Genomic DNA, 72,089 nt, shown 5'->3' with positions numbered 1-72,089 from the left:
AGTATCGCTCTTGTTACCCAGGCTGGAGTGCAAGGGAGTGATTTTGGCTCACCGCAACCTCTGCCTCCCAAGTTCAAGCGATTCTCCTGCCTCAGCCTCCCGAGTAGCTGGGATTACAGGCATGCGCCAACACACCCAGCTAACTTTGTATTTTTAGTAGAGACAGGGTTTCTCCATGTTGATCAGGCAGGTCTCAAACTCCCAACCTCAGGTGATCTACCCGCCTCAGCCTCCCAAAGTGCTGGGATTACAGGCATAAGCCACCGCGCTCAGTTCTAAGTGTATGGTTTTTGCAGTCAGACACCATGGGCTTAAATTCTAGCTCTGCCATATATTAAATATTAGCTCTGAAACCTTGAGAAAAATACTTACCCTCTCTGTGCCTCAGTTTTCTCATCTATTAAGATAGGAATATTAATAGTACCATCGTGTCATTTAAAATTAAATGAGTTAGTAACTGTAAACTGCATAGAACAACATATGCATTTGCTGCATGGAGACTGATGCATAATTGCATAATTAAGGTACATAAAATGTAGATTTCCAACTTTTATCAAAATACCATTTTCAGTATATAATTTACCCTTGAACTTAGGACAGAGGCACAGGATAGCTATGATAAAAACGCTCACTAGTGTAACTGATTAACTCTACTTTTATAAGCATAACAATTTTACTTGTCCTTCTATATCATCCCATTTATCTTGGGAAGATAAGTAGGAATAACAATTATAATAGCAAATACACACCATTTTTAAAGTTCCATTTTATAGTAGTTTAGATTTTTTATGGCAAACTTAGTAACAAGGCCAAAATTGAGATGTTTTTATTCTTACAAATTTCATTTTACATTGAAAAGTTGCACTGTTTTTCTTATGTTGAAGAGTTTGCTGAAAAACTTCATATCAGAGATTTATAGAGTTTTAATCTATAATAGATTGTGTATATAATAAAGGACATTTTTCCTATTGAAATTCTAAAATATATGTCAATTTATCAAACATAAATTCATAAAATAAAAATTCTGGCAGTGGTCAAACTCATTATACCACAGTGATCCTGTTTTCCTCAGCACTGGATGTAACTTTCTAACTCTGTAAATTTCACATTTAGCCAAGTTTTTAACTAAAACAAGTTAAAATAGAGCAGAAAGAACCATTTCTGCCAGTTCTATTCAGTAGCATGTTAATCAGATTGCAGTAATAAGTATGAAACAATGCATGCAATTATCAGTGGTTAATTTGAAACTACTCCATGTCAGTTTCTTTCAGAGCAATACGTTAGTAGAGTAATTATTTATTACCCTGAGGACATGATCAATGATATCCTTCCATAATAATGTCTGCAAAAAGAGTAGGCATCTTCATTTACATAAAGAAGAAGCTATAGAAACTGGGTTTTTTTTCCAGCTAAATAAAAGCAGAAAACTGTTTCTAAGCTGTTTCCAACCATTTCATTAGTAGTAATACATAAGCAAATCATTTGTTACACTTCAATATTTTTATGGTAACATAATGCTGAGGGGAAAAAAACAGAATTAATGATTTAAATCCACAAAGACTATCTTTACTGAGAAAGGGGAAAATGACCCATTTCTAAATGTCATTGTCATCATTAATGCATATGTGCTAGTCCCTTCCACATACATGATAATTCACCAGTTCCTTAGCTGGAGCTTGAGGATAGAATTGATGGCAAGCCCTGAGTGATAACAAACACATGGTCTACACAGCTGAGCCATGGTTGTGCAAAGGCAAGACAAAGATGTCAGGTTAACCAGGTGGCCACAATTAGATGGTGCAGTTAAATAATTGGGAAGTTGATATTAGAAGATACCATCTTGGCTTTCAGAGTTCACTGTATATTAGGCAAGAAATCCTGTAGGTCTTCATATCCAATTAATTCATCTTATTGTATAAAATACCCATCTTTCTGAGGAGGACAAGAAAAGAAAAATATCTCACCTCCGGAAGTAGTTAGTCTGGACAATGGAAGAGAGGAGACGGAAAAATGGAATAGGCTGGAAAGGCCTAGTGAAGCGGAAATGGTTAGAATGATGCACAAGTCTGAGAAGGATCCTCCACATTTTACAATCCCAGGAGCCTCCATTCATCTGGAGAATGGCATTCTACCCATTGGGCAGTCGACAGCCTGCACATCTACATGTGAGGGACCCAAACTGAGATGATGATTTGGGGCAGAGGTCAAGGTCAAATTTCAAAGTAGGAGGACCAAATGAAAGACACAGGCAGGTTTTGGAGTTCAAGTGAGGTAGGGGTCTACAAATGCTATTCAAGATATCCTCAGTATTTAGCCATTTGTGGAAGGATTCATAGCTCTAACAGAGTCCAAGATAAAGCTAAACTGGTGAAATTACCAGTCATATGGTACCTTACATGCAGAAAGTTAGCAGAGTATAATGTGGGAAAGAAAGAAATTTTCAAATGTATAAAATGAAAATAGCCAGGTGCTTTGTTTGGCTCACGCCTGTAATCCCAGCACTTTGGGAGGCTGAGGCAGGCGGATCACCTGAGGTTGGGAGTTCGAGACCAGCCTGACCAGCATGGCGAAATCCCGTCTCTGCTAAAAATACAAAATACATAGTGGTGCATGCCTGTAATTCCAGCTACACGGGAGGCTGAGGCGGGAGAATCGCTTGAACCCAGAAGGCAGAGGTTGTGATGAGCCGAGATCACGCCATTGCACTCCATTCTGGGCAACGAGAGTGAAACTAAGTCTCAAAAAAGAAAAAAGAAAAAATGAAAATAATAATCTTTAATAAAATACAAATATTTGCTTTTAAAGGTTTGAAAGGATTACATGAGAATTGTGTACCTGATGGACTCTATGATCCAACTGCTCAGCTCCTTTTCATTTTTCCAGGAATAGTATTCCCTTTCTATGAGAACCATCCTCCTTCCACACCATAATTTTTGCTGGGTATTGCTGTACTTGTTATTACTCAGGCAACTTGATCCTATATTATCAATGTGGGTATGGAAGCTACCTGCCCTGTTAGGCTAGTTTGAATTCTTTTTTGCAATGTTTTGCATTCAAATAGGGAAAGAAAGTAGCATCTGGTGTGATACTCATGAAATGTAAAATGAAGAGCTGTCAGCAGCGATGTTCCCTATCATATGGAGGAAGATGGTCTGCAGTAGGACAGAAGAGAGCTGGCATGGAGAGAAGGAGAAAGTCCTCATGAAATTCAGGTCCCTATCATTTTATTTTTATTCTTTTAGGGACAGGGTCTCATTCTGTCATCCAGGCTAGAGTGCGTAGCATGATTATAGCTCACTGTAACCCCGAGCTCCTGGACTCAAGCAATCCTCTCACCTCAGCTTCCTGAGTAGGTAGGACTACAGGTGCACACTACTATGCCCAGCTATTTTTTGGTTTTGTAGAGATGGGGGTCTTGCTATGTTGCCCAAGCTCTTCTAGAACTTCTGACCTCAAGCAATCCTCCCACCTTGGCCTCCCAAAATGCAAGGATTACAGACATGGCCTGTCTGCTTTACCGTCTAATTCTCGAGGTCCAGTGGAACCCTTACTCTGACTACAGTTTATTTAGTCAACTCTTCTTTCAGTATTGTTACACACGCCAGTGTCTTTTCAATGAATCACCTTCTCTGCTTAAGCTACTTTGAACCAGTTCTCTGAGTAAAGCAGAATGCAATATACTCTGCTTAGCATGAAATACATACTAGGTCTAAAGAAAAGAAAAGAAGATGAGGAAGAAAAATAGAAAAAAGAGCAATATATTGAACATAAAATCCTGTTAAGCTTATAGATAGTTCTTTGTAGATGAGTTTTTAATTGCTTTTTAATTGTTTCAGGTATATTAATCATGCTTTACTAAATAGTATTTAACTCTTTAAAATAAGATTCTATATGTTGTATATTAAGTTATCTCAAATAATATCCACTACAGTTCCAGGCTAAAAATATTTTTTAAAAAATCTAATTAATTGATCTAATAATTTGCTTTTGTCCATTCACTTTTTAACTTTTCTAAGACTCTGGGTTACTAATTGATGCACCAGAAGTAATAACTTCCTAATGGTGTACCACTGATAGACAAGATCTAAGGTATCTCTGAGGAACCATTACCACTTTTTCCATCAGATTTGGCACAATATTTGCATGATTCCATGTGTTACTAATTTGACAAGAATGGTTTGACTTCATGAAAACCTGAAGCATAAAGTAGAATTTGGGGCAGCTTCTTAGTTTATCCACCAACCAATAAACTTAGTAAAACCTAGAGTAATAGCCAAGTCCCAGACATCTAAGGAAAAAAGTCCTGAGAATCAAGTTGTTGAGATTTTTTTAGACTTCTCATCCAGTAAATGGGATAAGTTCAGTTAGCAGCAATAGAGAAATGCTTCCTATTTGATTTTATTAACTGATTGATATGAATTAATGCATTAAGATATTTGATTGTGTCATAAAATGTGTATATGAGCATCATGATTCAATTTAATGTACCTATTACTGGTTGATGTGCCATTATATTAGGCTAAATTAAAAGCTTTTATGGAAAAAAAATTACAATTAAAGACTCAAAATTGATTGCATTCATAACTTAAAAGAAGATATTCTGTTCCATTAATATTTTGAATAATTAAAATAATATATCAGAAAACAATGTGGAAAAATTGAAAGGTAGACAAGGTAAAACAAAGACAAATAGATATAAAGTCAAAAATAAAGTTCACTTTCTAGGTTAAATCAATATTTTCTCTTTAGTTCAAGTTTTTAAGAACTGGAAGAGCAAGAAAAGTCACATGGTTAATTGCTTGTCTCAGCAAGTAAGTTTTAGGTCACATTGTCATAAAAGAGATGAATATCCCTTCTTTCTTCTTCCAAATTGCAAAACAAATTTATTCCAAATAAAGCATTTTAATTTTTTAAAATAATGTTTTCATAGGTATTAAGATGACACTTTGAAAAGACCATGAAAACTCTCTTCACGCAACATGTGCCTTATGAAGGGTGGCCAACTACTCCATTTGTCTAGGACCGAGGGATTTCTGGGTCATGAGACTTTCAGTGTTAATATGAAGACAATCCTCCTGGGAAACTGAGGTGGTTGGCCATCCTATATGAGCAAATTACTTGACTTATTTGTAAACATAAGTATCCAGAAGCAGATTTATTTTAATGTTGTGATTTACTCTTGAAGACTTAAATTTGCTTCTCTCTCATTTTAAGTAGATAAAGACTGATTCCTATAAAGACATATGGCATTGACATATTGGGATTTTTTTAAGATTTCTTATTTCTCCTAATTTTAAGGATCAGGAAATATTCTACCTTTCCTACTGGCAGTGTAGTCCATGGACCAAAAGCATCAGCCTCACCTAGGAGTTTACGAACAGTTCATAATAATAAAATTAAACCCAGGCATACTGAGAACACAGAATATATATTATTAACAAATTCCCAGGTGATTCATATATGCAGTAAAGTTTAAGGGGCACTGATCTAAGTTCGCTTAAGAATTTTCTACATGGACTCCAATTTTTCTCTATTGTCAACTTTCTTTTCAATTCCTATCTAGTCCACTACAAAGCCAATATAGCCTCATTAGCTCAGTTGCAATTAATTTGAGATGTGTAATCATTTGACCTGGGTTGAACTCATGATTTTGCCCTGCAACCCTTGCCCTACATATGAAAAGGAGTTATCTAAGTAAGAGGGCCGAGTTGGAAAAACCTACCCTTTTAACTTGTTAACAAATTAATTCTTCATAAAGTATTGAATGCTATCTGGAAATTAAAATAGGCCTAACAGGACCTTTATTTGAAAACTTTTTGTTTGCAGGCAATTCAAATTAGTGAAAGAAAAAGAACTATATGAGATTAAAAAATATTTACACAGCCATCCCCCAGTTGGCCTGATTTTGTGAAGTTTGATTGAACATTTTAGCAACTCTTGTCTAATTAGTTAAGCTCATTTAACATACTTTCCTGGTACATTATACTGCAAAATTGAGTCTAATTCTTGGAAGAAGCCGTACTCTTTTAGGTCTTCATGCTTTCTTTTACTTTTTGTTTTCTGATTAGGAATCCCCTCCCCACCACCCTCAAGCCCCATACCTGTTTTCTGACTGGAAAACTCATACTCATCCTTTAAATGTCACTTTAAATGCTATTTCCTATGTAATCAATCTTTCAGGTTTAGGTTCTCCCCTACTGTGTCACTCTCTTTCTGTCTTTGAATAGCTTTTAATATTTATTACATTGAGTGATTAAGGTTTGTATGTGAGAGATCCTCCAAATGGACTATTGAGTCCTGCAGACAAATTACCTTTATAGACTTAACAACCAACTCCGACTATGGGCTTAATAGATATCCATTGAATGTCTGAATGAATGAAAAACTGAGTGAATGAATGAATGTGTTTTAAATGATGAAAGCTCACTGAGAACGAATATTTTGAATGTTCTTATATATTTATTTCAATAAATTCTTACTGTCCTAGAAGAACCAGAAGACAGGAGATACAGACATGTGTGTCTAGAAATCTGATGCAGGTCCATCATTTCAGTACACATAAACATCTTATGTAAGCTGAAACTGAAGTAATTGATGGTTTTTGCATTATTTCTTCAAAGTTTCCTTTGTTTAAAAAGTCAGCCCATTTGTACCACATGGCAGATTGTTCTATGGTTTGCTCCAATTTCCACTAGTCCTGTGCTATGATGACGGGGCACACACTGGCTTGGTCTTTCCAGTCTCATTGTAACAAGATAGACCTTTAATCTCCTAATGCATTACCTGAATGAAGAATGGTGACTGAGATTTGTTGACAGTGGCAAAAATGCCATTTAAAGTTTACAAAGCGCTATGAACTTCAAGGATGAAGAATTAAATTTAATTTTAAAGCAAATTGCACTTTTGGAGAAGATTAATGCAAATTGTTAGATGTGAATTTAAGTCAAATGCTTGCCCATAGTTTTTGGAAAATACCTACCTACCTATGTGTATGTCTTAAAAGTAACAAAAAAGCACCATTCCAGATCAAGAAGTGTATTTTTTATTTAGTAATCTAAATTAACTATATCTTAGTCTACTTACACCCTTGCAGATTTGGGAGCAGGGATTGAATCTCAAATGTCTTCAGAGAGAAGACTGATAAAGTAAATGAGTGAAGTGAGCCAGGTGGGGCTTGAGGTAACCCAAGACTTTATGCTATGTTGAAGGGACAACATTTACTCTGTTTCAACAGATTATGATCATGCAGAAATCTGACTTTAAGATTGCTATATATTTTTGTTTTTCAAAAAAAGCTAATGTTCTAGACATTTACACAAAATATCCCATCATCTAAATGTTGGCAAGTAATTCATAATTTTAAACCTATGTGAGTTAAATAGAATATGTCTGCTAAGTGGATATGGCTCACAAACTAACAGTGTATACCCTTTGCTATACAGAAATGTCTCTCTTTGAAATCTGAATTTAGGCTGTTCTGACTCATAAATAATTGGATGTCTTTGTATGGTAGAATGTGTTCTGTGAGCAGGTCTTTTCTAGTTGTAATGCTTAGTTAGAAAAGACTACAAAAGGGTCATGTAGACTCTGTCTGGAAAGAAACCAGTCAAGGATAAACACAGTGCAATCTGGAATGGATGGGTGATGTGTTACTCAAGGTAATTAGTTAAAAATAAATAATCCACACTTCAAAAAGTGTATTTCAAGATTCCAGTGATAGTTCTTCTAGGGACATCAAAGTCTGTGTGGGTGTTTCCCCTATGGAAAATGGTTGCTTTAAGTATGGCCACTTTTAATAGGTGATGAAAGTTTCTCTACACCACACTTCACATCCATCGTCCCTGAGTCTTGTTTACAGTTACAGCATGATCTCTTTTTTGCTATGGAAAGTTTAAAAACACCTATACCATGTTTTAGGAAGAACAGTTAGTGAAAGAGCTGTGCCCTTTCCCTAAGACCATATTGGAAATTGCAGCAATAGCTATCAGTGAAGAACTGTTGTACCCAGCAATAGAAATCTATTAATAGTTGGTCATAGCAAAGGCAGCAGCAAAACACAGCAATAAAAGGCAAGAGAATCCAATATAAAGAGTTTCCATGAATAAGCACACTGGGAGTTCTCCCTAACCCCCAAATAACTGGACATATGTTGGCAATCCAATTTTTGACAATAAAGCTTAAAGGGGAGTAATGTCATTATCACATATATTTTAAAAATTGCTTCTTGTATTATATTTTTAGGATGATGAGGCTTATAATATATAGGTTACACTTTACAACATAAATATTTCATAATATAATGCTTTAAATTTTGTGAAACTCAATTAACAATTTTATACATCTGCAAACTAATGTTGACATTTCCTAATATCAGTATTACTGATGTCAATTTTACAAGAGCAAAGTATAAAATATGTGGCTTGTCACCCCCGTTTTCTTTTGGTTCAATTCATTGGTGCTATTCTTACAGCTTAGCACTCTGATAAGCCCAAAATATTGCTTCTGCTCCCTGCCCTTCCAGAACCCCATGTATAGCACCCCATATGCAAATCTACAATACAAGATCACTTTACTAAAATAAACTGAATGAATGTTATAAGCTATATGAATAGCAAGATATAATATAGAATCTGTCCAAATTAAATGATTTATTTTGAGATGTTGGCATCATCATCTTTTGCTTCTTAATAATCATAATATCCTTACAAAAGACATCATCACAAAATGGGCACAAATACAGGATTTATATATTTTTTTAATTTATTTATTATTATTATACTTTAAGTTGTAGGGTACATGTGCATAACGTGCAGGTTTGTTACATATGTATACTTGTGCCATGTTGGTGTGCTGCACCCATCAACTCATCATTTACATCAGGTATAACTCCCAATGCAATCCCTCCCCCCTCCCCCCTCCCCATGATAGGCCCCTGTGTGTGATGTTCCCCTTCCTGAGTCCAAGTGATCTTATTGTTCAGTTCCCACCTATGAGTGAGAACATGCGGTGTTTGGTTTTCTGTTCTTGTGATTTATATTTTGTTTTTAAAGACCAGCTCTGTTTATTGTAAAGCACTCACTCTTCCAAGATCTTCCACTGCCTCGTTTCTCTAGCTCTTCTGCAGATAGTCATTCTCTTTTCCATTCCAGTGTATCAAAAGAAGCTTGAACCCTATTTCTTACATTTTCATAATACAAAACATTTCTTAGACTGATTTAAATGACTCAAACATATAAGAATTGGATGACCATAATTTTCAATGCTTTCTCATACGTCCACTTGGTCAGAATACAATTTGACCAATGGACTCTTACGCATAAGCATTAATTTCTGCTATTAAAGACGCAGTGTGGGACATTAACTCAACTTCTCATACAGATTTTTTGAACAACAGACTGCTTCTTTAATATAGCAGAAATTCATGCATATGTGTAAGAGTCCATTGGTCAAATTGTATTCTGACCAAGTGGACGTACGAGAAAGCATATTGTCTTTGCCTATATTGTTTTGTTATCTATTCTAATAGAAGATAAATAAGGCATCTCCAAGTTGTTATCTGATTAATTACTATCTATTTTCACATCTTAAATAAGGCATCTCCAAGTTGTTGTCTGATTAATTACTATCTATTTTCACATCTTTAGAGAAATTCACTTTTAATGGCATTTTACTGAGAAGCAGTATATGGCTTTGGAAGAGCGAAGGCAGGAGGAACAGTCAACAATACTAGAGGACTTTACCTCTTTAGAAAATGAGTAGGACAGGGAAAGATACATTCATTTCAGGCTGAATCATTACCACATTGGTTCTGTTCCTCTGTTTCTAGGTGATAGAAACAACTAAAATGGAAATCTAGTTCAAAGGAGATAAAGAAGATTAGGTCACTGCCCATCACTCTGAATATCCAGACATTAGTTCAGCGTGATTCATCTATCTACACTGAAACCAGTCTGGAGGGCTGAAGTTCTCACGTATCTATAAACTATCATTTGTTTTATACTAAAAGCCTAGTGTTATATCAGCTGTATTAATTGCCACCCAAATTAAAGTTTAAATATTATTCTGTTTCCATTTTGATTGGGGGAGGGACAGCTGTCGGGTTTCTTTCTATTCTAGCAACCAGGAAAGACCAAGGTGACTTTGGAGAGGAAGTTGCCTTGTGATACTATCATTATCAGTAATTAGCCACAGTTAGTAAGCTTCTATTAATCAAATCCACATCTGGAAAGACTTTAACTAATTCTGTGAGATGAACAGTGTTTGCAAAATTTAAAGCATGGAAGGTAACATTGCGTAATTTTGCAAGCCAATGCAGGGCAGAAAAGAAAAAAACTCTAGCATTAAAGCCTAAATAACCTTGTTTAATTAAGCCTATTATCTATAAAATTATATATAACATTTATATACATATTTAGAATAAGTATAACTATTCCCTTTTACAAAATTGGAAACTCAAAATAAAAAAATTTAACTATTCTACATATACCCCTCTCATATATTAGTTAATGAGATGCTATAGCAAATGTCTAAGCATATTGTAAATAAATAGGCAAACATAAAAATCTTAATTTTAAGGGACTATGAGTGTAAATCCTTGGCATTTCTAGGCAAGAGGGAAATGTCCAAATTCTAAGGAAGAATGTAAGGGGTGAAGATGTGATATTACTATCCCTTTCCTCTGCCCTAGGAAAGGAGAGATGAAATATGAATAGGAGGCGCGGCTGCACCTACTCTCCTGCACCTTTAGCCAAGTGTTATGGGGACACCGGACAGGTATCAATCCATTCCAAAAAAAATAAAAAGTCTAAAACTTGGAATTTTTACTTTCAAACACGGAGCAATTTTATCCCTGGAAAAAAAAATCTTCCCCTTTAACTCATCTTAGTATTAGCCAATTACACAACCCCACGTGTACTAGTCAGGGTTCTCTAAGGGGACAGAATTAATAGGATATATGTATATATGAAGGGGAGTTTATTAAGAATTGACTCACACAATCACAAGGTGAAGTCCCACGATAGGCTGTCTACAAACTGAGGAGCAAGGAAGCCAGTCCGAGTCCCAGACCTCAAGAACAGGGACGCCAACTGTGCAGCCTTCAGTCTATGACCAAAGGCCCGAGGGCCCCTGGCAAACCACTGGTGTAAGTCCAAGTGTCCAAAAGCTGAAGAACTTGGAGTCTGATGTTCGAGGGCAGGAAGCTTCCAGCGTGGGTGAAAGATGAAGACCAGAAGACTCAGCAAGTCAGCTCCTTCTACCTTTTTCTGCCTGGTTTTTTCTAGCCACACTGGCAACTGATTAGATGGTGACCAACCACACTGAGGGTGGGTCTGCCTCTCCCAGCTCACTGACTCAGATGTTTTTCTCCTTTAGCAACACCCTCACAGACACACCCAGGAACACTACTTTGCATCCTTCAATTAAATCAAGTTGACACTCAATATTAACCGTCATATCATGCTTTATTTAATTTTAGTACTTCTTAATCCAAGGCTTCCAATAAACTGTATTTATACCTAAATTAGCACAGCACCTACTGTATCTGCTTCCTGGTTTAGATGTAATGAAAAGAGCATCAAGTCTTGAGGCTACCATTTTCTAGTCAGGGAATGTTGGGCAGTTAATTAAACTTCATTGAGTGCTGTTTTTCTCTTCTACATTTTTTGCAAAAGTCAAATCATTTCATGCTTTCTAAATTGCTCTACGAAGGAAAAATAGTAATACTCTCACAAAATAGATACTGAGGGATGATTGTATTTGCTTGTATATTTTTTCTTTTATTGTTCCTTTTTCCTTCTAACTCTATCTGAAACTTGCCTCTTTCCCTAAGACATTCTTTTCATCATAGCATTGTCTCCTTCGCTTTTTTGTCACCATGACCATGGAGGTATGGCAGATGTCTTCCTTGCTTCTTATAGCTACTTTCAGATTACTGTCTTCCCCTACTCCCTGAAATCCCTGGATTTTAAGCTTATACCATCAGAATATATCACTCCTATCCTTCCTAATAGACTTGCAGCACCTTGGTCCACTTGCTTTCATTCTTTAAAAAATATTAGTCCCCTATTCACTGTCATTTCTCTTACATACTGCAGCTTTACAATGATTATTTTAAGATTCATAAAAACAATATTTTCAATAACTTGTCCATTCATTTATAAGTCAAGTAAAAGATTAGGGCCTCAAATTTGTCAGGCCCTAATCTCGAGGTGGGAAATAGAGAAGTAAAGCAAAAAACAAAATCACTGCTTTTAAGGAAATGGTTTTCAAGTGGAGGAGACAGAAAATAAATAAAACCAAAAAGTAAAAAAAATAGTATTTCAGATAATGATAAGGGCTGAGAAGAAGAAAAAGATAAACCAAGAAACGTAGCTATGTAATGTATATTTTGGGGGGTGGGGTGATGGGGCTTTGAAATTTTAAGAGTGGTCAGAAAGAATATCACTAAGAAGATGACTTCTGAATAAGGATATGAGGGAATTCAAAATACAAAGGCTTTTTAGTTCCTTGACCTTCTCTCCTCTGACAGTCTGTTGCCTACCGTACCTAAGCAATATGTCCCCATAGACACAACTTACAACTTCTCAATACCAAGAAATGTACCCTTCCGTTCTCTCAGTTCCAAGCATGCCACTCTCTGATCACCACCCCTATCATTCCAACCCTTACCTTTGTGCATTCTAGCTCATACAGTCCTTCATTCCCGCTGGATCTAGGGTTAGTTAATTGTTAGTTAATTATTTCTCATCCCTCCTTTTGTTTTTACTTCCTTCCTTAATTAGTTGTAATTAATGGCCCACTACTAAAATCACTTTATTGTATATAATATTAACCCTCAACTGCCCTGCCTACTCCCTTTATTGTGCCCACTTGGCAGAATTCCAATCTTGATTAATCTACTCAATCTTGCATCTCAACAGCTAAATATGATAATTATCTCATGCATACTTCAATCTTCTCAAATCTTTAATAGTTCCTCTGACTCCCTCAAACTCAATCGAGGATTATGTGTCTTACATTTCTGAGAAACTTAACTTCTGCGTATTTCCAATATTACATTTACCAACTAACCCAAATACAGCTAATAAACCTGCCTTGTTGCTTCTCAGCAAGAATAAACTGTCCATGACTTTTATTTATTTATTTATTTGTTTATTTATTTACCTATTTATTTTTTTGAGATGGAGCTTTGCTCTTGTTGTTCTGGTTGGAGTGCAGTGGCATGATCCTGGCTCGCTGCAACCTCCGTCTCCCAGGTTCAAGTGATTCTTCTGCCTCAGCTTCCCCAGTAAGTGGGATCACAGGTACGTGCCACCACACCCAGTAGAGTGGGGTTTCATCATGTTGGCCAGGCTGGCCTCAAACTCCTGACCTTAGGTGATCCACCTGCCTCAGCCTCCCAAAGTGCAGGGATTACAGGCATGAGACACCACGTACAGCCCATGACTTTCTTTAGGATGAACTCCTCCTTTGGTAGACATAAATTATTCTCTAATCACATTAAATCATTCATTTTACTAAACTCCCCATCAGCACACAAGCATACTATTATATTTCATATCAAGAGAAAGAAAGAAAAGAAACAGAGAAAGTGAAAGAAAGAGAGGAAAGAAGGATGGAAGGAAGGAAGGAAAGAAAGAAAGAAGAAGGGAGGGAGGAGAGGGAGGGAGGGAGGGAGGGAGAGAGAGAGGAAGGGAGAGAGGGAAATATTTTTCAATTTCATATTCCTCTTCAACCACTATACCGTATCTCTGCTTCCATTTATGGAAAAGCTTCAAAATAGTTGTGTGTACTCATTATCTCCATTTCCTCTCCTTTTTTCACTCTGGAACCCACCAAGATTAGGCTTTTGTTCTTGCCATTCCAACAAAAAGCGCTGGTCAAAATCCCTGCAATATCCATTTTGATAAATCAAGTCCTATATTCATAATTTTTATCTTAATTCAACCTATCTGTGCCTTCCACACAGTTGATCAGTTCTTATTCTAGTACCCTGTTCATTTGGCTTCCAGGACACTCTTCTCCTTTCATCTTATTTACTGTACGTGGTTATTTTACTTTTCTGGTCTCCTATCATCTTATAATAATGAACTTTTCCAGGGCTTAATCATCAGACCTCTTTCCTCTTTTTGGCAAAACCTACTGACTTTCATTTCACCCTATGGATGTAAATACTATGCCTACACTGACACTTGCAAAAATTCATATTTCCATTCAGTACCCTTCCTTGAACTCCACGTTCTTATTTTCAACTAGTCACTTTACCTCTCCTCTTAGATATCTAATATATAACTCAAATGTAACAGCTGCAAAGGTGACTTCATTTATTTTCTTCTTCCTTCCAAAACTATTTTGCTTTTCTGAATCAGTGACAACTATTTCTTTTAAATTGCTCAGGTCAAATTTCTTGGGACCATTTTCACTTTTCTCTTTCTTTCATACCCTAAACTGTAAAGGAAAAAAATGCTCTGGAGTGATTCATTAGGCAAGGAAAACTATTCAGCTCAGTGCAGTGTCTCCCACCTGTAATCCCAGACCTTTGAGAGGCTGAGGTGGGAGGATCACTCGAGCCCAGGAGCTCAAGAGCAGCCTGGGCAACAGAGTGAGACCCTGTCTCTTCAGAAAGAGGAAAAAAAAAAAAAAAACCTAGCCAGGCATGGTGGCATTCACCTATGGCCCCAGCTACTTGGGAGGCTGTGATGGGAAGGAAGTTGAGGTGATAGTAGTCATGTTCATGCCGCTGCCTTCCAGCCTGGGTGCAGAACCAGGTCCCATCTCCAAAAAAAAAAAAAGAAAAAAAAGAAAAACTTTACTCAACACTACTACAACGAGGATCAAGTCCATTGCAAAAGGAGAGATAGATTGAAACAAAAAGTAGGAGAGATATTAAGCTCAGGGGTGAGATAGTCCAAAAGTACTGGAGAAAGTTAGCCAGGAGGTTGGTCAATGCCAGTAGACCATCTGTGTTTGCTAATTGTCATTTATTGCTCCTCTTCCCTTTCACAGAGACTGGGAGATAAGGGCCCTGTGTTTCTAGCTTATTACATTTAAAAGAAAAGGTGTCCAGTTCTTTTGGAGAGACTTTCCTGGGTTGTAGAAAATTTACATTTTGAAGAAATAGAGAAGGTCTTTAAGATTGCAAAATTTCTAAAGGAAATGCTCAAAGAAAAGGGAGGCCAAGGGTCTATACTCAGAAAAAAACCTGTCTAAATTTAAGTCAAGATGAAGGGAAGTCAAGGCCGTCTTGGTCAATATACAATCAATCAATCACATATCTATCCACAAAATTCACTTCTTACAGGTCTTTGCTCAAAGGTCACGTGACTAGGGAGTTTTCTTGATCTCCCTTTATAAAATAGCAGTCTGCCTCACAATTTTCCAATACACATGCACACCTGTCCATCTTATCACCCTTCAAGTTTTGATGCAATTTCTTTATTTATTTAGTTAGTTCATTTATTTATTTAGTTAGTTCATTTTTTCTATTTTATACATTTTTATTTTATTTTAGATTCAGGGAGTATATGTGCAGATTTGTTACATGGATGTTTTGCATAATGGGGGTTTGGAGTTCTATTGTACTCATCACCCAAATAGTGACCATTGTACCCAACAGGCAATTTTTCAACCCTCATGTCTCCCCCACCCTGTCTGCTTTTGGAGTCCCCAGCATCTATTGTTTCCATCATTATGTTCATGTGCACATAGGGTTTAGCTCCCACTTATGAGTTAGAATGAGCAATATTTGATTTTCTGTTTTGGAGTTAGTTCACGTAGGATAATGGCCTCCAGCTCCATCCATGTTGCTGCAAAGGACATGATTTCATTCTTTTTCATGGCTGCATATTATTCCATGGTGTATATATACAACATTTTCTTTATTCATTCAACATTTGTACACTTAGGTTGATTCTATAATTTTGCTATTGCTATTAGTGCTATGATAAACATACAAATGCAGGTGTCTTTTTTTACATACCAATTTCTTTTCCTTTGGGTATATACCCAATAGTGGGATTGCTGGGTTGAAGGGTAGTTCTATTTTTAGTTTTTTGAGAAATCTCCATACTGTTTTGCATACATGTTTTACTAACTTACATTCCCACCAAAAGTGTGTAAGTAAACCCTTTTTCTGCATCCACAACAATATCTGTTGCTTCATGATTTTTTAATAACAGCCAGAACGCAATTAATAGAAATTGCATCAAAACTGTAGACTGCTTTGGGCAGTATGATCATTTCAACTATATTAATTTCTTAAATCCACGAACTTGGGATGTTTTTACATTCATTTGTATCATCTATTATTTCTTTCATGAGTGTTTTATAGGTCCTCTTAGAGATCTTTCACCTCCTCAGTTAAATGTATATGTATGTATTTTATTTACTTATCTTTGTATCTATTGTAGGAATTGACTTCTTGATTTGGTTCTCAGCTTGAATGTTACTAGTGCATAAAATTGCTACCAATTTTTGTACATTGATTTTTGTGTTGTGAAACTTTACTGAAGTTGCTTATCAAGTCTACAAGTCTTGGAAGAGTCTTTTGGGTTTTCTAGATATAATAAGATTATGTTATCAATGAACAGAAATAATATGACTTCCTCTTTTCCAAATAGGATGGCTTTTATTTCTTTCCCTTTCCTAATTGTTTTGGCTAGGACTTCCAGTTCTATGTTGAATAGAAATGGTTAAATGGGATAGCCTTATCTTGCTCCAATTCTTAGGGGGAATGCGTTCAACTTTTCCTGGTTCAGTATGATGTCAGCTGTGGGTTTGTCATATATGTCTCTTATTATATTGAGGCACATTCCTTCAATGCCTAGTTTGTGGAGGGTCTTATCATGACAGTATGTTGGATTCAGATGAATGCTTTTTTTCTGTATCAGTTGAGATGATCTATGGTTTTTGTTTTTAATTCTGTATATGTGGTGAATCACATTTATTGATTTGTGAATGTTGAACCACCTTTGCATTCCTGGAAGAAAACCCACTGGATCATGATGAATTATCAATTTAATGTATTGTTGGATTCAGTTTGCTATTATTTTGTTGAGGACTTTTGCATTTGTGCTCATCAGGAATTTTGGCCTGTAGTTTTCTTTTTCTGTTATGTTCTTGTCTGATTTTGTTATCAGGGTAATAGTGGTTTCATGAAATGAGTTAGAGAGGAATACCTCCTACTTTATTTTTTGGAATAGTTTCAATAAGATTACTATCAGCCTTCCTTTGTATGTCTGGTAAAATTTGCCTGTGAACTCAGCTGATCCTGGGATTTTACTTGTTGGAAGATTTTTTTATTACTGAATTACTTTCATTACACATTATTGGTCCGTTAAGAATTTCTTTTTCTTCCTGGTTCAATCTTGGGAGGTTGCATGGTTGCAGGAATATATCCACTTCCTCTGGGTTTCTAGTTTGTATGTATAGAGATGGTCCTAGTAGTCTATGATAATCTTTTGTATTTCTGTGGTATCTATTTTAATGTTGCCTTTATCATTCCTGATTGTACTTATTTGAATCTTCTCTTTTCCTCATGGTTAAACGAGCTAGTGGTCTATCAATTTTGTTTATCCTTTTAAAGAAACACCTTTTTGTTTTGTTCATCCTCTTTATCATTTTGTCCATCCTCTTTATCATTTTGTCAGTCTCAGTCTCATTTGGTTCTAGTCTGATCTTTGTTATTTCTTTTCTCCTGCTAGCTTTCAGTTTGATATGTTCTTGTTTTTCTTTCAGTTGTGACATTAGGTTGTTAATCGAGATCTTTCTTTTTGATGTAGGCATTTAATGCTATAATTTTTTTTAGGACTCCTTTTGCTATATCCCAGAGATTTTGCTATGTTGTGTCTCTATTTTCACTCATTTTGGAATTTTTTTTTTTTTATTTCTGCCTTGATGTCATTGTTTACCCAAAAGTCATTCAAGAGAAAGTTGTTTAGTTTTCATATACTTCTGTAACTTTAAGATTTCCCCTTAGTACTAATATCTAATTTTATTCCACTGTGGTCTAAGAAGATATTTGACATGATTTTCATTTTTCTGAACTTATTGAAATTTACTTTATGGCTAAGCAGATGGTCAGTTTTGGAGAATGCTCCACATGCAGATGAAAAACATGTATGTTCTGTTGTTCTTGCATAGAATGTTCTGTAAATCTCTATTAGTTCCATTTGACATTGAGTCCAGTTTATGTCCAGAGATTTTTTTGTTGACACTCTGACCTATCTAGTGTTGTCAGAAGGGTGTTGAAGTCCTTAACTATTATTGTATTGCTGTCAGTTTATTTTCTTAGGCCTAGTAGCATTTGTTTTATGAATCTGGATGCTTAAAACATTAAGTGTTAAGTGTTGGATGTGTATACATTTAAGAGAGCTAAATCTTCTTATTGTATTGAACACTTTATCAACATACAATGCTCTTCTCTTTTTTCTCTATACTGTTGTTGGCTTAAATTTTGTTTTGTCTTCTATAAGAGTGTCTACCCCTGCTCACTGGTTTTCCATTTGCTTGACAGATCTTTTTCCACCTCTTTCTTTTGGGTCTTAGGTGTCCTTATGTGTGTCTCTTGTAGGCAGAAGATTATAGGGTTTTTTAAATTATTAATCAGTTTGTGGCATTTAAAACTATCTGACATATTCAGATACATAATACATTTACTAATTTCTTTCATATTTATCTCCCCCTACTTGCCTGTAAACTTCATGAAGACGGGTACTGTTTTGTCTACTGCTAGTTCTCCAGTATCTGAAATAGTGTCTGATACATAGTATCCACTCAATAATTATTTCTGAATGAATTAATGCATGAAATGCCAGATTATTTCTGGCAATTAAATACAACTTACTTGAGCCCCAAAGTGCCAAACTTCACATTATAAGAATCTTTGGAAAATCTGATGAAAACTGTATATTCTTTCCGCAGAATAATACACATGAAGACACACTCACTTGATTTTTTGCTTATAATTTCATAGAATAGTATGGATTTCATAAAGTCCTAGGGTTTCATGTAAATGCTAGGATCTCATTGATGCCAGGGAAACCTCTCCAGACTACCATGTACCTGCAACTGTCTAAACATTTTGAGTCCCAGCAATCACATAGGCTTACTAATTTATACCAAACATACTTCTACTGCAGTATATTTCAACTTAGGAAACTGAAAGTAATGCATTTAAAGATCACATTCAAATCCTGCTAAATTGTCCGCAAATGGGATGGTGTCAAGATTTCTTATAAACTGCTTCAGGAAAAAATGTTTTTAATATTTGAATACTTCATAATACACTATTGGTATAATGTCAAATAAGCATATTTTTATTTTCCTCTTTGAGAAAAAGTATAGTACATATCAGATTCTTAATTTCATGTCTATATCTTCGACAAAGAGCTGCGATCAAGGACAATCATTTCTGTTATACTATTTAATGCTGCAATTATTAATAACTTAAGAATGTATGAAAAATGCACAAATATCAACTTACTGTTCATAAAGAAGAACCTGTTTTAATAAAAACACACCCAAATATGCATGGCTTAATTATCCATTTCCAGAATGACTATGTAATTGTATCAAGTGATTCAGCATTTAAATTCATTGATATAAAAGCCTACATTCACTTAATAAAGCCCTTTCTCTCAGTTTGCACACGAGTTATTCAACCTGCAGAGGCTTTTGTTAATCTGAGGTACATTCTTTATTATATTCTTGGAGAGCAACTTGATGCTGCTTTTAATAGGCTAGAAAAATAAATTATGTAGTATTTCATCAGAATGAAGGTTATATGTTCATTTAAGAGTATGGAGTTCCCGGAGTTCCAAGATGGCCAAATAGGAACAGCTCCAGTCTACAGCTCCCAGCGTGAGCGAGGCAGAAGATGGGTGATTTCTGCATTTCCAGCTGAGGTACCAGGTTCATCTCACAGGGGCTTGTCGTACAGTGGGTGCGGGACAGTGGGTGCAACCCACCGAGTGTGAGTTGAAGCAGGGCAAGGCATCGCCTGAACCGGCAAGCACAAGGGGTCGGGGAATTCCCTTTCCTAATCAAGGGAGGCTGTGACAGACAGCACCTGCAAAATCAGGTCACTCCCATCCTAATACTGTGGTTTTCCAATGGTCTTAGCAAATGGCACACCAGGCCATTATATTCCGAGCGGGCCCAAAGGGTCCCACGCCCACAGAGCCTCGCTCATTGCTAGCACAGCTGTCTGAGATAGAACTGCAAGGCGGCAGTGAGGCTGGGGGAGGGGCGCCCACCATTCCTGAGGCTTGAGTAGGTAAACAAAGTGGCCCCAGAAGCTCCAGCTGAGTGGAGCCCACCACAGCTCAAGGATGCCTGCCTGCCTCTGTAGACTCCACCTCTGGGGGCAGGGCATAGCCGAAAAAATGCAGAAGAAACCTCTGCAGACTTAAATGTCCCTGTCTGACAGCTTTGAAGAGAGCAGTGGTTCTCCCAGCATGGAGTCTGCGATTTGAGAATGGACAGACTGCCTTCTCAAGTGGGTCCCTGACCCCTGAGTAGCCTAACTGGGAGGCACCCCCCAATAGGGGCAGACTGACACCTCACACGGCTGGGTACCCCTCTGAGATGAAGCTTCTAGAGGAACGATCAGGTAGCAACATTCGCTGTTCTGCAGCCTTCACTGCTGATACCCAGGCAAATAGGGTCTGGAGTGGACCTCCAGCAAACTCCAACAGACTTGCAGCTGAGGGTCCTGTTAGAAGGAAAACTAACAAACAGAAAGGACATCCACACCAAAACCCCATCTGTACATCACCATCATCAAAGACCAAAGGTAGATAAAACCACAAAGATGGGGAAAAAAACAGAGCAGAAAAGCTGAAAATTCTAAAAATCAGAGCACCTTACAAAGCAGGAAGGAAAATGACTTTGATGGGTTGACAGAAGAAGGCTTCAGACGATCAAACTTCTCCAAGTCAAAGGAGGAAATTCAAGCCCATTGCGAAGAAGCTGAAAACCTTGAAAAAAGATTAGATGAATAGCTAACTAGAAAAACCAGTGTAGAGAAGTCCTTAAATGACCTGATGGAGATGAAAACCATGGCACAAGAACTACGTGATGAATGCACAAGCTTCAGTAGCCAATTCGATCACCTGGAAGAAAGGGTATCAGTGATTGAAGATTAAATGAATGAAATGAAGCAAGAGAAGTTTAGAGAAAAAAAGAGTAAAAAGAACTGAATAAAACCTCCAAGAAGCATGGCACTATGTGAAAAGACCAAATCTATGTCTGGTGTACCTGAAAGTGACAGGGAGAATAGAACCAAGTTGGAAAATACTCTGCAGGATACTATCCAGGAGAACTTCCCCAAACTAGCAATGCAGGCCAACATTCGAATTCAGGAAATACTGAGAACACTACAGAGATACTCCTCGAGAAGAGCAACTACAAGACACGTAATTGTCAGATTCACCAAAGTTGAAATGATGGAAAAATGTTAAGGACAGCCAGAGAGAAAGGTCGGGTTACCCACAAAGGGATGCCCATCAGACTAACAGCAGATGTCTCAGCAGAAACTCTACAAGCCAGAAGAGAGTGGGGGCCAATATTCAACATTCTTAAAGAAAAGCATTTTCAACCTAGAATTTCATATCCAGCCAAAGTAAGCTTCATAAGTGAAGGAGAAATAAAATCCTTTATAGACAAGAAAATGCTGAAATATTTTGTCACCACCAGGCTTGCCCTACAAGAGCTCCTGAAGGAAGCACTAAATATGGAAAGGAACAACCAGTACCAGCCACTGCAAAAACATGCCAAATTGTAAAGATCAATGTTAGGAAGAAAATGCGTCAACTAACAAGCAAAATAACCAGCTAACATCATATTGACAGGATCAAATTCACACATAACAATATTAACATTAAATGAAAATGGGCTAAATGCTCCAACTAAAAGACACAGACTGGCAAAGTGGATAAAGAGTCACAACCCATTAGTGTGCTGTATTCAGGAGCCCCATCTCGCATGCAGAGACACACATAGGCTCAAAATAAAGGGATGGAGGAGGATCTACCAAGCAAATGGAAAATAAAAAAAGGCAGGGGTTGCAATCCTAGTCTCTGATAAAACAGACTTTAAACCAACAAAGAGCAAAAGAGACAAAGAAGGCCGTTACATAATGGTAAAGGGATCAATTCAACAAGAAGAGCTAACTATCCTAAATATATATCCACCCAATACAGGAGCACCCAGATTCATAAAGCAAATCCTTGGAGACCTACTAAGAGACATAGACTCCCACACAATAATAATGGGAGACTTTAACACCCCACTGTCAACATTAGACAGATCAACGAGACAGCAAGTTAAAAAGGATATCCAGGAATTGAACTCAGCTCTGCACCAAGTGGACCTAATAGACATCTACAGAACTCTCCACCCCAAATCAACAGAATATACATTCTTCTCAGCACCACATCACACTTATTCCAAAATTGACCATAATTGGAAGTAAAGCACTCCTCAGCAAATGTACAAGAACAGAAATTATAACAAACTGTCTCTCAGACCACAGTGCAATCAAACTAGAACTCAGGACTAAAACTCAATCAAAACCGCTCAACTACATGGAAACTGAATAACCTGCTCCTGAATGACTACTGGGTACATAATAAAATGAAGGCAGAAATAAAGATGTTCTTTGAAACCAATGAGAACAAAGACATAATGTACCAGAATCTCTGGGACACATTTAAAGCAGTGTGTACAGGGAAATTTATAGCACTAAATGCTCACAAGAGAAATCAGGAAAGATCTAAAATTGACACCCTAACATCACAATTCAAAGAACTAGAGAAGCAAGAGCAAACACATTCAAAAGCTAGCAGAAGGCAAGAAATAACTAAGATCAGAGCAGAACTGAAGGAGATAGAGACACAAAATCCTTTCAAAAAATTAATGAATCTAGGAGCCAGTTTTTTGAAAAGATCAACAAAATTGATAGACCACTAGCAAGACTAATAAAGAAGAAAAGAGAGAAGAATCAAATAGATGCAATAAAAAATGATAAAGGGGATATCACCACTGATCCCACAGAAATACAAACTACCATCAGAGAATACTATAAACACCTCTACACAAATAAACTAGAAAATCTAGAAGAAATGGATAAATTCCTGGACACATACACTCTCCCAGAGTAAACCAGGAAGAAGTTGAATCCCTCAATAGACCAATAATAGGCTCTGAAATTGATGCAATAATTAATAGCCTACCAACCAAAAAAAGTCCAGGACCTTGAGGGATTCACAGCTGAATTCTACCAGAGGTACAAGGAGGAGCTGGTATCATTCCTTCTGAAACTATTCTAATCAATAGAAAAAGAGGGAATCCTCCCTAACTCATTTTATGAAGCCAGCATCATCCTGATATCAAAGCCTGGCAGAGACACAACAAAAAAAGAGAATTTTAGACCAATATCCCTGAAGAACATCGATGCAAAAATCCTCAATAATATACTGGCAAACCGAATCCAGCAGCACATCAAAAATTTATCCGCCAACACCAAGTGGGCCTCATCCCTGGGATGCAAGGCTGGTTCAACATACACAAATCAATAAATGTAATCCAGAATATAAACAGAACAAAAGACAAAAACCACATGATTATCTCAATAGATGCAGAAAAGGTCTTTGACAAAATTCAACAGCACTTCATGCTAAAAACTCTCAATAAATTAGACATTGATGGGACGTATCTCAAAATAATAAGAGCTATTTACGACAAACCCACAGTCAATATCATACTGAATGGGCAAAAACTGGAAGCGTTCCCTTTGAAAACTAGCACAAGACAGGGATGCCCTCTCTCACCACTCCTATTCAACATTGTATTGGAAGTTCTGGCCAGGGCAATCAGGCAAGAGAAAGAAATCAAGGGTATTCAATTAGGAAAAGAGGAACTCAAATTGTCCCTGTTTGCAGATGACATGATTGTATATTTAGAAAACCCCATTGTCTCAGTCCAAAATCTCCTTAAGCTGATAAGTAACTTCAGCAAAGTCTCAGGATACAAAACCAATGTGCAAAAATCACAAGCATTCTTATACACCAATAACACACAAACAGAGAGCTAAATCATGAGTGAATTCCCACTCACAATTGCTTCGAAGAGAATAAAATACCTAGTAATCCAACTTACAAGGGATGTGAAGGACCTCTTCAAGGAGAACTACAAACCGCTGCTCAATGAAATAAAAGAGGACACAAACAAATGGAAGAATATTCCATGCTCATGGATAGGAAGAATCAATATCATGAAAATGGCCATACTGCCCAAGGTAATTTATAGATTCAATGCCATCCCCATCAAGCTACCAATGACTTTCTTCCCAGAATTGGAAAAAATGACTTTAAAGTTCATATGGAACCAAAAAAGAGCCCACATTGTCAAGACAATCCTAAGCCAAAAGAACAAAGCTGGAGGCATCATGCTACCTGACTTCACACTGTACTACAAGGCTACAGTAACCAAAACAGCATGGTACTGGTACCAAAACAGAGATATAGACCAATGGAACAGAACAGAGCCCGCAGAAATAATACCACACATCTACAACCATCTTATCTTTGACAAACCTGACAAAAACAAGAAATGGGGAAAGGATTTCCTATTTAATAAACGGTGTTGGGAAAACTGGCTAGCCATATGTAAAAAGCTGAAGCTGGACCTCTTCCTTACACTTTATACAAAAATTAATTCAAGATGTATTAAAGACTTAAATGTTAGACCTAAAACCATTAAAACCCTAGAAGAAAACCTAGGCAATACCATTTAGGACATAGGCATGGGCAAATACTTCATGTCTGAAACAACAAAAGCAATGGCAACAAAAGCCAAAATTGACAAATGGGATCTAATTAAACTAAAGAACGTCTGCACAGCAAAAGAAACTAACATCAGAGTGAACAGGCAACCTACAGATTGGGAGAAAATTTTTGCAATCTACTCATCTGACAAAGGGCTAATATACAGAATCTGCAAAAAACTCAAACAAATTTACAAGAAAAAAATAAACAACCCCATCAAAAAGTGGGCAAAGGATATGAACAGATACGTCTCAAAAGAAGACATTTATGCAGCCAACGGACACATGAAAAAGTGCTCATCATCACTGGCCATCAGAGAAATGCAAATCAAAACCACAATGAGATACCATCTCACACCAGTTAGAATGGCAATCATTAAAAAATCAGAAACAGCAGGTGCTGGCGAGGATGTGGAGAAATAGGAACACTTCTACAGTGTTGGTGGGACTGTCAACTAGTTCAACCATTGTGGAAGACAGTGTGGCGATTCCTCGAGGATCTAGAACTAGAAATACCATTTGACCCAGCCATCCCATTACTGGGTATATACCCAAAGGATTATAAATCATGCTGCTATAGAGACACATGCACATGTATGTTTATTGTGGCACTATTCACAATAGCAAAGACTTGGAACCAACCCAAATGTCCATCAATGATAGACTGGATTAAGAAAATGTCGCAAATATACACCATGGAATACTACGCAGACATAAAAAAGGATGAGTTCATGTACTTTGTAGGGGCATGGATAAAGATGGAAACCATCATTCTCAGCAAACTATCACAAGGACAAAAAACCAAACACTGCATGTTCTCACTCATAGGTGGGAATTGAACCATGAGAACACTTGGACACAGGAAGGTGAACATCATACACTGGGGCTTGTGGTGGAGTGGGGGAGGGGGGAGGGATAGCATTAGGAGATATACCTAATGTAAATGACAAGCTAATGGGTGCAGCACACCAACATGGCACATGTATACATATGTAACAAACCTGCATGTTGTCCACATGTACCCTAGAACTTGAAGTGTAATTTTAAAAAAAAAGAAAGAGTATGGAGTTGGGCAGGGCGAAATGATGTGTGTTAAGGAAGAGGGTAGCGATATAATGTTTAGGGTCAGTGAAGAACATCCAGTCTATGATACTGTTAAAAGTCGAAAGGGCCTGATTTTCTCTTTTCGAACTTTGAACCAGTGGGAAAAAAGGAAAAATTGTGAAGCAGATACAATGAATGTATTGCTTTTAATCCTAATAAAAGCTTAGGTTATTACACACAGATTAAGTTTGAGACAATTAAGGATTTCCTAATTCTAAAGCCAAAATTATTTCCAAATCACAGGCTGTGCTTGACTTTGCTTGTAGGGACTTGATGCTATAAATTTATCATAATGAAGAAACTAACAAAAATAAATGCTTTCTCTGATCAGGTAGGTCCTATGAAGAATAGAAAAAAATGCATAGCTTTGCTGCCTCGGTTTCTAGGAGGACAGGGGTATAGAAGAGATCATTAGCATTGTATTAACATATTCACAGAAGGGGACATCAGAAATGGGGTGTTAGTGTTCACATTTAATTTGAAAGGATTGTGCTATGTAGCCAAGGTGGACCACCAACAAGGAATTTGTAGAAAACAAGAATCAAGCAAAAAGAAACATGAAAGCTTATCCAAGAATGAGGGTCAAAGAGATCATGGACAAGGTAGCAGCAGACTAGAACCCTCACGAAAATCATTCTATATTTTCAGGTAGCTTTTCACACGTGACTATGACTAGACCTCATACAACCAACTTTTTATGCTAACATGTAACTTAGAAACCATTTATTTATTAGAATCATGTTTCTTTTCTTTTTTTTTTGAGACGGAGTCTCGCTCTGTCGCCCAGCCCAGGCTGGAGTGCAGTGGCGCGATCTCGGCTCACTGCAAGCTCCGCCTCCCGGGTTCACGCCATTCTCCTGCCTCAGCCTCCCGAGTAGCTGGGACTACAGGCGCCCACAACCGCGCCCGGCTAATTTTTTGTAATTTTTAGTAGAGACGGGGTTTCACCGTGGTCTCGATCTCCTGACCTTGTGATCCGCCCGCCTCGGCCTCCCAAAGTGCTGGGATTACAGGCGTGAGCCACCGCGCCCGGCTCATGTTTCTTATTTTGACACAATACTCCTTTTGCTAGAATTTTTATTTCACTCACTTATGATCTAAGATCTTTAGCATTCTTTAAATGCTTCTCATTACACATTTGTTTTTTAAATATTCAAAAATTCTACTAGGTAAATTCATAATTTGAACCTAGGAGAAGTAACTTCTAATTTACAATTCTATCCTGTTTATGCCAATCATTGATTACTGCCAAATTCTTTTATACAATTTTTAAATTTAAAGACTGACACAATGCAGATAAGTGGGAAGACAAAGAAAGCTCAAATAAATAAGAATATATGTATGCAATCAACTTCTCCACCAAAGGCAACCATTCTTTATATTTTAGTGTATATCCTTCCAGTATCTTTTTTGTTCATTATGCTTTTACTTTGAATCAAATGGTAGCACTTTTTAATATTATTTAATAGCAACATTCAGTATGTATTTTCTTATGATAAAACACATTTTCATTCACAGACACCTACAAATTGAACTAACATTTACTGAACTCTTCCCATTTATCAGGCATTGGGGTTAAGTACTGGGTCTATGAGGATGAACGAGAAAAACAGGCATAGGCATAGCCTTCATGGTGCCTAAAATTAATGGAGGAAGAGACAATAAATAAGTAAACAAACAAATTAATCAACAAATACCCTGTGAGCCAACATGCTATTATATATGATATGTTCTTGTTTTATTTTCTTATTATTTATTGAGATATACGATTGGCCGGGTGTGGTGGCTCACGCCTGTAATCCCAGCACTTTGGGAGGCCGAGGTGGGCGGATCACGAGGTCAGGAGATCGAGACCATCCTGGCTAATATGGTGAAACCCCATCTCTACTAAAAATACAAAAAACTAGCCAGGCGTGGTGGCGGGCGCCTGTAGTCCCAACTACTCAGGAGGCTGAGGCAGGAGAATGGCATGAACCCAGGAGGCAGAGCTTGCAGTGAGCCGAGATTGCGCCACTGCACTCCAGCCTGGGAAAGGAGCAAGACTCCGTCTCAAGGAAAAAAAAAAAAAAAAAGAGATATACAATTGATTTTTACATATACCAATTAATGGTGAATTGAAGATCTACATGTAATAAACAAAACAATAACTACCTGGTAAGTGGAGTAAGTACAGTCTACCTCATCTCTTCTACTGAATATAGCTATGAAACTTGGACAGAATATGTGAAGTTGAGAACTCTGAAAGTAAATAATATAAGACAGATGAGAAAGATGACCAGAATTTGAAATATCAAACTGGCAGTGGGTTTTACCCAGAAGGCACTGGATCACAGAGATCACAGTATGGAAATCACAGAGAGGGAAAATTTAGGAAAATAACCATAAAGTTGCTTGTGAATGCCTGGGCTCACTCTCCACCTGTGCATGAATGGATCTAAGCTTAAGCATACCAAAAACCTTGAGAATTAAACTAACAGATACACCACTGCCCAGATTCCAGACTGGCCACTGGGGCAGTGCACACAGAAGAAAATGTCAAAATGGGATATTACTGTTCCTATTTAATCTCACAGTCAATATCGGAATGACACTGCAAAGACTTTGAAACTGAATTGACAAGGGAACCACAGCCTACAGAAAGTGTGTCAGAACTGGTGAACTGACAAATCCAAATAGCTTGCCAATACAAAAATTATCAACATTCTCTATATAATTCAAACAAGATGCAGAGTCTCACATCATATGCAATATATCCAGAATACAATCCACAATTACTCAGCATTTGAAGATCCAAGAGAAGCTCACAGAAGCCAGAAGAAAACAGAACAAACTGCAAGAAAAAAGCATCAGCCAGGTGTGGTGACTCACACCTCTAATCCCAACACTTTGGAAGGCCAAGGCAGGTGGATCACTTGAGCCCAGGAGATTAAGACCAGTCTGGGTGACATAGTGAAACCCTGTCTCTACAGAAAAATTTTTTTAGAAAGATAGATGGGTGTGGTAGTACATGCCTGTAGTCCCAGCTACTCAGGAGGCTGAGGTGGGAGGATAGCTTGAGCCTGGGAGTTTGAGATTACAGTGAGTCAAATGGTGCTACTGCACTCCAGCCTGGGTGACAGAGCAAGACCCTATCTCAGGAAGAAAAAAAAAAGGGAGAGAAAAATTAAAAAAGAAAAGAACTATCAACTCAAAATTCCATATTCAGTAAAATCACTCTCTAGCTGAAATTAAGACACACTCAGATGACAGACAGTAAGAGAATTTATTGCCATAATACCTGCTCACAATGAATTACTAAAGGAATTTGTTTAAACAAAAGAGAAATAGTGACAGAAGAAACTTAGAACATCAGGAATAAAGAAGGGGTAGATGTTCAATATATTGATAAATGTAATAGCTTATCCTTCTCTTTTTGAATTTGAAAAATATATTTGATGATCAACTTCTAGCAAGACTTAAAAAGAAAATTCTGAGGTATAAAGGGAAAACAGAGAAGACACAAATTACTAATATAAGGCATAAAACAGAGGACGTCACTGCAGGCACATCAGACTTTAAAGGAATGCAAAGGGAATACTATAACCAATCTGTGCATATAAATTTAACAATGTAGATGAAACTGACCAGTTCATCAAAAACCTCAAAATGCTAAACCTTACTCTTTCCAGATGACATAGATAACCTGAATAAACCTATTTGTTTAATATCTTTCCCCCAAATACCTTTAGACCTAGAATATTTAAGTAAATTCTATGAAACATGTAGAGAAGAAATAAAAAAAAATAAAAATTAGAAATAATAACAAAACTACACAATGTGTTTCAGAAAACAGAAGAAGGAAAAACACCTACTAACCTTTTTTTTTTTTTTTTTTTTTTTTTTTGAGACGGAGTTTTGCTCTTGTAGAACAGGCTGGAGTGCAATGGCGAGATCTCAGCTCACCACAATCTCCTCCCGGGTTCAAGTGATTCTCCTGCCTCAGCCTCCCGAGTAGCTGGGATTACAGGCATGCACCATCATGCCTGGCTAATTTTGTATTTTTAGTAGAGATGGAGTTTCTTCCACATTGGTCATGCTGGTCTCGAACTCCTGACCTCAGGTGATCCACTTGCCTCGGCCTCCCAAAGTGCTGGGATTACAGGCGGGAGCCACCATGCCTGGCCAACACCTGCTAACCTATTTTATGAAGTCAGCACTACCCTTAGAGGAAAACCAAAGATAATACATATTTTTTCATGAACACATATACAACAATTTTTGAAAAAAAGAAAACCAAATTCAGCAATATAGAAAAAGTATTATACACTATAAGCAAGTGACATTTATCCATATTATGTACTACTAGTTCAATATTCAAAAATTAATGTAATCCATCATTTTAACAATCTGAAGAATATATTATATCTTACTCAATGGTGAAAGATTGAGTCCTTTGCCTCTAAGATCAGAAACAAGGGAAGGATATCCACTCTTACCATTCATATTCAATGTTAGATTGAAAGCAGTATCAACTATAACAAAGCAAGAAGAGAAATAAGTTATACAGATTGGAAAGGAAGACAATCTCAAGGAACCTGAAAGCAAACAAACAAAACTCCTAGGAATAATAAATGATTTTAGTAGTCAGAGGACACAATGTGAACACACTAAAATCTATGGTATTTCTATGCAAAATATTAAAAGAACACTTAAAACTCAACAATAAGGAAACAACCCCATTAAAAATGGGCCAAAGACCCTGACAGACAACTTACTGAAGAAGACATACAGATGGCAAAGCATACGGAAAGATGTTCAGTATCATGTATCATTTAGGAATTGCAGATTAAAACAATGAGACACCACACACCTATTAAAATAGAAAAGAAATGTGAACACTGATGACATCAAATCTTGGCAAGGATGTGAAGCAACAAGAACTCTAGTCCATTGCTTACCTTGTGATCCAGCAATCACGCTCCTTAGTATTTACTTAAATGAGTTGAAAACTTATGTTCACACAAAAACGTGCACACAGATGTTTATAGCAGCTTTATCTGTAATTGCCAAAATTTGAAAGCAACCAAGGTATCCCTCAGTAAGTGAATGGATAAGTAAACAGTGGTTGATTCAGACAATGGAGTATTGTTCAGTGTTAAAAGGAAATGAGCTATCATACCATTTCCATGTAAAGACACGGAAGAAACTTAAATGCATATTAGTAAATGAAAAAAAGACAATCTGAAAAGACTATACAATGGTATGAGTTCAACTGTGTGACAGTCTGGAAAAGGCAAAGCTGTGGAGACAGTGAAAATATCAGTGGTTGCCAGGGGTTGGGAGGAGGGAAAGATGAATAGGCACATCCCAGAGGTTTCTAGGGTAGTGAAACTATTCTGTATGATACTTTAGTGATGGATACATGTCATTATAAGTCTTTTTCAAACCCACAGAATGTACAATAAGAACAGAGAACCCCAATGTAAACTATGAACTTTGGGTGGCAATTATGTGTAAATGTAGGTTCATCAGTCATCACAAATACATCACTCTGGTGTGGAATATCAATAGTTGGTAGGGTGTGCATATGTGGGGACAGAGAATACTATATACGGGAACTCTCCTAGTGTTTTCTCAGTTTTGTATGAACTTAAAACAGTTTTAGGAAATAAAGCCTATTAACAAAAATCTCAATGGTCACATTAAGATTAAAAATGTCTACTCTTTGAAAGACATAATTAAGAAAATAAAAATGCCAGTCACAGAATAAGGTAACATATTCACAGTCTGTCTATATGTACTTCTACTAAATATATATATATATATATATAGGCAGAAGACATATTCGGAACAGATAAAAACTCTTAAAAGATATTAAGGAGAAAAGCAACTGTATAAAATGGGCAAGGTCTGGGCATGGTGACTCTTGCCTGCAATTCCAACACTTTGAGAGGCCAAGGCGGGAGGATCACTTGAGGTCAGGAGTTTGAGACTGGCCTAGGCAACATAGCGAGACCCTGTCTCCACAAGAAAAAAAAAAAAAAATAGCTAGGCATGGTGATGGATGTCTGTTGTCCTAGATTCTTGGAGACTGAGGCAGGAGGATCACTTGAGCCCAGGAATTTGAGGCTACAGTGAGCTGTAATTGTGCCACTGTGCTCCAGCCTGGAAAACAGAGTAAGACCCCATCTCAATAAAATAAAATAAATAAAATGGGCAAAACATTTGAACAAACACATTATAAAAAAGATAAAGTGCCCAATAAGCACATAAAAAGAGGCTGAACATCATTAGTCATTAGGATATGAAAATTAAAACCACAATAAAATATACCCCAGAATGGCTGAAATTTAAGACTGACAATATAAAGTGTTTGCAATTATGAGGAAACATACTCTTATACATTGCTACTGGAAATGTAAAATGGTGCAGCTGCTTTGAAAATAGGTTAGCAGTTTCTTATAAAGTTAACCATTTATGTAAGACTGAGCAATTTTATTTCTAGATATTTACTCACAAAGACTTAAAAACAAATTCTCACAGCAGCTTGACTCAGAAGAGCCAATAAATGGAAATAATTCAATGTTCATCAACAAGTAAATGAATAAACAAATTATGGTATGTAACAATGGAATATTACTTAGCAATAAAAAGAAATGAACGAATAATATATAGAGAGCAACAGAGATGAGTCTCAAAAACATTATTCTATGAGCAAGAAACCAAACACAAAAGAGCACTTATTGTATGGTTTTATTTATATGAAGCTCTAGAAAAGATAAATCTAATTTTTAGTGATAGAAAGCAGATCAGTGGTTGCCTATGGCTGAAAGTTGGAGGCAGATTGACTGGATAAGGGAGCAGGGGAATTTGGGGATGTTAGATATCTTCTATGTTTCAATTGTGGTCAGAGTTACATCAGTAAATAAACTGGTAAAATTCATTGGAAATATACAAAGTATATGCATTTTATTGTATTTAAATCATTCTGCAACAAAGTTAATATTTAAAAACTCTCAATGGTTTTACTAAGACTCTTGCTTTCATGATATTGAATACATCTTAAATTCGAGCAACAAAAGAATTTATTAGCTCACATAGTCAAATATATACTTTATGTACTCATACTATAGGAAAGGCAGCTGGGAAGCCTACCTCAAATAAAACAAGAATTGGGAACTCAAGTATTGACAAAACTGCCTCCATTTCTCTTCACAGGACTCTCTCTATTGCTGGCCTTGATTCCTCAAGATGGCAGAAACTAGGACAGCTGACAACTCCTAGACTTACATTCTCATGGATTCATCAACCAGATAAAGATCTTTCTCTGGGGGTCAAATTTGAAAAATCTGGAGGAGGACTTCAGTTAGCTCCACTTGAGTCATGTGGCTATCTCTGGATGGACCACTGTAAGGGTTGAGTTACTATGATTGGCTCAGATTGAGGTAAGTGGCGATTTCCTAACCAAACATTCTGATGAGAAAGACCAAGTTATATAAGAAGAAAGTGGGTGCTTTTAGAATATAAATTAAAACCAGAAGCAAAAGAGACTTTTTATAAAAAGAAAGAAATAGTATAAACAAGGCTACTGAATCACTTAAAACTAAAAATCCCTTCTTATTTATTTTTCCAATAGTGAATATTAAAGAAAAATATTTTAAATTCTCGAAGCCTGTATCTAGCTGAGACAACAAATTCATAAAGCATTTATTTCCATCTCTAAACTTCTTATTTACTAAGAATATGAACATTTTATACCACCAGAAGTTGATCAGGCTTTTTTACTCATGTTATGAGGGAAGAAAACAGTTGTTCCTATAATCATAAAATTGCTCAGCTCAAATAGAGAGATGAACCCACTGGGGCCATCACCAAGTCCCTTTTTCCGTGCATACTGTAACATTGTTACACTGTTGGATTCCTCTTCATAAGTTGGGTTACATTCACTGCAGATGGTACATCTGACTTTAGAGCAGGTGTTGTAGCAGGCCTGGCCTGCAGCATCCTGATGCTTATCACCTGGACAGTTTCCAGCCACAGATTGGTCTTTGAGTTGTTGAGGAGATTGTCAGGGAGATTGATAGTGTGAGCCATATTGGAATTACCCATGATAAATGACAGGATTTCCTCCACTCTTCTCAAGAGACAAGCTGTGACACTGTTCAGCTAAACTTGATGAGTACCTCTTTCCACGTGGAAGTTGCCTAAAAACACATTTACATCCCGACTTGGGTCACCTCCACAAATCAGAGCATTTAAGCTCCAATGACTCACTCTTGGAATATGGAAATCAACTAACTGAGTATAAGATTTGTAGACCTGAAAGATAGTTTTGGTAATTTTTTTTGTTATTTACTTTGCCAACTATTACCTATTTTATGTTTAGTACGGTGCCAGTTAGGTTAAGCTAGGCTAAAGTAACACATAAAGGCTGAAATATCAATGTTTAGATATAATGCAATTTGTTTACTCATTTAACAGTCAGATGATATTGCTAAAGTGGGAGGGAAGGACCAGTAGTAGAATCTACACCAACCAGTCATTCAGAGACATGTTTCTTTTAATCCTAATGCCTCTGAATTCAATATGTCCCTGGAATAACTATTGGAAGAGGAAGAAGATGACAGATTATATGGGAGAGATATTTATGGGGCATATCTGGAAGTAATATTTACCATTTCTACCACATTCATTGTCTAAATCTGGATTACGTATTCCAAATTTAACTGCAAGGGAACAGAAAATGTGGTTTAACTGTTTAACCAGGAAGAAGAACAGGGAAATGGATATTGGTGATTATTAGCAATCTTCGCTACACAGGCACTGCAGCAATGCAAATGGGAAAATAGCAAGTTGATTGAAAACTGAAATTTACTGGAATGAAGTCAGTGATTTTTCATCTACAAGGAAGTCTCATACTTTTATTTATTTCTTTATTACTATTGGATAAAATTCTCTTCTTAGAATGGGTAAAACTATTTCTCAAATCACAAAAGTAAAGTATGTAAAAATCTCCAAAATTTCAATAGTCAGCTCAGCTATCATAGAGAATGATATGTGATTTACCAACTTAAAAGATTCTTAAAACAAAAGGCAAACTAAAATTCAGTTAATAGACTTATCAAGAGAGAAAAGGTGCATTTATAAAATTCTCAATTAGGCTGGGCATGTTGACTCACACTTATAATCCCAGCAATTTGGGAGGCCAAGGCAGGGAGATCATTTGAGGTCAGGAGTTTGAGACCAGCCTGGTCAACATGGTGAAACCCCATCTCTACTAAAAACTAGAAAAATATTAGCCAGGTGCTGTGGCCCACACCTGTAATCCCAGCTACTGGGGAGGATGATGCATGAGAATCGCTTTAGCCGGAGAGATGGAGGTTGCAGGGAACAACAACAACAACAAAAACCACAGAGAAACCAGTAATACCATTTTTTATTTTATAATAGCTAAATTACATATAAATTAAAAATAAATTATAAATAAATCCACAATCAAGAAAAAATATCTGTATTGTTTACTTCTGATCTCTTTATTATGCCCTTACCCCAACCCTCTGAAAGTAGAAGCATAAGTGATTTACTTATGGCTAAGTATGGTGAGAAGCTGGGAGAGCAGTTTACTTCTGAAATGTCAGAGGAGACCTTGATCATGATTGCTGGGGCCTTAGTAATTACATGGCAGTAATGTTGATCCTAATCCAGACTTTATCCACCGTGGTCTTCCTGGACTCATCATCCCCATATCAAACCTTATAGTGATGTACTTTTCCTGGCCTGATAGGTAATTAACCAACTTTCATTCATTCATTCATGATAAGTTTTTTTTTTAAATTAATTTTAGGAAGAAGAAAAAGAGGGAAAAAGAGAGATACCAAAGAGAGAAGCATATATGTGAATACATTACAGACTTAGATTTCTTATGCAAATTCAATCCACTAGTAACAAAATACAATAGAGTATTATGTCATATTTACCAAGTACTCATTTTTCATGAAGCATTATTCTAAATGCTTTAGAACAGCAGTCTCCAACATTTTTGGCACCAGGGACTGATTTTGTAGAAAACAATGTTTCCAGGACCAGGTGGTGGGGGATGGTTTTAGAATGATTCAAGTGCATTACATTTATTGTGCACTTTATTTCTATTATTATTACATTGTAATATACAATGAAATAATTAGACAACTCACCATAATATAGAATCAGTGGGAGTCCTGAGTTTATTTCCTGCAACTAGACGGTCCCATCTGGGGTTAATGGCAGATTGTGACCGATGATCAGTCATTAGATTCTCTTAAGGAGCATGCATCCTAGTTCCCTCACATGTGCAGTTCACAATAGGGTTTGCCCTCCGATAAGAACCTAATGCTGCTGCTGATCTGACAGGAGGCGGAGCTCAGGCAGTAACGTGAATGATGGGGAGCAGCTGTAAATACAGATGAAGCTTTGCTTGCTCTACCACCACTCACTTCCTGCTGTGCGGCCTGCTTCCTAACAGGCCACAAACTGGTACTGGTCTGCAGCCTGGGTGTTGGGGACCCCTACTTTAGAATGTCTAACATGTGTCTAACGTTACTTGGCATCACTATTATCTCCTCCCAAGGCCTCCCCTGAATGGCAGAAGTGAAGCTGGGAGATTTGTTTTCCAGAATCCTTCTTTCTGTAAGATTCCTGGTTAGAGTTTGTAAATTACAGGAAACTGAAACCAATTAGGAAGACATAGGTGAAGGAGCTCTTAGTCTCCAAAGGCTGATCTACTCAGACTCATAGGCTTCCTGATGAATCATTGACAGCCATCTGCTTTGCTGCTACAGACAGAAAAAATTGATAAAATATTCTCAAAGACTCTGGAAAATTGCAGCAACTTCTCAGAAGTTTTATGAGAACCACACTATTTGTTGCTTTCATATGACATCTTCAGTGATTGGTTCCCTGATATTGGAGGCAGCTTATTGGACTTCCAATGGGGGTTTGAGGGTCAACAATCATGAACGTCTCTATTTTGATATTAAGCACTTATTATCCAGAAAATATGTGATGACTTCTGTTTAACTGACCACATATTACTTTGATACAAATAATCAAAATCATTTTGTAATATAGACATACAAGCACATCACCTACATTTTTTCATATGAAACAAAAGCTTAGAAATGTAAATATCTTGTTAAAGTTTTCACAGCCAGAATTCAAACTTAGTACATTAACTCACGAATTACGCTTTTCTTATAATGTTCTACTCTCAATTAAGTCAACACCGATAAGAGATAGACAGAATTTTATAATAAAACAATAACTCAGCAATATTAAGCATGTACCTTCCTATCAGCCACCATTCCTCTCCTTTTTCCTTAAAAAAAAAAAAAACTTTCTAGAGTTTCTTTTCCACAGTATCAATATTAACGGTTTGCATTAGCTTTCTCATTAATCAGCCAGCATTCCTCTCCTTTTTCCTTAAAAAAAAAAAAAAATATATATATATATATATCTCAATGTTAATGGTTTGCATTAGCTTCCTCATCATATCTACAATCTATCAAATTTATTGGTAAATATTGAAATTTCTAGACTCCTAGATTTGCTCATAATCACCTTAAACTATTGAATGCTCAAGCATTGTAGTTTCTGCTTAAGTGGTAGTTACAAATGTGAACACAAAAGAAGAATCTTATTTTTTCAGTAATTGTTTCTCACAGGAAATTGCAATGAGCAATTAAGCAGGGTAGAATCGCAAACTAACCTGTAAGCTTTCATGAGAAGAAATGTTTCAAAATAAAAACAAAATAAAAAGATAAAATAGAAAAATTTTATCATGTAAAGTAATCAGGACAAAAAACAAGGCTCTCAACTTAGAAGAGGTGTTAATAATTTCAGGGTCACTTTAAATTACCATTTCTTTAGAACATTTATGTTCACTTTTCCATTTCCTTGAAGAATGAAAAATAAAACACGTGTAAACTTTAGTTGTATGCAAGAAAACCTGTTCATTACGAGCCATTGATCATGTGTTTGTGGATATAATTTATTATAACAAGATTGTGTCCTAGTTCTTCTAGAAGAAATAGACACAGACTTGAAGAACTATTTTCTCTGAGTCCCATAATTGGAAACTTTAAACAAAGTTCCTTTAAACAAAGTTATAATTTAAAATTTTAAATTTAAATATTTAAATATTATTAAATAATTGATTATGTAAATTATTTTACATTAAACATTTACATTTAAATTTAAACTTATTATTTTAAATTAAAGTATTAGAATTATTAAAATATTTAATATTTAAATTATTTAATTTTTAAATATTAAATATTATTAAATAAATTTTAAATATTACTCCTTAAATATTATGAATATTATGAATAGAAGCTTCTAGAATGCTTATGACTGCAATTATAGATAGGATAAAATCTTTCCTTCCAGACGAGATGAATCAGTTACTCTAATATATTTTCTTGTGCTTTATGATTTTTTCCTTGAAGTCTCATGGCAGACTTTCATTATCCTCCTCATTTTAAAAAATGAGGACATTGAAACCCATACCAGTTTGCTCAGAATGACTGAGAAACCAGGGTAAAACTATACCCAATTCCATTTCTCTCGCTAAATCCTCATCAATAATGCCATAGGAATACTGAACTAATGGAAAATAGTCATACACAAGGGGAATACAGAGAAAATATTTGCCATACAACTTGAACCAAAAGATATAATATTTATTTATTCAACAGTTTATCTCTCATTTGTCTCATGCAATCCTTTAATTAGTTTACAGCTCTTTCAAAAATAAATTTGAAGTGGCTTATGCCAACATCACTCCATTAAAGAAGTTCTAGATGAGTTGATGTTAGTACTGTCCCACATTCATTAGATTACTATTATTGCCTTTTCCTAAAATTTATTTTGATGGCAAATGTATTAAAGAACTTGCAATATAAATCTAAAATTCCAAATGTTAGTATTTAGATGTCAAACTTGAACTAAGCCTCCTATTTCCTCGTCCCGATAAAGGAATGAGACTAGTTCATATTGTGTCTTTGGGAGAGCAAGAAAAAGTCTTCCTCTGGAGAGAGGCCGGCATATGGTTGGAAGGCTGGGCAGGCAGACAAAGTCATGGTGAGTATCAAGAAAAATGTACCCCTTCTTCCTGGTGGATATAGGCCCACATCAGATGTTTGGCTTGGCAAGCAGACTATGGGCTGTGTTGTAGCTCCCACTCACCCCCGACTCTGGGTGCTTCAGTTCAAGGTATTAATACAACCAGCACAGATAAAAGTAGTAACTCTACATAAGCACCCTTCTTAGCCCTCAGATCTCTGATTCTGCATTACAAAATACTGTGTTTTGTGGGGTTTTTTTGAGAATGCAATAGATTGTTAACTTTTATTCTTGTTTTGTCATCTACTTACTTACAATATTTTAAATTTTACATTCTCTTACCATTTAGAGGACAATTTCTTTGCAAATGAGCCCTTTTCTGAGTCCTTTGATATTCATTGGTAATGTTATTCTTTTGTTCACTTCTTGCTCCCTCTCTCTACCTGATTTCCTTAATTATCCCAAGTTGTACCTACTTTCCATTTACTCTCAAACCCAAATTCTTCCCTCTTTGTCATTAATAGGCTCTCATTTTACTTAAGTGAGACAACAGTACAATCATAAATGAATTTTAATTTTCTTCTCTTCTAATTTAGAATATCTCTACAATAGTATTCTAAGCATTCCTTTTCTGTGTTAGAATTTTTGAAGTTTACTTTTGAAAACTGAACCACCACGTTTATTATTTGTTTTGTGTTTTTTCACCATGTTTATTATTTGAATACAAATGTATTAAGTGCTCATGTGTGCCTGGTCCTGTGCTACCTGCTGGGGAAACATTGGCGAAAGATATTCATGTGTTCCTTCATAAATACACAATCAGATGGGAAAGTAAACAAGGACTAGGCAATTGATGATCATACAGGGTAAAAATTTTCTCTGACAGAGGGATGGAATATTGTGTAAGGACAAATTAGAGACATCCACACCAGGTTTGGAATTGGGAGAAGTTTCTTTCTTCTTCTTCTTCTTCTTTTTTTTTAGACAGGGTCTCATTCTGTCACCCAGCAGGTTGGAGTGCAGTGGGGCAACCATGGCTCACTGCAGCCTCAACCTCCCTGGCTCAAGCAATTCTTCCACCTCATTCTCCCAAGGAGAAGCTCCTCAGAGAAAGGATTGATCCCTTCAGAATGAAGAGGAGATGGCTGGGCAGAGATAAGGGAGGTAGGAGTAGTTTGCACATTCCTGGGAGAGGGAGGAATGGGTTTAAAGGCCTGGAGATAAGAGACATTGTGATTGGCCTTGAATATAATTCAACAACAGAAGAGAGCAGGCCTTCATGATACTAAAGGGAATTCTGTATAATTGGAGCATGGAACACCATTGAAGAATAGTAATAGAAGAAAAAACAGAAGTAAACAGGGATAGATAACTCAGGTTTTGGAAGCCATGTATTAATTTTAGTTTTTTACTGATAACTTGATTTCAATATTACAATCTTTTCATTGTTTTTTAGCAAATACTTTTCAAGCATCTATTATGTGTTAGACTGTATTCTGTGCTAGATATTTAAGATATATCTACAATATGCTAGATTTCCAAGATACATCAGTGAACAATAGAGCAAAATATTCTCTGCCCTTTTGAAGCTTATAGTTAACAAAGAAGATGCGGTATACCTAAGAAGGCATATCATATGATAGAAGTATGAAGAAAAAGAAAAAGAATAGAATGAGGGCATTGTGAAGGGCATGAAGTTGTGTTTGAAATGCACAACTGTGGATTAGCTTCATTGGGTATCCCTTCCCCATCTTTCTGTGCTCTCTAGTTTAATTGAGAGCATCACTGTCCACCCCGATACCGGTGTTAAAGCTCATTGGTTGCTAAAGTCTTGGACTCTGCTTCTCCTTTTGTATTCCCATTGCCATTGCCCTACACCACAGCATCCTGAACCCTCATTCAAATTACAACTACCAGTCTGTTGGTCTCCATTCTTTCTCCGTTATAAATTCTTCTTCATCCTTGATCAGAGCCTTCATTCCAAATAACAAGTAGCCATGCCACTCCTTTGTTCAAAACCCTTTCCCACCTCTATATTGTCTACAGATAAGGGTCCTGACACCAAGTATGGCATTTAAAATCCCCCAAAATCTGACCTCTGACTAGCTATGGAACTGCTTTCTAAAATTTTTTCTCCTGTAGCCCACCAAGCTAATAGAGCATTTAAGCATGGACTTTTCCTTCTTTTGGACAATATTTTGCCTATAATGTTTTGTCTTTTATGGCTCCCTGTCTCTCCTCATCATTGTATGTTTTGCAGTCAAAATCTCCTCTATCTCTAAAGCCAGGTCACATTTGCTTTCATTGGTGAAGAGTTTCCTATTTCTTCCCACTCATTCTAAATAAGAGTTCCATTTTATGTTCTCCCATGGAATTATGTTTTTTTCCTTATGGCATCCAAGTCTTGTAGTTTCATTCTGAATAATTCTGTCTGTAATTGTTACAGACAGCAGACAGTGCAGCCATTAGACTGTAAGCATACTCAGGACAGGGACCTTCCTATTGCTCCTCTCCTGGTTTTCCTGCTATAATTGTAGCTCAATGTTTTCTGTAGAGTATGGGCTCCAATAAGTGTTGAATTTAAATTCATTTTCTTAAACTCTGGTTTAGGCAATATTTTATTTTGGAGGTCAATGTATTAGCGATCTCATTCATAGAATTAACATGATGGATAAGAACATTTTTAACAAGCATCTTTTAATAATTATAAATGCCAGATTTCATCAGAAGCCTAGAGCAAGTATTATCACTGTGAGACAAACTAAATGCTACATGTGTCAATATTTACACAAGCAGATTACAACAGTGTGGTCTCATCAGTTCAGCTATTGTGTCTTGTGAGCTTAACTAAATTTCAAACTCCATAAGGAACTGCATTTTCCCCTGAAGTTATTAAAGGGTAGATTTCTTTTAATTAAACTCATTTGCATGACTAAATTAGATTTAATTACTCTCATTCATTTCACTAATACCTTTCTTTGATTGGAGATGGAGAACTTTTATAATTGATTAAAATAGCATGCTCTGGCCTTCTCCATTGATTCTGGAGAATAGCTCTAATTTATGCTTTTAAATGACTAGGGAAACAAATTTTTTGGATCTAGTGCTACCGCCAACACTCTTCATGAACCTGGGATGGACACACAACCAATCTGCTCCTCAGCTTCTCCCTCTGATAAGCACTGTAGCACTGATGGTAATGATACTTCTTTTGGCCTACAATGCAAAGGCAAATGATGCTTTCAATGTGGAAGGGCTTGAAACATTCCTACAGATTATAAGCCATGAATATTATTGAAATTATTAGTGTCAGAAATTAAAGCTTTTGTTTTAAATGTTTTCTAAAAATGAAGTTCTTCTTTACCTTTTGGGTGGTGATCATTGTTTTCATAGCTTTAGATTATCAAAGTTTACTATTGTATTCATTCATTCACTCATGCCTGCATGCATTTATTCAGTGTAAATTTGTTTTCATGCAATATTACAGATACGGTGACTGTCATTGGACAGAATTAGATAAAAGCTTAACAAGTATAATAAAACATATTCCTCCCTCAGGAGTTCAGTCTTGAGAGAGAGAGGTTAATATGTAAAGAAATACATTTTGATAAATGGAATTAAAAAATTGCATACAAGGTTCATGGTTGAAAAAGGGGAAGTTTTTAACTCAGCTTGAAAGTACCTAAAATAGATCTTATGAGATAAATGCATTTAAAAAGATAGGAGAGGAAGGACAAAGGAATTCTAGAACATTCTAGGAATTCTAGGACAAAGGAATTCTGTGTTCAAAGGCACTCAAGCAAGAATAGAATGACATATTTGGAAAACTCTAGATTAGTTTGGCTTAAGTTTTGGCTCAGAGCATGAACTGATAGGGAAGGAGTTTGGAGAATAACTCATCCTGGGGGTGATTTGGCTTAAAGCAGGTAAGTAAAATGAATATATTTAAGTATTAGAATGATAGTGAAATAACAATATGGAAAGTAGATTCAAGGGAAATAAGTCCTGTTGGGATATTCTTCAGTTCAAAGATAACGTATACCTGTAATAATGTAGTAACAATAAATTTGGAGAGAAAAAAACAAATGTAACGTATTTCATTGGTATTTATTTAGCAGACAGAATTGTCAGGCAGAAGTTTAAGATATCTTCTACGTTTCTGCATTGGATGATATTTTAAGTAGTGGTAGCACTACTAAAAGCTTAAGAAGATAAATATATTTAGGGGTGTGACTAGGAGGAATTCTAATTCAAGTTTTGGGGATGTAATTTTGAAATGAAGACAATACATTTGTCTGGATCCTAGGATAAGGGTATAGAAAAACATTCTAGATTTGAGAGTTGCCACTGAGGTTTTCATGTGTTGTTTTGTTTTGAATCTACTCTTTACTTTCTTTTATGAAATGCCCCTTTCCTGAGTTACTGATTCTGGTTTGACTATTAAAAGGCCACGCCTCTCCCTCTGATGGTGGAGGGCACTTGAATCAAGTCAGGCCAATCAGAAAACAAACACAGGTACTGGTGAGGATGCTGGAAGAGAGGTGGTCGTGTTTATTTTTTTCAGTGGAATTACTAGCTGTTAGAATAAGTAAGCCCAGAGTAACCGGTGGTGTCTTTGTCTCCGTATAGGTAAAGTCTGCAGATGAAGACGATACAGAAGTTAAAAAGCTAACAAAAGAAACAGTTCTGCTGATATTTTTGCACTACTGGATCCAGCCAAGTCTTTAGTTAACTTTCTCCTTAATGTTTTAGATATGTGAGCTAATAAATTTTGAGTTTCATGCCTTATGCATGTTTTTATTTCTGTTACTTGTATCCAAAAGCTTCTTAACTAACTCAGAGGTTTTCACCAAGTGAGTTGTAATTCACGTTGGGAGGATGAGTGTCATAGCTCAGGTCAGAGTGTAGTAAGTGAGGAGAGAAAAAGATTAAGATAGAATAATCAGGGGAAACGTGAAAATTAAAAGATAGATGGAGGAAAAGAATCCCACAAAGAAAAATCAATTAAGAAGCCTAGCAAAGGGTAGTATGATAGAAGCCAAAGAAGTAACAAAAACATCAAGAATAATGGAATGTCTTAGGGAAGAGGTGAGGTCCATATTAAACAGGACAAGATTTATCAAAATGTCTGTCTGATGTAGCAATCTGAAGGTCATAGATGACTTTAATAAGAACCGTTTCAGTAGAGTGGTGGGTGTAAGACAGATGGAATACATGTGAGAAAGTGAATTCAGTGAACTGATTTTGTCTCTCAAGATTATGTGTAAAGGGGCAGTGGGAGATTGAGCTTTGTCTTCAGTGAAATGCATAGTCTTTCTGAGGCTAGAAAGAGGTTTTTTTTTTCCCCCCCCTAAGTTGGGAAAACCAGCACCTCTATAAGTGCTAAGAAAACACACCATTTTTCTTCTGCCCTTTCTTGTTTAAATATGGTACTTTTAACATGGCTTTTACAAGGAATCTTGTGGTGATTACCAACATAAAATGCCAAATAGATAAGAATAGTGACAAATATAAATCAGAGGCCTGTTGGTTTATTTCATTCACTTAGGCAAGTCCTAGAGGTTTCCCATATTCTGATGCTTCAGTTTTCTTTCACACTAAAAAGTAGAAAATCTTTTTGTAACCAAAAAATGCATACTGAGACATAGAAAATCATAATTTGTGCCCTGCATCCATATCATGACACATAGCCAGCTAATGACTGGCTCCTGCAAATATTTTCAAAACAATGGTCTTGATTTCAAAAACTGCTTTGTTACTGAACAGAACTGTTTTCCCAACAGAAGATTGTCATTATTCATTTTAAGATATCCATGTTTGCTGAAGTTGATGTAATATGATTTATCTCAATAAACTAAGCTCAAAGCTTTGCATTATTTGGTGCCATTTCTACTCATTAAATGTCATATTTTTAATCTCTCTATTACAATGTATAAGTAACATTTATCAAACCACCTAGGATATGAATCTATTTGTCAGTTTCATGTTTTTTAAAATATAATAATAGTAACTATAGAAAAGAAACATTTAAAAATAAAGCATAGTATTGCTTCTTAAGTAAAGCATCACATTGTTAGTAAGTGGCCTATTTACTCTTTAAAAAGAGAAAATTCTCAAATATTGCATAAGTAATAATGTACTAATAGCCTTGTCTGTCTCTTCCAGCCTATAAACAAAATCTAGGGTAGGATAAGCCAAAATAACTCACCATAATGGATCAATTTTTGGAGAGTTAAAAAGCCTATCTGCATTCTGGATGTAGACACCTGATTCCTAATCAGGAAGAGTTTTGAGGTGAGCACCTTCCTTTTCAAGCCTGCATTTGGGTATTTGGCTTGGGTGTACACAGTCATAAAAAGGAATGTGTCATGGAAAGAAATGGAAACAAACAAGCCACAATATCAAAAGGAAGAAAAAAAATACCACAAGCCACACTTTCACAGTCCTCTATTTATACTAGCACATTCTGGGAAAATCACTCAAAAACCTGTTACTAATCATTTAAACCTTAGGCTGTCGACATTTTTCTGCTTTGCTAGCCAAATAGTCATGTGCAGCAGCCAGAGGGTTAAAGAGCCAGATTTCCTGTCCCATACTGTAGCTTTGTGTGAGCAATATGGAGGACCCCATCATCGCTGCAGAGGCTCCTGTTGAACATGAAGAGGTCTATCCAGGCAAAAATATGTGCAGCCTTCTGGGCCAGATTTGCTCCGGAAGGGCTTCTGAGTTGGCTGTGCAGTGAACTAAGCTGTCCAGACCTGCTGCTCTGCAAAGGCCAAGATTCTCCCTTTGTGCGTCTAATTCAGTCACCAGACCATACAAAGCCTACTTTCCCTGGGTCCAGACACCTTACACAATCATAAAAAGGTCTTTGTTTTGTTTCAGGAAATAAAATACACAATTTAATATGAATTTGATTATTTAGATTTTGGTAGACTGAAGACAAACATTTCAATATTCACATTGAAATAAAATAAGGGAAATCGAACAAATAACTAGATAGTTCTGGGATTTAGACTGTGGAAGACAGTACAATTTTCTATTACTTGATTTAAAAAATTACTTACCGTCTGTCAATTATGCAACAGTTTTATCTCCAGTGGCCTAGGCACAGTGCTTTATTTGTATTATTTTAATGGAAGATTTATGATATGCTGATAATAAGTACTATGTCTTATGTCTTTAATACATACATTAGGAGAATTCATTGTCAAGGGAATGGGAAATTAATGCTCTCAAGACCCTGGTCACACATCATGATTGTACTTTGTGACTTGGAGTGAGAATTCTTGATTTTAATTTTCTCTAGGCTCTGCTCATTTAACTTGTGCTCATCCCTGCTTAATAAACAAAACAAGGACAAAAATACTTAAAGCCAGCAATATTTTGTGTACAATTATTAGTATTTTTCACTTCATAAAAAATCAAAGTTCAAATTCTTGTCAAAGTTCTTTGACAAGAAACCCCACCCACACTACCTCCTTCTATGAAGTTCCTCACTGACAGTCTGAAAATCTAGTCTCTTCTGCAATAAGAGACAACAGAAACCTATAAAAACAAGCAAGAAGTCTGTGTCACACACAGGCTATAGCTGAGGACTGCTCTCTTCAATACTCGTGTGATTCAGTTATCGCAAACAGAAATTTGAAAGTACGCCTTGCAGGTGAAACCAAAACCAGTGAAACATTTGATTTGTCTTTGACATCTAAACATCATATCCTGCTTGTCTGGAAATCTGACTAAACGAGATCGATGATACGTCCTGTTGTAGTCAAAGCTCAGTGATCTAGAGGAGGCAAAGTTTGACTCAGGATCAGCATAAGCCACTGTGGGTCCTTGGAGTCAGACTCAAAAACTTAGATTCCATCATGCCCTTAATTATCAAATGTGTTTCCTGTGAAGAAAAGAGTACTGTTTAAAATGTTTGATAATCTGACAAGGCCATAAGGCTTAATGGAATCGATGATTACACACAGATGGACGATTAACTCTCGAGGTTTAACGTTAAAAAAAAAAAAAAGAAACTGTGCTGGATTGCTACTTAATGGAATTACACTGCCCATATGGAAAAGAACTATACCCTAAATATACCCAGAATGATGGAACAGGTGGCAGAATCTGGGCAAGACTGCTTGGAATGCACAAAAGCATTCTGAACTTGTAAGTGCCAGAAAAGATTCCTGGAGAAAAAAAAAAGGGGGGAAATCTTTGAAAGTGTGTTAACTTTTCTACATTTTGGAAATATGAGTTGCAAAAATAATTACAAAACTGAAACCCAAAGTACATTTTTACTAGTAGGTCTTTTTTCTATACTATCTTTTGGAAACCCGCACACTATGTCTGACTGAAGTAATGTTACGATGCATGGATTAGTATTTAGCTCCAACATAAACTCAGCAAGGGCAGAGACCATGTCTTTCTTAGTCATAGCTTGATCCTTCAAAAAATATACTTGAGGAAGGGAAATTAAAACTATTAGCAAAAATAGTTTTAAATGAAGATTGGGCATCATTTCTGAATTTCCTATTCCCTACTAATGTTTTACGTCCCCCCTTCCATGAATAAACAAGAGCTGCATATGTGAAAATAGTGGCAGGATATGAACACAAGTAAGCATTTACATATAAATAAGCAAATGATAAGGTAATATAATTCCAATTAAGAAACTACTGCTGATAGAAGGTAATTTATTTGTGATGTTTTGCTCCAACTCAGCAGGGTTTTTATTTTAAATATTAATAACCTTTCAGATCACACAGACTCCATCCTTCATGGACATGGAGGGGCATGAGGATAGAATCTGGAAGGCCTTAGTAATAATAAACTTAGCAGGGAAGTGGCCCTGAGCACTCACTATGTGCAAGAATTAATTTATTTATATGCATCTTTTTATTTAATTCTTAATATGGCCCTTTGTGTTGTTTCCCTATTTTACCAATGAGTAATCTGACATTAAGTAGCTTCCTAAGGAAGGGGAGGTCACAAAGCTAGTAATTGATAAAGTTGGGACTAAAATAAGAGACTGGTCTTGTCGAAGTCCTTTCACATATAATCATTTTTGTCCATGCTTATTTAGCATGATCTCTCCTTGCTTCTGTGTTACTTCTCCAGTTTTGCACACGCCTGAGCATTCTTGGACTCCTTCTTGTGCCTGTTGCTTTCCATAAACATTATGTTTGCCAGGTGTCTGTTATTAAGATCTTTAGAAAAGTCATAAGGATAGAAAAGACAAGAGAACCCTACCCACAACAAAATAGTTAACCACCAATTATATATATATATGCTAAATGATGAAATGAGTGTGAAGAAGCTTTACATTTGGTTTCTCTTCCACAAAGTACTAAGTTCCTTGTTGTAAAAATTAAATGTTAAATTCTTAAAAAAATTTTGTTGGCGTCTCTGCTTTATTGATGCCTATAGCATATGTTTGTTATGCCTACTGCATAATTCAGGAAATCTCTATTCCTGGATCTACTAAACAATTCTTGCTATGGACTGAATATTTGTGTTCCCCAACCTCCAAATTCATATGTTGAGGCCCTAATCCCTATTGTAAGGGTATTTGAAGGTCAGGCCTCTGGAAAATAATTAGGTCATGAAGATGGAGTCCTCATCAATGGGATTAGTGCCCTTATAACAAGAAGCATGAGAGATATGACCTCTCTCTCAAACGTGCGAGCATACATCAAGAAGGTGGTCTACTGCAAACAAGTAGGAAGCTCCCCACCAGACATCAAATTTGCTGGTACCTTGATCTTGGACTTCACAGACTCCAGAACTATGAGAAATAAATGTCTATTGTGTAATCCAGCTAATCTACAGTATATTTGTTACAGTAGCCCAGGGGAAAACCATTCCGAAAAATTGGAAAATAACTACCTTGGTTAAACCAATCACTGCATTTCATCATATAATTTTGGTAAATTAATACTTTTAGATCCCTTTTATGACTACCATGAAAGTGGAACACACTTAATTGTTCTCCCTAAAAGTAGTCTTGACATAATCCCACAGACCAGTTGACTACTAAAATTATAGACACAATTTCTTCTAACTGCTTTCTCCTTAACATTCTATATGCGAAGGATTTTTTATACATTTTTACGTACATATAAGGTCAAATATTTTTTTCAGACTTTTTTTCCTACTCAGAGAAATTTTATCACTGACAACATACAAAACAAAACAGAGAACAGACTTCTGCTCCAGTGAGAAGACCTCCTTTTAGTCTTTAATATTTTATTTTCTGCCAATTAGTTGTAAACTTTTTCTCTTACATGTTCCAGGCTTCCATTTTTCTCTTAGGATACTTACCTTCATTATATCATAGGAATTACAAGAAAAATTAAGAGTGAAATATGGAAAATTACTTGAAAAAAAATGTAGAGTAAATGAGCTGTTGAAAATTGGGGACAATATGCTTTCCTTCCTCGCCGCACACTGCACAGTTAGATGTTCAGCCAGCGTCTATCACAGATAAATGAAAATAGTTCTTATCCAAATAGGTTATAAAAAACTTGAGAGTAAGGGGCTTACCTTACAGTGGGGCCACTAAAAAGTGTTGCTTTTGATAAGGGATTATACAAAATACAATGACCATAGTAGTATAGAGGGCAACGAAATCCAAATACTTTAGGTAGAAAATATATGCACTTTCTTTTGCATTTGCACTATTGACATAGTGTCCTTTGTTATTGTGGGGATTTTTTTTTTTTGGAAAATAAAGAGTATTTTATCAAGGTAATATAAATTATTTATACTACTATCAAACTTATTTTGTGCCTATCTAGAAATCTTGAATTTCTAGAATTCTAGAATTTCTAAAACATTTTGAATATCAATTATAGTCTTATTTTTCAATAATTATTATAGCTTCCAGTTCTACGTAAGATATTACTTCAATTTCCCAGCAAACAGCTTACTGTTTTGATGATGTGGAGTAAGGGAAATACATTGGTAGAAACTAGTGTTGAATTATATCTTTATCTTTTTACCAATTGATAGGTGTACTTTTAATAAGATATGTAGAATCACTAGTATCCTTAAAACATTTAGTATTTCATCAAATTGGACATACTTTGAAAATTTCTTATTAGTGGTTTTTAAATGGTAGGCTTGTTTTATTTATTCATTTTTGATACAGTGTATTTTTTGCTTGATAGATACTCAGTCTTATGATTGAAATGAAATCTTGAAAACTGATTCTAGCCCAGAGTGACTGTCTCAAGGTAACTATTATGCTACAATATTTAATGCAAGATTAACTAATAAGGAAAAGTCCTAAGGCAGCCTGTGAGATGGAAATCACCCAAGGACTCTTCCCAAGAGTAGATGGGTTGGTAGAAATGCTACAATTGCCCAGATAGAGACAACTGAAATAATGATATTCCTTTGAGACTGATAGCAGGCTTTCTATTTAAAGGCACAGTTTTCACACTGGGAACTTCAACACATTTTGCTTTTGTTTCTGTAGGTCTAACCACGGTCCTGAAAATGACCCTGGTCACTTAATTCTTGGTTGGTCCAAGTATATGACTGCCCCCACTAAAGGCCAAATAGAAGAGAAAGAATGGTGATTTGTCTACTGGATGGGCTTCAAAACTAAGAAAGTAGAAGTGGTTGTTTATTGGTGATATAGAAATATCATCAAAGAAGATGGGAAATAGCCTCTGGAGAATACACACACACACACACACACACACACACATTTCAGTCAGTCAAGGAACAGAGGGTCAAGTAGAATGAACAGTACCATCCAGGTTCCCTGTCATCTACAGAACATTATCAGACATGGCTTTTCTTAGAAGAGCCGAGGAAAGAATATTTAAAAGATCACAGCTACTCAAAACCCAACATGGTGACTTCTGAATCTACACCATGGGAAAGTATAGGAGTGGAGAAAAATACAAGAGCTTAAAAATTCTGGCTTTTGATGCTTTTGAACCAATTCTCTTGGCAATTTACACCACAGCCAGCAAGACACATCTCAGGCATTTCTTGTGCAGAGTAAGACTTTCCCAACAAACAGCATAATCGCTTCAACCCACACACGATGAAAACAACTTTATCTTGATTGTTCTTCCTTATAAGACATCAAAGGTGGAACAGAGCAGAATAGTCATGACACAGATGGAAAAAAATAATCACCAGTGCTTGTTTCTACCATCCTCCACCTAAATGTTTTCTTACACTGTTTTCTTTCCGCCTTAACCCCTCTCCAGGCTCTGTTATCCTCCCTACACTCCAACTACACTACTCTGTTTTTGCATTCTGAATATCTTTATGCTTTGGTTCTAAATCTCCTAAAACAGGTCCTGATATTTCATATTTAGATGTATATGTACATAGTCTCTGTTTTTACTTATCAGTGTACACACACACACACAAGATACAGAAAAATGAGAAAAAGTAATATCTCAATTAAATTATGATTAGCAATTTTTCAAAGGCAAGGTTGTAAATGTCAGATTCAGGGAAGCTAGCATAATAAAGTGTTCCTAATTTTAGTTTCCACTGAAGATGAGCGGTCTGTGGCTAAAGATTAACATCCCTCTCTAATCAGAAAAATCTGAGACACTTTTTATTCAGGTATGCCTAGTTCTTTTTCTGTAGATGATTCTAGCATAGCTTTATATTTCATGAAAGTCAGTCTATGAAACCTCCTATTTCTTAACCCGTAGTAGTAGTCCCTTAGATAGGACGTCTCTTCATCCAATCACCAATACATACACAATTCCAGCATTCTTTAATTCAAAATCTGGATTTTTTTCATTCTGTGGCTCCAGTGAAACTGGTGTTTCACAATAATCTACCCAAGTGATATGTTCAGTACCATTCACTTACGTCTGAATGGTCTGTTCGATAACCATGAAAGATATCTGGAATGCATTGTTACAGAGAAGCAAGACAAAATCTAAGTCCTATGAGCCCTATCACCCCCTAAGGTCCAATTTTAGGCACATTAAAGGTTTTGTATATATTTAAAATATTCATTATTCTTTATTAATTCACTTTCAGAATTCCTTATTTTCCCATAGCTTCTGGGAACCAATTACATAAAACTTAGCACAAAATTCTTGTACAAATTTACCTTTGTGCATTTATTGCCAATCATTACATGTCCTGTTGACATCCTAAACCAGACATGCCATTTAAATAGTAAGCTATTATAAGGAATATGTTATACAAACTTTTATCTTAATATAATGTCACCTATATGTTGCTGTGAACCTGGATTTGAAAATATAATAAGATGGCTATTCTAAGGCAAGAGCGAGAGGGAAGTATAAGGTCTTTACAGGTACCTTCAAAAGCCTAATTCAAGCATAAATGCGGTGACTGAGAAGTGTTTATTTTATTCTTTAACTGAAAGTTATTCTGGGGTTTATTTTGTCATTTTAGGGGTCTTCTTTTGTCAATTAAACCATCTATTTGGAGAGTTTTTAAAATATTTTTTTCTTTGTCAGCTATTGGTTATTAAATTGTAGTCCTCAGCTTGTGACTGCAGTGACATATGTCTCCTAGTTGGAGTGAGGTCAGAAGTTTCCTTTTGCATGAATGTAAGGAAAATATACCAGTACAACAGAGCAAAAGGTATCTATGTCCTAGGCAGCGGAAGAAGTCTGCTCAGGATACGAAGTAGAGATAGGACGTTAGTGCACTTAATCACTTTTGTGTTTGGCCTAAAATAATTTAATGACTAACTTAGAAACCAAGGAAACAGTCATAGGAAGTTGACAATTTCATCCATGTAATTTTCTCTTAAAGTGTATTTCACTCATGTTAGCAAATAATACTAGGGAAAGCACTGTTCTTTCACATCCCTTAAGAATTATGACTGTGAAAGTATTTATTAGCAAAATTGAAACTGTCACTTCAAATTTCACTTATACATTTCCACATAGCTCACCTTCAGTGTGATACTATATTTATGCCTGTCTAAGCTCAATATCTTTCAATATTTACTTATTCAATTTCACATTTACTGAGTACCTTTTTATGCCATAAAACATACTGGAACATGGCATCTGCCTTGTATCTTGAGGATGCTATATAAAGAGATAGATAAATATAGATATAGATGGGAGGATTGATTTATAAAAATAAATTCAGAAATGAATATGTAAAAATAAGCATAATAAGGTGATAATACAGTGTGGCTATTTAGACAGTACAGAGCTTATTTTAAAATGCTTTTCATTTTAATATATTTGTCTTGTTATTTAACAACTATTTATTTGTAAGCCTGGCAATACAGTTGTCATAATTCATACATATTATCGAAACTTCAAAACAGTAATGATTCCTAGATTCTGTTCAGTAGTTAGAAATTGTTATTAGATTGAAGGCCAATTCATGTCTTACGGAACAGTTCCATTTTCAGAAACTCACAAAAAATGTCTACCAATCAAATCCCAAAGAAGATCCAATCATTCATTTATCTTGAAAAAAACTGGCTCAGTTTAAGCTCTTTTGTACTATACTTTTAATTCTCTAATTCCAGATTATTTCTATTATTTTCTTCTCCAAATTTAGTTTTTTTTTTTTAAATTTACTTTTTGTGTTGTTTTGGAAATAGCTGTATTTTCTTTTCGACAATCTGAAAGCTAATTCAGGTGCTTTCCTCTCAAATAAAAGGTCAACATTTCTAGATTTCCCCCATGGAATTTTCTTACATTGTTATCTATGTTGTTTCAGTGTTAGGAGTTCTCTGACAAAGAATTTAAAGTACCAGCCAATCCTAGGACACAGTGCTAAGGGACAGAGGAGAGAGGCTAACTCTCTCTACCACTTGAAATGAAATCTCTGCTAAAGCTTCCTGGAAGTTGTTATGCCCAGTCCATCAGGAGCCATATTATCTGATACTCTCCTAACTGACATCTTGACTTCTTTATTACTTTGTGAAGCTCCTACAGCCACGTTAGATGAATTATCTGAAAAGCTATTAATAGGTTCATTCTGAATCCATCAAATAATCACACGCCCTGTCACAATTCCATCAACGCTGGACTCATTGAAAATGCAAGTCATGAATTGTTTGCCAGGGAAATATGTGATCTATTTTCAGTGTGTGCTGGGGTTCAGTAAGATGCTGCAAAACTAGAAATAGAAGAGTGATTTTTAAATTGAACATAATATTTTCTTGAGCCACCAGTAGATTCAATGCACTGCAAAAAAAATACAAATATGAATAAGAAAAGCCTAACTCTCAAAGATGGAGACTTCAAACTGATAGCACAGGAAGAATTTTTAAGACATGTATTAAACCACCCTGTATATGATAAATAGTAGAGAATTTTGGTAAAGGGAGAATGAAGGGCTCATGAGTTCAGGGTAAAAAGGCAATTAAAGAAAGCTTCAAACATAGGTGACATTTGCGTTTGACTTCAGGGGAAGACAGTGAGTGGAGAATATTTCAAGCAGCAGAAATCAAATGAGCAATAAAAGCAGAAAAGTGAAAATGCCTGATAAACATTTACTGAATGAAATGGTCCCACTAACAGTCAAATCTTTTTTTCTTCCTTTTGGCAATGGTAAGGATTTTCCCATCGTAAACTCTGAATTTTGGGGGTGTTGAGTGTATTTTATCACTTTTTAATAACTGATTCCACAGAAAAAGTGGTTGTTTCCATATCTGTCCATCTGCTAATCAAGGATCATTTTGGAATTAAGTGTAAGGAAATTTTTTTTTATAAAAGGAGACCATGAAGCTGTGTTACATCTTGAAGTGCATTAAAATATAAAAACAAAAAATAGGAACACACTCCAAATGACTCATTTGTTTTTCAGTATTCCAGAACTTAGCGACAATAACTGGCAGTGGAATAATCTCACAGTGTCATTCTGGTGGAACATAGGGTTCTCATAAGAATACATTTCTACCTCCTGCAACATCACTATTAAAATGACTTACTTGTTTCTGATTCATTAGGACCCGGTTTCTTCCTTCTTGGCATTGCGTTTTTCCTCCTGTTTGTCTATCTGGACAGGCTAGATCTGCGTGGGCATGTACCAGTTTGTAAGATACTGGATCAGAACTCAGTGGCTTTGCAACAGTGATAAACCTAACTTCTGGTAACTGTGAATTTGTGTTCCAAAGTGCCACAAACCGCACGGTAAGATGCCACAAAAAGGAGCAGTAACTAGGTCGAGTTTTTGGCAGTCTCCATGGAGCAGTAGCTCCAATGCTGGCATGCCAGTGATTAAATAGAGCTACGAAATATTTTTTCCTTATCTTCCTTTAGCAGAACAAAAGAGCTCAGATTAACTGATGGGGAGTGCAGAGGAAAAAGAAATCTTTTTAGAGAAGAGGAGTGTAACTGCCAGCTATCTAAAATCTAATTATTTACGTCCAGTATGAACAGAACTCAAACAAGGGTATACCATGGGTATAGCCAGAATGTGTGTGTATGTGTGTGTGTGTGTGTTGGGGGAGGGGTTTCTGTTAGAATGGGGTAAAGGTGAGTCTTCTCTTGCTTTCCCACAATGCTGTCATAGCCTACGGTTTGCAGCTGTCAACAAAGTCTTCAGAATAATGCCATTTCCCTAGTACTTTTCCTTAGATCATCATTAGGTAAGTGCTAAGACATTTGCTATTTTGGAAAAGCAAAGCAATGTGCTAGACTTAGTGGTATAACATTGAACTCCAGGAGAGGCTAAACCTCCTTCCTGGGAGCATGATAGGAAGTTCACTGTAGCGCACGCTAATCAGAAGTGTCATTGCTGTTAACATTTTTCATATTTACCCCATGCAAAGATGTACCCAACTCCCTAATTCTGAATGTACTCTTTCCAATGAGTTCATGACTCCCAATAATTAAAAAATAAATATGTAAGAAAGCAAAAAACTAAAACAAAACTGGTGAGCAAACATTTGGAAAAAAAGCATTGAGAAAGCTCATTGACATGCTTTGTAAAATGCCAGAATTATTACCTTTCTGTGTGTTTAGTAAAGAAATTACCTTAAAATGTAACACTTCTTTCTCTATTCATCCTAGTAAATCCAGTCGACAGGATTTAGCGCTGGGAAGAAACCCAGAAGGTTTGAAATCCTGTAAGAAAGAAAAGTATATTTTTAGAATTATGGTAACAGCTGCTAAGAAATGTATTTCTATTTTGTAGTTAGTCTGAGCTGCCTAACATAAACGTGTGGTAGAAAAAAGATAACAGAGATAAGGCAAGTGGAGAGAATTATAGCAAAGTGAACACTATCTTTGGTGAAAGAAGGAAAAATTGAGTACTAAAGATGGCATTTTATCAAAATAAAACTATATATTGTACATCTAAGAGCTAGAATTAGATGTCTATCCTCTCCCTCTCTTTTTCTCTCCACTCTTCTCCTCCTGTCCTTGTATTTCTTATCTATTTTTAAATCTTTTCCTAATGGAGTCTTAGGGAGTATTAACATACTAATACTGATCTCATTAAGAATCACCTTCTAGTGTTCCCAAATCTGCTACCAACTGTCAAATACACAATCTATCAAAATTTTAGATTAAAAATAACAAAGATATTTAAATAAAACTCTAAGAAGTCAATTATTCTGCAAACGACTAAGTAAAAATTTTATTATTGTTTATTTTCTCATGCAATTTTTGTTTCTTAGATTTTATTATTAAAGTATAGGGTAAGTAGAAATAAAAATGCATTGCAATTTCTTCACATAATGAAATGGGTATAATATTTTATATTTTGTCTTGCCTGTGATTGGGTTTGTTAAAAAATAGTGACGTCGGTCATGCATGGTGGCTTAGGCCTGTAATCCCAGCACTTTGGGAGGCCGAGGCAGGCAGATCACGAGGTCGGGAAAGCGAGACCATCCTGACCAGCATGGTGAATCGCTGTCTCTACTAAAATACAAAAAAATTAGCTGGTCGTGGTGGTGCAGGCCTCTAGTCCCAGCTACTCGGGAGGCTGAGGGAGGGGAATCCCTTGAACCCGGGAGGGGGAGATTGCAGTGAGCCAAGATCGTGCCACTCATTCCAGCCTGGTAACAGAGCCAGACTCCATTTAAAAGAAAAAAAAAAAAAATAGTGACATCACATATTTGGGGAATGGTTAAATATTATCAAACAAAATATATATTTGTGTTATGCTTCTACCTCTTGGGTTTATTTTTTTTCTTGGATTTGATGGAAAGGGCCACTTCTCCAAATGAAAGAAAATGGATGCTTTTTCTTTGAGGACTTTTCAATCTAGTCTCCACTGGGAAACAGCCTGGGTTTGGTATCAACATGACATAATGTGCATGTCGTTTGTAACCTAGGGGCTGCTATAGAAATTTAATTTATTGTCTCATAAATTAACTACATTAATAACATACATATTGTCGTTATTGTTAGTAACAATTATTAAATGAATACCTGGGAGGGTCAATATTTTACAGGTTGAAGAAATCTCAAAAAATGCTCTTAATAATTATTCCTTGGTCTAGAATAACACATTTTAATTAGTTCTTAATTTTGCTTTCCTACATTTTCTTGGAAATATTCTATGGCTTTTTCTATATTCCATACACATGTATAAAAGCCAGCACACCATATTTTTCTCATTCATACCCTAGAAGATGAAACTTACCATCATTATCAGTGATTACTCCTTCTACTCCCTTCCCCAACAGCTCAAATTTATGTGCTTATTCTCATTCCCTTTCTCTTTCACTGTGTCCTTCTTGTGCTATGCTGTTCTGACCACCATAATTTTTACAAGGGAAAAATAAGTGACTAAATAGTATTCGGACCTTTGAAATATTGAGAAATAATGATACATATATCTGCATGCACAAAATATCTATTTTCAGAAACACACTTTATGAATCAGATAGAGAGAAGAGGATGAGAAAATAATATTTATCACAGTGAAAAGTTTGAACACTGAAAGATTGGTTGAGAGATCAGACTTATTTGAAAAGAGCAGATTTTTTTAAATGGCCACAATTCTTTTAAAATTGCCACTGTTTAACTGTTTTTCTTTCTCTCCCTAAATCCCTCCTCTTCACTGTGATGTATTCCATAGATCTGAAAGGGTACTCCTCAGAGGATACAAAAGGTTTATGCAATTTGTTTAACATATTGCCCACCTCCAATCCCCATACCACAACTTATTCCAGATTTTACAATGTCATTTTTATCCTCTATTGGCAACCAGTAAAGAAAAATAAATAATAATAATGTTGTTTGTATTTGACAATAATATATGCCCAGGAGCTACTTAAAAAATTATTGTAGTCAACATGGTAGCCCAGGATAAGATGATTATAGGGAATCTTTGCACTGTATTGTTAGAACCGTGTGTTAACTCTTCCTTATACTCACGGCATCTATCACAAGGACTAACATAGCAAAAGATAGTCAAATATCTGTTGCTCAAAATTTTGTTTAATTTTGTATTTCTATTTTGACATGTAAATTGAACATTTCAAGTTTAACTTTCCCAATCAGTACAGTTTACTGAATTCCAAAACATTTTTCTCCCCAATTTAGTTACATGATATAACAGAGACCCCCCCCAAAAAAAAATTAGGATAAAGACTGGTCAACTGAAAGCCAATTATGGACATTTGGTTGTTAATCAAAACATTATCTGTTATGTATTGAGTAATTCTATATGTTAGGAACTGTTCTAAGTGTTTTACATATTTAACCTCATTTAATGCTCAAAACAAAAGTATGAGGCAGGTACGATTATTATTTCTAATTTACAGATGAGGAAATTCAGGATAAGCTACTTGCCCAACAGATAGAGTCAGGATTTGAATCAATGAAATCTACATAGAGAGTGAACAAATTTAAAACTAGACTTTCAGGTTTATATGGCAACCTGGGACAAATTTGATTTTGATTTCCACAGTAGATAGTAACATATATTTATATGTTATAACAAATTTGGTTTCCACAGTAGATAGTAACATGTATTTATAATACCAAACAGGACACAAAGTTTAATTATTTAAACTTTCTTGTTCTATACTGTTGTGACCACCATATTTTTTACAAGGGAAAAATAAGCAGTTGAATAGTATAATGACCTGTGAAATGCTGAATAATAATAATACATCTGCATGCACAAAATATATATTTTCAGAAATACACTTTATGAATGAGATAGAAGAGGGTAGGAAAATAATATTCATCATGGTAAAAAGCTTGAAAACTGAAAGGTTGGTTGAGAGATCAGATTTATTTGAAAAGAGGAGATTTTTTAAATTGCCATAATTCTCTTCTTGAATTTGAGTCTCTGCTACTTCTTCCATCAAGAGAATTCTATTTCTCCATTTCTTGAATTGAATCTTGTAACTTGATTTGGCAAATAGAATGTAGTCAAAAGGATCTGCCAGTTCTGAACCTAGGTTTCAAGGAGTTTTCCATGATTCCACTCTTGCCCTTGGAGCCCTGCAACTACCAAATAATCAAACCCTGCCTACCCTGTTGGTTGTTAAGAGAAATGTGGTCCAGTAACAGCATCACTCCACCCAACAACCAGTCAACTCCCAGAAACAGAGTCACCTAGATGACCTGCTAACTGAACATAAATGCATGGCCAGGTCCAGTCAAGATAAATCAGGCCTGGATCCGATCAACACAAAAGTCCATCTGATCCATAGACTTGTGAAAAGTAATACATGGTTATTATTTTAAGGATCTAAGTTTTGGAGTGGTTTGTTATGCAGTAATAGGTAATGATACAGCATGTATCACAATGACTTAGATATCAGTAGTGCTGCTTTAATGTGAAAATGTGCTTGGTATTTTCCTGGAATGCCATGACTCAATATCACTCATTTTTAATTGTTTAAACTTTTTTTTAACAAATCAAAATGAAAAGAAAATTTGCTTATCTGAGAAATTTCAGCTTTACTGTCTATGGCAGTGGCATTACCCGTAATGATTTGTCATGCAATTTTATTTTCAAAGCCCAAAATTAATTACAAACATGAAACAAATCATGGTGTTAAGACATACATTAAAAACAAATTATGATCTCAAAATGTACAATTTACAGCTTGGAAAATTAATTGATTAAACCCAAAGTGTGTAAAAATAATTGAAAAAACTGAGGACTGAACAAACCAATGACAATGTTATCTAACTGAGCAGAGAATAATGTATAATGAGCAAAAATCACAGCCAAAAAAAATCAATCGTCGTAATTAAATCATAAGAACCTGGGTGGAGATAGGTTGAAATTCCAATTTGGGGATATCTCTATATTACAGTTATGGGCACAAGAAATCAAATCCCATCTTTCCAATAAAGTCAAAATAGAAATTATAATATTGGCATCAAAATCAGTCATAATTTTTAAAAAAGATATGCAATAGATTTTACATATTAAAGCAGCACTACACACAAGTAAGTAATTTAAATGTGCTCTATCGGTTATCTATTACTGTCTATTCTATTCTTTTCATGTTCTTTTGACCTGACTTTTGTGAAATATATATGTACAAAATGTATTCAAGATATTATCTATAAATCAGAAATGATAAGAAAGTAAAGCAAATAATACAGCATTTTTATAGCAAATAATATTCTAAGCTTTTTAGATTGTTTAATACCCATTTTAAGAATGAGGCAGATTTGAGTTTTAATATTTAGAATTAATATTATAGGCATTGAAACATATCTGATGGTCAAAGAGTATGTTTCAAGCAATTGTCTACATGTTAAGGTTTTTAGGTAGTCAAATTTCCATTTTATGGTGTATAAAATGTGTTATGAACAACTTCACAGAGAAGTTCAACACAAATAAAACATTTAATCATCATTGTTTTCATAACAACCTTCAATTCTTCTTATATTTAATAATGAAAAATTGAAGTAGACTAGGTTATTCAATTTATCCGTAAAAGTTTCTATGGGCTCAACTTTTTACCAAAAAATCCAAACTCCGTATTTGGATCCCCTTTGGTCAGAGTTTGGCAGCTTTTCAGAGGAATTATATCACTAATTCACCCATGCTTTCATTTGGATTTGCCCCATAGCACCTGGAAACCAGATCTTATATTCAGGTACTTTATTTGGGATTGATTCAGGCAGCAAAAGTGAGTGAATGGGTAAAGCGAGAAAGGAAGGGTGAACAAAAATCAATAAATAGACACGGATTTACATTTTGCCATTGTTAGCAACTGGGACTTAATCTTTCTGGACCTGAATTATGTGGAGAGCAGTAAAATCCTGTGAACTAGCTGGACTCTCATTCCCTGTGGAAAAACTTGATAAACTCCGAGTGTTATTTGAAGTCAAGAGTTACAAGTGCTGATTATAAGGACACTTATCAAAGTCTTTGGTGATTAACTTAATCTTATTCTTGTATAGGAGACCTATAAATATGTATTTTGTACTTTACTAAAATATGTAGAGTTATGTGATTCCTGAATTTATTCATGCTATCATTCAAACATTGTTTAGTGAATAGCTTTATGGCTGTGGGTTGTTGTTAAGAACTCTTATGAAGGCAATTCAGGAGAGAAAGGATAGTGTTTTCCAGAAGTAATGTTAATACAATTGGCCATCCATATGCAAAAACAAAAAGCCTTCAAACTGTGCCGCACATCATACACAAAAATTAACTAAAATGGATTATAGATATAAATGTAAAACTGCAAATGATAAAAGTTTGAGAAGAAAACTTGGACAGAAAAATCTTTGTGACTCTGATTTAGGCAGTTTTTTCAATATGATGCAAAAATAACAATCCCTAAAAATTAAAAGTGATATATTTTATCTTATTGAAATTAAAAGCTTCTGCTTGTCAAAGCAACTTCAAGAAAACGAAAAGCCATAGACTAAAAGAAGATATTTGCAAAGCATATATCTGATCAAGGACATATATCCAGAGTATATAAAGAACTCTTAAACACAACAATAAAAAGCAAACAACCCAATTAAAATAAGCAAAATATGTAAATGGACACTTTACTAAAAAAGATATAATAATGGCAGATAAGAACACAAAAATATGTTCAACACGATTAATCAACAGGAAAATGCAAATTAAAACAATAATGAGATATGGCTACACACCAATGAGGGTGACTAAAATAAAGATTGATCATATTATGTCTTAGGGAAGGTGCAGAAGAACTAAAACTTTTATACATTGCTACTAGGAAAGCAAAATAGTAAAACTACTTTGGAAAACAGTTCTTCAGTTTCTTAAAAACTGAAAAATATAACCCCAATATTATCCAAACATTCCAATTCTAGATATTTTCTGAAGCGTACATTTATGGAAAGACTAGTACGTGAATGTTCATAGTATTAAGAGTTTTATTTGTAAGAGCCAAAAATTGGAAACTATTCAAATATCTATTGACAGGTGAACAGGTGAACAAACTTTGGTATTTTCATACAATGAAATGTTATTAATACTTAATAATAAAAAGGAATGAACAATTGATGCACACAACATGGATAAATCTTAAAATTATTATGCTGACTGAGAAACTTCAGTATCTACTATGTGATTCCATTTAGCATCTACTATATGGTTCTATTTACATAACACTATAGAAAAGGCAAATAATCTATAGTGACATAAGTTATATCAGTGGATTCCTGGGGAGAGGGAAAAAGAATGGGTGGAAAGGAAAGACTTAAAAGGAACACTAGGAAACGTCTCAAGGTGATGGATATGTTTCTTATCTTGATTGTAGTGATTGTTTCACAGGTGCAAACGTCAGTCAAAACTTATCAAATTGTACATTATAATTTATTATACATTAACCATGCTTCAATAAAGCGGTTAATAAAAGAACCCTGTTCTGGTATAGGTTGTGTCAAGCACATATGGAAATTATAGCCCTATTGGTCATAAGAATATTAATTGCCCAAACTGAAAAAATCTGGATGTGACTAAATCTGTCTGCAGGGCAGAGAGGTTGTCCTGAGAAGGGAATACCAAATGATACAGTTGAAAGAAACATCACAACTAGAAGACAGTGGTAAACTAGGACTGAGGGGATTGATGAATGGCCCCAAGAAAAAAATACAATCTAGCTGAGACACATGGGATTTGTCCCTCTCCTGACATTTAATATTTTCCTCTGTGCCATCTTTGGCTACTGTCGCCTGCCCCACATTACTGCTACCAAAATTCTAAATATTGCCATTTCAAGTGAATTATTGGTTTTTTTCCAATATACAAAAGAATATACTGGCAATATGAACCTTTCTACAAGTGCAAATAATAAGTTCTTTGTTTTAGAATTTGAAATCAAATTTGGTAAGTAAATGTGTTAATGTTCAGGGAACTTTATGTCTGAGATGATCATGCTACTATAAAGACACATGCACACATATGTTTATTGTGGCACTATTCACAATCACAAAAACTTGAAACCAACCCAAATGTCCATCAATGATAGACTGGATTAAGAAAATGTTGCACATTTAATGGCTATGCAGCCATTAAAATGGATGAGTTCAGTTCCTTTGCAGGGACATGGATGAAGCTGGAAACCGTCATTCTGAGCAAACTATCACAAGGACAGAAAATCAAACACTGCATATTCTCACTCATAGGTGGGAAATGAACAATGAGAACACTTGGACACAGGATGGGGAACATCACACACTGGGGCCAGTCGGGGTTGGGGAGCAGGGGGAAGGATAGCATTAGGAGAAATACCTAATATAAATGATGAGTTAATGGGTGCAGGAAACCAACATAGCACATGTATACATATGTAACAAACCTGCACGTTGTGCACATGTACCCTAGAACTTAAAGTATAATAATAAAAACAAAAACAACAAAAAACATGTTTGATCACTCAGCTGTCAAGTTGAATACTTCCTATCCTCCTTCCCAAAATCAGCAAGTTAAAACTATTAAAATGACTTACTGAAACATTGTGGTCAGTAGTTGCCTCTGGAGAGAGTGTTCATTTAACACAGGACTGTAAAACTTTAAAATCAGCCCATGCTTCTTCCTGACATATAGCTTCAACACCCGTTTCCCTTTCAGCTAAAGCTCTTTCTTCAATTTAATTCGCCTTCAGACTCTTTTAGACAGAGTGCTATACCGTATTTTGTTGTTAAATCATGAAAAATGATAGAATCTCTACCCTTTTGCAAGAGTCATTGTCAAATTATACCCTCCAATAGGTAATATACAGCTTGAGTCAGTAATTTCAACTATTTGTATGCATTTCAGGTTTGCCAATTACCCTTCCAAGCTGTAAATTGCCTATTTTGAGAGCATAATTTGATTTTTAATGTTTGTCTTAACAGCCTGATTTGTTTTGTCTTTTGATTTGTTTCACATTTTAGTAATTAATTTTAGACTGAAAATGTCTCTCCTAAAAGGAAGGTGGAGTTTGGAAATGCTTGAGAACTACAGCTGTTTGATACTGATATAAATTTCTGTCTAGGGTCATAGACCTTAAGCAAAAAATGCCAGGCTCCATTTTCTTTTCTTTGGAAAGAAGTCATCACTTCTTTTCCAGGAGATGTGCTATTTTGAGTTTCAAATGCACATTCCATAACCCCCCAAATATAAATACACATGAATTAGCAAAATTGGCCGTAAGAAATATACTCAAAACAGAAGTGATATTTTCCAAGGCATCAGTCTGAAAATAAAGACTAAAACATGTCTTGGGGTTATATAAGTGTATTTGTTCTCACGTGTCTTTTGAATTCACTCTGCATCTTTAGCCTACTGACAAAAACTGTAAGGTGAAAGCAAATCTGTGGTTCCCAGACACTGTAAAAATTCTGTTACAGTTACTTGGGAAACACTAACACTTTTGACTTAGATCTATAGCCTGTAATACCCTCAGTAACATTTTTAGTTAGTTCTGTGGGATGCAACAAGTTTTTCCTCTTATACCTTTTTTTGAGAATGAGTGTAGCAATGAAGAAGGTAACCAAAAAGTAAGATGTGTAAAAGCACGAGAAGGCGATCATAGCTGATGGAGGAGGGGGAAATAAGGGACACTCAGGATTAGAAATTGGAAATAAAATTGGAGGGTAAAGCTTTCCATGACTTGTAAAACATGTGAGGGAACCTCACCAAATCATTTAATAATTCCCTAATGACACCAAATTGCCAAACTCTAAAAAAGTTTGATTTTTGCTCTATTTTTGCAAGAACATAGAGTATCCAATGTCTTATAACTGGTGGGCAAATTGAATTGGAGGTTTTGGGTTTTTTTATATTTAATGGATATTTAATGTCAATAATACATTCATGAAAGACAGAGTTTCTTTCCATGTGCAATATGTAAAATGTGCATAAATTATAAAAAGAGAATGATGTCTGAATGTATCGCCTGTTCCAAATGAGGAAATCTTTCTATATTTCAAGTACTATTTAAAAGTATTGGACAATGTAGATAGGACAGAAGAGCAACTAAATGGTTAATTATCAGTCTAGAGCACACATGTTCTCCTGGAACTATGTGTTGGATATTTAACACTTCAATTTACCGAATTCAAACATTCCAAAGTACTTGTGTTTGAGGAGTTGAGAGTGAATTTGAGATCTTTTGGGGGATGACTTTTTTTCCCACAACTACTTGTTTTATGATGATTGTAGATTCACGCAGAATTGTAATAAATAATTTTGAGGAATCTCATCCATATTTCTCCAGGTTTTCCCAAAGGCAATATCTTGCAAAATTATAATACAATATCACAACTGGGATACTGACATTGATGCAGTAGAAATACGGAAACTTCCATCGTCACAAGGATTCTTCATGTTGCACTTTCATATTCATACCCACTTTTCTTCCACTCACCCCACCCCCTCTTTAATCCCTAGTAACCACTAATAATCTTCTCAATTTCTATAACTTGATCATTTCAAGAAAATTATATAAATGAAATCATAAAGTATATAACTAGAATCAACTTATTTTCACTCAGCATAATTCTCTAGAGATTTACCAGGTTGTTGCATGTATGAGGAGCATTTTCCTGTTCATTGCTGAGTATGGTATGGATGTATCATAGTTTAGTCATTCATCCATTGAAGGGCATCTAGATGGTTCCTAATTTTTTCCTATTATAAGTAATGTTGCTATAAACACTACTAATGTACAGATTTTCATGTGAATCTAAGTTTACATTTTTCTGGAATGAATGTCTAGGAGTACAATTGCTGGGTTTTATAATTGCACGTTTAGTTTTTCAAGAAACTGCCATACCATTTTCCAGACTGGTTGTCCACTTTACATTTATACAAGTAAATATGAATGATACTAGTTTCTCTGCATCCTCACCAGCATCTGGTGGTGTTACAATTTTTTGTTTTAGACATTTTAATAGGTGTGTAGGGATATCTTCTTGTGGTTTTGATTTGCATTTCCCTAACAGCTAATGATGTTAAATATATTTTCAAGTAATTATTTTCAACTTTATATTCTTTGGAAAAATGCCTGTTCATGTCTTTTGTCCACTTTCTAAATGGATTATTTATTTTCTTAATTTTGAGTTTTGAGATTTCTTTGTATGTTCTAGATACAGGATAGATACTAGCTTCTTGGGAGATTTGTGATTTGCAAACATTTCTCTTAGTTTGTAGATTGTAACTCTTTGCATAGTCCCAGATCCCAAATACTTTGTTTTAAGTTTTATAGTTTTACATTTTATATTTAAATCCATAATCTATTTTGAGTTAATTCAGTTTAGAGATGAGGTTTAAATGGAAGGGTTTTTTTCTTTTTTGCTAGAGATTTTAAATAGCTCCAGTACTATTTGTTGAGACTCTATCTTTCCTGATAGATTTGTTGAGACTCTATCTTTCTTCTGTTGTATTTCTTTTACAACTTTGTCAAAAATCAGTTGCATTTATTTATATAGATTTATATTTTGGGTTCTCTATTCTGTTCCACTGTTCTATGTGTCTGTCCCTCTGCTAAGACCACACAGTCTTGATTACTTTAGCCATATAAGTCTTGAAATCAAGTAGACTGATTTCTCCCATTTTATTCTACTTTTTCTAAATTGTTATGGCTACTCTAGTTTCTTTATTTTTCACATAAATTTTGAAATAATCTTACCTATATCTATAAAAGTAGTGTTATGTTTTGATAGAAATTGCATTAAATCTGTATATCAATTTGAGGAGATATGAAATTTTTAGCATACAAGTCTTTCATATCTTTGGTTAGAGTTACACCAAAATATTTCATTTTTTGAGCAATTGTAAAGAAAATTGTATTTTTAATTTTACTGTACTTATGTATATTACAAACAAATATTTGATTTTTGTAAGTTAACTTAGTATTCTACAAACTTGCTTAACTCATTTATTAAGTCTAGAAATTTTTTGTACATTACTTGGTATTTTCTACATAGACCATGCTATCTGCAAATAAGTACAGTTTTATTTCTTTCTTTCTAATCTGTATGACTCCTTCTTCTCCTTTTGTTTCCTTCCTGCAGTGGTTAAAACTTCCCATACTATGCTGAATAAGAGTGGTGACAGCAGATAAGTCCTACTTGTTAATAGACTTGGGAAAAGCATTCAGTCTTTTACTATAGAGTGTAATTTTTGCTGCAGATTTTTTTGCTTCACATATTTTGCACCTCCATTGTTTGGTTTATAGACATTTAAAATTGTTACACCTTCTTGATAAGTTGATCCTCTTTATCATTATGCAATCTTCCTTTCTGTCTCTGGCAATTTTCTTTGCAGGGATGTCTATTTTCTCTTATAATAAATAGAAATATTCCTGCCTTATTTTGATTAAGGTTTGCATGATGTATTAGTCTGTTCTCACATTGCTATAAATACCTGAAACTGGGTAATTTATTTTTTTAAAAAAGGAGGTTTAATTGGCTTGCAGTTCTGCAGGCTGTGCAGGAGGCATAGTGGTTTCTAGGGAAGCCTCAGGAAACCTTTACTCATGGCAGAAGGCAAAGTGGGAGCAGGCATCTTTATAGGCGGCCAGGGCAGGGAGAAGAGGGAGAAAGGGAGGTGCTACACACTTTTAAATCACCAGATCTCTTGATAACTCCCTCTTGCCACACCACCACTAAGGGGATGATGCTAAACGATTAGAAAGTGCCCCCATGATCCAATCACCGCCCACCAGGCCCCACCTCCAAAATTGTGGATTACAATGGAACACGAGATTTGAATGGGAACACAGAGCCAAACCACATCACATGATATATATTTTTTCCATTACTTTACTTTCAACTTGTCTATTCTGTTATAATTGCAGTGAGTTTCATGTAGGCAGCATATTGTTGTTTCATATATATATATATATATATATATATATATATTTTTTTTTTTTTTTTTTTTTTGAGACGGAGTCTCGCTCTGTCGCCCAGGCTGGAGTGCAGTGGCCTGATCTCAGCTCACTGCAAGCTCCGCCTCCCGGGTTCACGCCATTCTCCTGCCTCAGCCTCCCGAGTAGCTAGGACTACAGGCGCCCGCCACCTCGCCCGGCTAGTTTTTTTTTTTGTAGTTTTAGTAGAGACGGGGTTTCACTGTGTTCACCAGGATGGTCTCGATCTCCTGACCTCGTGATCCACCCGTCTCGGCCTCCCAAAGTGCCGGGATTACAGGCTTGAGCCACCGCGCCCGGCCTGTTTCATATTTTTAATTCACTCTGCCAATCTCTATCTTTTAATTGTTATATTTAGACTATTTCTATTTAAAGTAATTATTTATATGTTAAGGCTTAAGTCTGGCATCTTATTTTTCATTCTGTTGTTCTTTCTGTTTTCTTTTAAAATGTTACTCTTTTTCTTGCCTTTTTGAGGGTAAACTGGAAGTTTTTTAGAACTCTATTTTTATTTTATCTATATGGTGTTTGAATGAATCTCTTTGTGTAACTTTTCTACTGTTTTCTCCAGGCATTATATATATGCTCTCTCTCTCTCTCTCTCTCTCTCTATATATATATATGTATATAAAAATATGTATATATTATGTATTATATAAATATTCAATAGATAGATGATTGATCGATTGATTGATTGATCGATTTCTCTAGTCATACTTTTACAATAGCCTAATGGTCACACACTCATAGTTTTCCTTTACCTGAATATGCTTTCATTCTCTTCAATTTCTGATAGACATTTTCACAGAATGTATATAAGCTGACAGTTCTTTCCTTTCAGCACACACACGGAAATGTTGTGCCACTTCCTCTGTCACAAGGGTCTGAAGAGAACACCATTGTAATGTCAGTTTCGTTTGTCTTTTCCCCCTATAAGGCGACATTTTGATCTTGATGCTTTCAAGATTTTTAGGTCTTTAGTTTTTAATTATTTGTTTATGATGTGCCTTGATAGGAGTTATTCAGAGATTTACCTGTTTAAGTTACACTCAGTCTCTTAATCTGTAAGTGCATATTTTACCCAAAATATGGAAAATTTTGAGCCATTATTTTTTAATACTTGTTTCATTCCACCCACTTTTTCCTCCCCTTCTAGGACTCTGATTACATAAGTTTTAGATGTCTTGTTATAATTCCACAGATCTTTGAGGCTCTTTTTATTTTGTTAACTTCTTTTCTCTATGATTCACTTCAGGTCATTTCTGTTGTTCTAATGTTCTTTCCTCAAGTACACTGAGTCTTTCCTCTGATCCTTTTATTGTGTTATTGAGTCCACTCATGTTTTCATTTTGGTTATTATATTTTTCAACACTAAAATTTTTACCTACTTCTTCTTTATATCTTCTATTTCCTTATTGAGATTTCCATTTACTTTATTTTTGCTTCGAGTGTGTTCATCATTCCTTGTTAAAGATTTTTTTTTTTTTTTTTTTTTTGTGACTGCTTCAACGTTTTTGCTGGATAACTGTGAGAGCTCTAACATTTTGGTTTTGGAATCTATTAATTTTTTATTACACTTAAGTTGAGATTTTTCTGGTTCTTGTTATGATGAATAATTTTTTAATGAAACTTGGACATTTTAGATATATGTTATGAGACTGTATACTTTATTTAGACTTTCTGTTTTAGCTGGCTTTCTCTGATACCACTCCAGCAAGAGAAGAGGTGAAGGTTGTTGCCTCATTACTTCCAGGTGGAGTTAGAAGTCCAGGTTCCTCACTCAGCCTTCACTGACACACAAGGAATGGTAGAGCCCTCTTTGCTGTTGGGTGGTGGTGGCGGTTTGGCTCCATACTAAGCTTTCACTATTACTTCTCTGGCTGGGAGAAGTAGGAGTGCCTCATTACTGTTCCCTAGATGGCCAGCCATGGGAGTGATAGTGAGATTGCCTTCTTACTGTTGGGCAGCAGTGAAAGTCAGTGGGGGAATAAGCATCTCATTCCTGTTAAATCAGAGTAAAATTATAGGCTTCCTACTCAGCCTTCTCTTACACCATCCCAGTAAGAAAATTGGGGTAACTTGTTTTATCTTGGCAAAAATGAATGTGTGAGGTCCCCATGTGATCTTTGCTAGTATGGGTGGAGTGGGGCCACAGTTTTTCTCTGTGGTGTTTAGCTGAAATATAGTAGCTTTTCTCTAAAACATTTTTGTTATCCTGCTAAGTACCTTTGCAGGCTTAACTAAAGAGAGAAGGCTTTTGTTGGAGCTGGGTGTTTTTTCTTTGTTGTTTTTGTTGTTGTTGTTGTTGTTTTCTGTCTTCTACCATTTGTGTTTCTTGATTGCTGTTTACTTCAGGTCCAAGTCTAGGATATATGAGGCAATAAATACCTATCTACATACATACATTCACATGGAACTCACCACCATGTACTTCCTTGGGACTCATAGTCCCTAACTGGTCTGCCTTCCTTTCTCCACATTTCAAAGTCTTCTATTTGCCTTGCAAATAATTTCCAGGGTTTTTGTTTATTTAGTGAGAGGAATAGGAAAAATTAAATCTATTCTATTTTTAAATAGAAAGTACTGAATACCACTTTCTCTTGTCAGTTTTAAGTTACTAAAGGAATATGAATCCCTTTACCAAATTGTTCTGGTGGTAAAATCTAAAAATCACTTTGGTCATAACACATTAATTAAAATAGATGCAAATGCAATAATTGCAAGTGAGAAATTCACATTAGTTTATTTATATCAATAATGTATTCATATTAATTTATCTTGAAATGGAGATAATTTTAGGAATATTTTAATACTTGACTTTTAAACTGAAAATTAGAAATAAAAATAAGTCAGACCAAGATACCACAATTAAAGAAAAACAGAAAATTATCTCTTTACCTGGGGCTAAAACTTTTCCTCCTCCTAATATTTTCTAAATTTCTTATATCATTTGTTATATATTCATAACTTAAGCAAAATAACACACTTTAGTATTTGAAGAGCTTAGCAATATAGATGAGGCAAAGAGACATTTTCTCAATCAACTTAGTGTTTAGATAAATCCTAATACTCTGAAAACCTAGTGTTAAAGTGAACCTGCACTGTCCATTAAATTTCATGGAAGATAATATGAAGGAAAAAAACAATAATTTGTGTCATTTGTCGCAGATATGAAATAATTATGAGATTTTACGATCTTGTAAAATATTATTCTACAAACTGCATAACTTCTAAAAAGAATGTATAATTTCACAGTATCTTAACAAGTATTATTTCAAAGTCCTCCTAAAAACAAACAAAGACGTCTAAAGTGATTTCAACAGCACAGGACAAATACCCTATTATTGGTAGGCTAGTGTAAGTATCTCCTCAAGGATTTTCCATTTAGCTTAACTTCTGAAGGACATGAAAGTTCAAATAAAAGGGAAGAATGAAAACAATTATGCCAAGATACACTATGTTACTACAGAGAAACAAGAGCCAAGATCAGTCTACAGAGGTACCTGTGTTTAATATAGTTTATGTAAATAACGCTAACTTACTGTTATAGCCTGAACCTTTGTGCCCTTTCCATCCCAAAATTCATATGCTGAAACCTAATCCCCAATGTGATAACCTTAAGAAGTTAGAGCCTTCGAGAGGTGATTGGGACATGAAGGCAGAACTCTTATGAATGGGATTAGTGTAAGCTAGTTTGCTCCTTTCATCATGTGAGGACACAGTGAGAAGTTGGTAGTCTGCAAGCTGGAAGAGGGCCCTAACCAGAACTTGACCATGTTGGCACCCTCATATTGCACTTCCTACCCTCCAGAAGTGTAAGAAATAAATTTC

The sequence above is a fragment of the Macaca thibetana genome, chromosome 5, assembly GCF_024542745.1.
Source record: "Macaca thibetana thibetana isolate TM-01 chromosome 5, ASM2454274v1, whole genome shotgun sequence".
NCBI lineage: Eukaryota > Metazoa > Chordata > Mammalia > Primates > Cercopithecidae > Macaca > Macaca thibetana.
This window is presented reverse-complemented; position numbering follows the sequence as displayed.